This window comes from Psammomys obesus, unplaced genomic scaffold (genome assembly GCF_907164565.1).
Source record: "Psammomys obesus unplaced genomic scaffold, mPsaObe1.curated_primary_1811, whole genome shotgun sequence".
Taxonomy (NCBI): Eukaryota; Metazoa; Chordata; class Mammalia; order Rodentia; family Muridae; genus Psammomys; species Psammomys obesus.
Genome location: NW_026596079.1, coordinates 6,493,001 through 6,565,089, shown reverse-complemented (window position 1 = coordinate 6,565,089; position 72,089 = coordinate 6,493,001).

The following is a 72,089-nucleotide window of genomic DNA, read 5'->3' as shown; positions in this document are numbered from 1 at the left end:
TCCGAGGTTGTTTTCTTTTTGCTTTTTCTTCTGATGACCATCCTCTTTGCCTTTCAGGATGGGGATTGAACATTTTAGTTAGGGTCCTCTCTTTTACTTAGTTTGTTTAGATGTACAGATTTTAGTGGGTTTATTCTATGTTGTATGTTTATATGAGTGAGTATATACCGTGTGTGTCTTTTTGCTTCTGGGACAACTCACTCAGGATGATCCTTTCCAGGTCCCACCATTTACCTGCAAATTTCATGATTTCCTTATTTTTCATTGCTGAGTAATACTCCATTGTATAGATGTACCACAGTTTCTGCATCCATTCTTCAGTTGAGGGGCATCTGGGTTGTTTCCAGCTTCTGGCTATTACAAATAAAGCTGCTACAAACATGATTGAGCAAATGTCCTTTTTGTGTACTTGCACCTCTTTTGGGTATATGCCTAGGAGTGGTATGGCTGGATCTTGAGGAAGTGCTATTCCTATTTGTCTGAGAAAGTGCCAGATTGATTTCCAGAGTGGTTGTACCAGTTTACATTCCCACCAGCAGTGGAGAAGGGTTCCCCTTTGTCCACAACCTCTCCAGCATGTGCTGTCCTTTGAGTTTTTCATCTTGGCCATTCTGATGGGTATAAGGTGAAATCTCAGGGTTGTTTTGATTTGCATTTCCCTAATGGCTAATGAGGTTGAGTATTTCTTTAAGTGCTTCTCTGCCATTCGATATTCCTCTACAGAGAATTCTCTCTTTAGCTCTGTTCCCCATTTTTTAAGTGGATTACTTGGTTTATTGCTTTTCAACTTGTTTAGTTCTTTATATATATTGGATATGAGTCCTCTGTCAGATAAAGGGTTGGTGATGATTCTTTCCCAATCTGTAGGCAGTCGCTTTGTTTTGATGACAGTGTCCTTTGCTTTACAGAAACTTTTCAATTTCATGAGGTCCCATTTACTGATTGTTGCTCTCAGAGCCTGTGCTGTTGGTGTTCAGTTCAGGAAGTTTTCTCTTGTACCAATGAGTTCTAGGGTATTCCCCATTTTTTTTTCTAGCCGATTTAATGTGTCTGGTTTTATGTTGAGGTCTTTGATCCACTTGGACTTCAGTTTTGTGCAGGGTGATAAGTATGGATCTATTTTCATTTTTCTACATGTAGACATCCAGTTGGACCAGCACCATTTGTTGAAGATGCTATCTTTTTTCCATTGTATGGTTTTGGCATCTTTGTCAAAAATCAGGTGTCTGTAAGTGTGTGGGTTTATTTCTGGGTCTTCTGTTCGATTCCACTGATCCACCATTCTGTTTCTATGCCAGTACCATGCAGTTTTTATAACTGTTGCTCTATAGTACAGCTTGAGATCAGGGATGGAGATACCTCCAGAAGATCTTTTATTGTAGAGGATTGTTTTAGCAATTCTCGGTTTCTTGTTATTCCATACGAAGTTGAGAATTTTTCTTTCCAGGTCTGTAAAGAATTGTGTTGGCAATTTGATGAGGACCCAGTTTCTTAAGCCTAGATCCTGGCTTCCATGTATGGTCCATCAGCACTCTGTTCTTGACCTTTGAGAGGCTCCATAAGCCTCAGCAAGGCTTCTTGCCATGTAAATAACAGGGTTAGACTTGTGCAGAGAGGGGCTAAATAAAGCTCAAGATGGCTTAGCAATGGCATCATGCCTGAGTTATACTACTTCTGCCTGGTGCCTGGTACCAGCACATTCATCTGTATCTCCTACAGAAATAAGAACACCAGCTCACCCTTGTAGACTTTAGAGTTGAATATACTCCATATCTTTCTCTGTAGTCATTACTGAGTTGTAGTAGATCAAACAGCCAGCTCCCTGACCACTGAAGAAGTATCTGGACTTCTTTAATAGGCAGGGTAAAGGGAGGAGCTAATTGAGGAAAACAGGGGTAGAGAGAGAAGGGGGAGGAATGGAAAGAGAGAGGAAGAGAAAGAGAGGCAGAAAGATAGAAACAGACAGAGAGAGATAGAGACAGGCAGAGAGACTGACAGAAAGGCAGAGACAGAGAGAGACAGAAAAGAAGAGAGGGAGGGAGTGAGGGAGAGAAGTAGGAAGGGAGGGAGGGAGAGAGAGAATGTGTGTGAGAGACAGACAGAGACAGAGAAAGAAGAGAAGCAGAGAAGGATGGAGAGAAGAAGGGTGGTAGGGAGAGAGGAAGAAAGAGAATAGAGTGTCAATAAAAGAAAGTAAAAGACTGAGTGAATTCTATAGCCTTGAAGGAAACTGTCATTTCTACAGGAACAAAGTGTCAGTTCTCATGCTGAGAGCTATTACATAACCTGTTGCTGAGGACTGCAGATTTTGCTACCTGATACCTCCAAGGATTATAAACCCTATAATAAGCATACAAATATCCTAAACCTGGATGAGAAAGACGTCTGATGATTGTAAGGTCAAACATCCAGATACCTGAGGCCTGTAGAGGAACTGTACAGTAGAGCAATGGTTCTTCACCTTCCTAATGCTGTGACCTTTTAATATAGCTCCTAATGTTGTGGTGACGTCCGACCATAAAATTATTATTTGTTACTTCATAACTTGCTACTGTTATGAATCACAATGTTAATGTCTGATTTGGGGGATATCTACCATACGATCCCCTAAAAGGTCGTGACCCGCAGGTTGAGAACTGTTGCACTAGAGGGTGCTATCTCTATTGTGCTTCTGCTTTCTTCTGTGGTGAAACAATGAGAAAAGTGGAAATTCATGAACATCAGCATTTACATAACTTCTCATGGCTACCCATGGTTTCTATCCAGGCAAAACAAAAGAGCCCTCAACAATCAGGCTCATGACGCTTTGGAAATGCTTGGGAAATGCTTGAAAAGAAGTAAAGGAAATTTCAATTGCACTAGACTAAAGAAGCTCTTAGTAGTTCTACGCTGACCCTGTTCTGAATAGTTGAGCTATACAATCTTCCTTTTGTCATGCCTACGTGTTGCCTTTCTAATATTGATCAAGTGGATGGCATTTTCTATACAGTTGCCAATCTCTAAAACAGTATATGCTTTCTGTAACCATAGAATTAAAGATCGATTACATTAGTGTTTGTCATTATTTTATATAGAGTATAAACTTCAGCTGATGTTATACAGCTGGAGCCTAAACTCTGGGTCTAGGTTGTGCAGGGGAAGGTTTTAGACTTCAGGGCCAAGGCCATCTCAACACACGCTGTCTGGGATGAGCACTATCAGTCGCTCAATAGCTGTACTGTTTGTCCTGCCACCACATTCGCCTCTCAACACACTCGATTTGTACTAAGGAAAATCTCTGGTGATGGGAGACTTTGTTTATAGAATAACAGCAAATAATGTAATTTCTCATCTTTGAAACTTCATGAACCTTTATCGTTTATGGATTATAAATAGAGGGCAGTCTAGCAAATATTTACAATTAAATGTAATTTTTCACAAGACCTTGTTCAGATGCCTCTTATTATTCTCAAGCCTCTAAACATCTAATGAATAACCGACGACATCATCTCCTCCCTCTGGGAGAAATAAAATTGAATACAACTACTATGTGTGACTGCTATTTTTTTTTTAAATATAACCAGATTTTATATCATTTTTCCCCTGTTTCATGAGATGTAATACCCTTCAGATTTGTTTTGGAAGGAAGTTTACTTTTTCATTTTTTTCTGTAGCAAAGGTATAAGGGAGTTATTTAAATTGGGAATTGCTTAAGTCTTACACTGATCTCCCAGCACTGTTGTTTCGAGGCTGTGGTTTTATGTTGAATCACCTTCACCTCTGAATCTAGCAGGAGCTAAGGGAACAAAAAATTCTCCCAAATCTATAAATCAAGTTTGTTTTGCTTTCAGTGTTTTAGCAAAGGAAAATTTCTAAAAAAATTTCTAAAACATCTAACTGGAAGTATACTGGGGCACATGGGACAAAGCACATTTTGGGCAAGATGGTCACAGTGATGAGGAGATGATTAGAAATCATGGTTGTTTCCCCTCTACTATTTTTTAAAAAATGGTTTCAGTGAGGCATTAAACAATCACTTCAACCCTGGTGGAACATTCTCTACCAAAAACTGTTTTCTTGTGAGCAACACTCTGCCTTCACCACTGTTGCTGGCCAAAGTCATTGAAACGCCATGTGTGGATTGGGGCTACCAAAGAAGGCACCAGCTCATTTGGTCACTGAATCTCCCTTTCATTTAGTGGAAGACTGAATTATAAACTCCATCTGAGAAAATATGAGTAACTACATGGTAGAGCAGGTGCTTGAAATATGTAAGTATATATGGTTTGTTGAGGACCTACAGGTGGCTGTAAAAGTGTCAGTCCTTCTTTACTGTCAATCTTACAACATCCAAATAGATTGAAATACTCTGAATAATTGAATCCTTCTTTAGTGGGTACATATACCGAGTACTCAAGTAATATCACTAAAGATGAACCGTTGTTTCAATTTTGTTATAAAAATAGAAATTGCTCATGTAGTTTCTGCCTATTTTAGTGCCTTACATCATCTTCAGTTACTGAGGTTATCTGTCTAAATTTTGATGTTTTGCATCATTTTCCTGTGACTTTGACATTAAAATATACATGCATAAATAGCAACTTATTCAGTGATTTGCAAAATTATAAATCTCAAAGAATTGTGCATTTATAAAGTAAAAACCACGTTTCTAAATATAATTTCTTGGATATTTTTAGTTAAACATTACAGTTCTTCAAACAATAAACTTTTCATATAAAATACATATTTCATGCACACACAGATGTTTGTACTCATCTAACTGAAAATTAGTTTTATATTTTATACTTTATTTCAATCTTCAAATCCTTATAACCTTTTAATTTCAAAATTATTTGTATATTCACAGTGCCTTCATTACCATAAACTGTCTTACAAAGCTGCTTTTGTTACTTACCAAATTATAATTCCCAAGATCATATATTACAGCCACCTTTTAAAGTTAGCAATTAAAAACAAGATGAAGGAAATATTTTGAAAATATTATTTGCGATTTATAGTTATAACTGTCAATATGTATATATGTGTATTCAATAGTGCGCATGTATTCTGTTAGACAATAACTATTTCCTGTTTTTAAAATAACACTGGCCTGAGTGGATTGTGTATTTTCATAGCACAGAAGTTTAAAGATTTGTTTAAGTTGTAATTATGGGCACTCTGCGTGCCTTTGCGTGGGCTCGTTCAGGAGATTTCAGGTTCTCACCAAGGCCGTAGAGGGCATTGTATCTCCTGGAACTGGAGTAACTGGTGGTTGCTAGCTACCAGATATGGATACTGAGAACCCAACGGGCTCTCTTCAAGAGCAATGTGGGTTCTTAACTGTGGAGTAATCTTCCCAGCTCTGACATCAGATTTTTGACCCAATCTCAATTGATACAATATTAAATATTTCAAGGTCCTGTGCTTCTACTTAAGCAAAGTTTTCACTTGATTTCTTGACTCATTTAACTTATTGGATCCTTACATAACCAATATCTCTCTGAAGAGATATTTTAGAGGAAGTATTATTGGGAATCTAAGAGTCTTTGGGGATTGGCCATCTGATAATTACATTCTGGAGTTTGCACTTAATTTTCATTACATTTCAACAAGGAAAGTAGGGGGTCAATTTTGTATGTTATAAATGAGATCTTAATATGCTACAATTAAAATGGCTTTTACCCAAGACTTAGCCTTTCTTTGTCTCTTTCTTTGTTTTCTGAATGCCTGCAGTAGTTTATTCTACTTATGTATTTCTGTTTCTGCCCATGTTTCTCAGTCCCTGAATCATTTTCAGCAATATGTTTTTCTTCATAAATCTTTTGCCACAATTTACTTTTAGTGAACCTTTGAGCAACTGGGCTACTTACTACGTAAGACAGTAACTAACTGAACTTCACCTATCACCCTGATAGAGGTCTCATGGTTAATTCTGTGGCCCTCGTTAAAATACCATATTATTTTGCACTTATTTGAGACTCTCATCACTTTTCTGTTTTATATACTGATATGTGAAGTTAATCAGATAGTACTGCTATTATGTAACAATTCCTGTAGGAGGAAAAGAGGTATAAATTTGAGAGAAAGGAGTAACTGAGCTTGCTGTCATTTCAACTAACTGAAGTAATTATATCACCAAAGTCCAATTTGGTAACACAATGAGATGACTGATAATACTTACAAGAGTACAGAGGAAGTGCTACTTACAAGGTAAAGAATGACTCAAATGCTGCTTCATCAGCAGAAGCCCAGTATAGTGTGAATGACTACAAATAAAAGCTGTAAACGTGCAGTATTATGTGGCATGAAGGCAAAAGATGAAAGAATGTTTTATGAGTAGCTTAGCTAGTCCTAACACTGCTTTCACATATTTCAGAGTTTCTTGGTCTCAGAGTTTCTCTCAATAATTATTAGTGCTTCTATAACTGTGAGGATTGACTTAATCTTTATATAACATTGTTTACTTAGGGTCTTGAGTATTTGGACGATTTCAAGCACTTCCTGTAGTCATGAGTTGTTTCTTCCTGTGTATTAAGAAAACCCCATTTATAAATCTCTGAATCCTAATGAATGTCCAAGCAGGGTGGGAAGATTTATCCCCTTCTTAGAACACCCTCAGTCTTTTTTTTTAATTAATTTTTACATTAATTACATTTTATTTGCTCTGTATACCAGCTGTAGCCCTCTCTCCCTCAATCCCTCCAATTCCATCCTCCTTCCTTCATCTCCTCCTATGCCACTCTCTAAGTCCACTAATAGGGGAGATCCTCCTCCCCTTTCATCTGACCCTAGCTTATCAGGTCTCATCAAGACTGGCTGCAATGTCCACTGCATTGAGGCTTCCTTAACACCCTCAGTCTTAAGGGGCTTCTCTCTAATATGGACAATGGCACATGACTTTGCCTACTCCTCACAGTCTAGCCTTCAATAGACCCATCCAAAGACAGTGAGTATAACCACATTATAAAATACTTACCTCAAGTAACTGTACTACAGCATATTAACAACCACAAACAACAGGTTAATTTTCACAAACAGAACTTCTCAATCACAGGTCATCAGAGGTTTTTAATTTTACAATTTAGGAATTTGGGTGGTATCACTGCCAGGAAACTGATTATTTCTAGTTACCAGAACAGAAAGGGGGGGGGATGCCTTCTGAAGGTTCTCACATCAGACACCAAATCATCTGTCTGGGGATTTCCAAATGTCGATTGCATTAATCATTAGTGAAAGCTAATCTTTAAGAGCCAAGAATGGAAATCCCACTGGGTGTTCATCCCTCATTAGATGTGTGCTTTTGTTCTCATCTCTTCCAACTTCAAATCCATGTTTCCTGAGTCCAGCAATCTTGACATTTTCTGAACTTTCCATTCTCTTTCTTTCCAAACTATATTTACATGGATTGTCTCTCTGGCTGTTGCCAATAAATGGCTTATGGGGGTGTAAAAGGGATTCCATTTTCATTAATCAGTTTGCCCCTTCATTAGTGCTACCGTATTGACTTAGGCATGACAAACCACATATCATTATAGGAATAAGACGATCTTAGTCGGTCAAGAATATATGCCATTTTCTCTGCAAACACAACTCTTTCTATTAGATCACGCACATTTGGTACATTCTCTACAGCCTATTAGAACAGACACATCTGTTTCATTCAGTTTAGAGTGTGGACAGCACTCTACATTGGTTTCACTTTTTTTTTTCCTTCTTCCCTGAGTGCCCTTCATCATTCCCAATTTTTAAACCTAAAATTGCTAATTAGTTCTATCACTTTCAAAGGATTTACTGAAGGCTAAGCAAATAAAATGTTACAATATTTTTATGCTTTATAACTCATCCTTGTTTTATTAGAGGCTTTATAGGTATGACTTATTTTATTGCTATCTCTTTTGCTAATTCTGAAAGAACTAGAGATCAGTTCATAACCCAGAGAAAACTGTAGTAGAATTCAACTATTTTTGAGGATTTTTTTCAGTCTCACTCTTAATTAATCTTGCTAGATAATAACACTTAACTTCAATTTTCTCATCCGTGAAATAAGAAGGTCTTAACCAGTAAACCTCTATGGCATTGCCTACAGTGAAAAGTGAGAGATTAAGAAACCAGAATATTTCTCAGATAGTACAAATTTCCAAATAGTACAATAAAATGATCCTGAAATATTGCCAACACTTTGCTTTAATTCATGGAAGTCTTAGGAATAGCCACTGATTTTTTTTGTGATGTAGAAGGGTTGTGGTACACTGAGATGATATAAGGTATAATGTCTTACTCAAAACTTGGGGGAAGAAAAACAAAGCACTAAGAACTAACACTTGGACCCAATATTCTTCATTATTATGGGATCCAGGAACACACACCATCACCACCACCACCACCACCACCACCACCCACATGATTTGAAATTAGATACAACCAGAATTACAGGCAGTTACACTATTAGTGCTTTGGTGTTTTTTTTTTTTTTTTTTTTTGGTTGGTTGGTTTTTTGCTTTTTGTTTTTGTTTTGAAATAGGCTTTCACTTTGTAGCCCAGATTAGACCAAAATTCACTGTGCAATCAAAGATGGCCTCAGAATTATGGTGCTTCTTCTGCTTCCACGTGCTAAACTCCAAGGTTTATAGTTGTGAACCACTACACCTGGTTTGGGATTGCCAGTCTTACTCAGTTGCAGACACTAGAATGCTTTAGGGTTATACCTCAACTGTGCTATGACCTCTTATGTTGGGTGCATGTCACATGCACGTAAACACACACAAAGTGAGTATTTTCCCCTTGATCATCTTAATCTTACCACATATATCTTCAGTAAATAGACATTTTGACACAATAAATATCTGTCAACAACTGTGAATGATAGATAGGGACACTTGAACATATGTTGACAGCAGAAAATGATGTTGAGACTTATCAGAGATCATGTAATTTTTATATTGTCATTAGATCATTGAAATAGAGAAAAGATTTTATTTTAGTTAAGAATTTTCATGGTATAAGTGTTGCGTCTTTCTTTCTATATTTTATTTCCAATTGGAGTGTATAGTATGGTATACTTAGGTTTTGTTATTGTTGTAGTTGTTACTGTTTTCTTTGGAATTCTAGGTCTCAACATGTAGCTCACACTGTCTTGGAATTCATGATTCTGCTGTATCCAACTCCATAGTGCAAAGTTTGCAGGTGATTGCCAAACTCATGAACTACTTTGTCCCCATCTTCACCTTACACTAGGATGGTATTTTCAATGCCTATACTGACACTTGTTCGCAATCCAAAGGCAGTAGCTAACTTTAGAGGTCATCTCTATACGGTACTTTCTAGGTGGTCTATATAAATTTTTAACAGCATTATAGGGCAGGAGCTTACCACAGAGGGCATCTAAAGACTCTACCTAGCAGTGTATCAAAGCAGATGCTGACACTCATAACTAAACTTTAGACAGAGTGCAGAGAATCATAAGAAAGAATGGGGAGTTAGTAAGATCTGGAGAGGACAGGAGCTCGACAAGGACCAAATATATCTGGACACTGGCAAATTTTCTGAGATTGATTCTCCAACCAAGAACGATGCATGGATATAACCTAGAACCCCTGCTCAGATGGAGCCCATGGCAGCTCAATATCCAAGTGAGTACCCTAGTATGGGGAATAGGGACTGTCTCTGACATGAACTCAGTGGCTGGATCTTTGACCTCCCTACCCTTGAGGAAGGAACAGCTTTGCTAGGCCACAGAGGAGGACATTGCAGCCAGACCTGAAGAGAACTGATAAGCTAAGGTCAGATGGAAGGGGAGGAAGACCTCCCCTATTAGCAGACTTAGAGAGGGGCAGGGAGGAGATGAGGGAGGGAGAGTGAAATTGGGAGGGAAAAGAAGGGGGCTACAGCTGGGATACAAAGTAAATAAACTGTAATTAATATTTAAAAAGTAAAAATTTAACAAAAAAGAAATTAAAAAAAGAAAAAAAAAGTATTTGCAACTCATTTGGATGAATATAAAGGAGTGTTTGCTGTTATCATATGTGTGTGTGTTTCTTCAGGGAGCTGCTTGGTGTCTTCTCATGTGCTTAGCATTTTAAAAATCCCTGAAGTTCCCCTATGTTTAAGCTTTTCAATTCATCAAAGTAACAAATTTGATTTCAGCTTTGAGAAAGTAGGAGGATGATGAGGGCCCTGACCTTATCATTATGTGTGTCCATCGAAAAATTTATAATCTGGTAGAGTACTGGTGTGTGATAATTTCCTGCTTACCATTAGGTGAGGCTCTTTTTCTTCCATGTCTTCCATGTACTTCTAGAATTTTTTTATGCTGTGTCTCCTTAAGTCCAAAGAAATGGGTCCAGGTGACATAGGAATCAAATCTCCAACCAAAATAAATCATCTCTGTAAGTTGCTTTTCTCAGGTATGTATTATAGCCTCCAAAAGATGTCTAAAAAGAATAGTTATGCTATTTTAGCTGTCATCACTTATACATGCTACTATGGGTAGCTCTGCCTTCACCAGAATTTGGTATTATGAGTGGTTTTGAATTTTAATCCCACTAATAGGTATGTAGAAATAACACATTGCTATTTTAATTGCAAGTTGTGAATGTTATTGTAATTGAATTTTAATGTACTCATAATGAACACAATTACTGAGAATTTATATTTGAATTTGTTGGATTAATGTTTATTTATTGTGTATTGACTCTGAATATTTTATATCTTGATCTTTGTCTTTTTATGTGAAAATGAATTATTTCATTATTATTTCACATTCCCTCCTTCCAGTTTCTTTTATTCACATTCTTCTTTTAAAATTTTATTTTATTTTTATTAATTACAGTTTATTCACTTTGTACCCCAGATATAGCCCCTTTCCCCATCCACTTCCAATACCACCCTCTTCTCTTATGCCCCACCCCCAGTCCACCGATAGGGGAGGTCCTTCTCCCCTTCCATCTGACCCTAGTCTATCAGTCTCATCAGAACTCTCAGCATTGTCTTCTTCCGTGGCCTGGTAAGGCTGCCCCCCATTAGGTGGAGGTAATCAAAGAGCCAGCCCATGAGTTCATGAGAGTCCCTGTTGCTATTACTGGGGAACCCTCTTGGACACTGAGCTTCCATGGGTTACTTCTGTGCAGGGGTTCTAGGTTATCTCCATGAATGGTCCTTGGTTGGATTATCAGGCTCAGAAAAGACCCCTGTGCCCAGACATTTTTTTGGTTCTGTTGCTCTTCTTGTGGAGCTCCAGTTTCTTGTTTCATGTATTTTCTTTTCAATTGGTAATCTTAGAGACTAGACCATGTCTTTTTTTGAATTCTGATCAAATATATACCAATGGTTTTGTGATCCAAATAATATAAGAAACAAAATTCATTTTCCTATTTTTAGCACTTATCTTTCTGAATGCCTTGGTAGGTGCTGGTCCTTGTTTACACACATTTCTTCCAATTGCATCTAATTGTCTCCAATGTTTCAAAGAGACTCTTTTTTCTCTTTCTGTCTTCTCCCTCATCCCCCTACCCCTTAGAGTATGTAAATCATCATTGAGTTTGGTTTCATTTTGATTTCCCCTTTTGGAGCATACATTCATCTACTTTCATGGTATTCCTAAAGATCTTCTATTGAATTCTATATTTTTAAAATGAAGATAGAAAAAATATTTAATGTTCTCAATAATAGCACTATTTCCTTCGATTTGATTGATGTATTTTATTTATTTATTTTTCTTTCTTTGGTTTTCTATTTGAGACAGCCTTTCCCTGTGTAGCCTTGCCTGAACTGGACTCACTTTGTAGACCAGTCTTGACTTGACTTCTCTACAAAGTGACTCTATTATTCTCCAAATGTCTGTTATCCTTTCTTTTTAAAACAATTTTAAATTGATGTTTTATTCATGTGTGTTTTGTATTTGCATATATCTCAGTACCACATGTATGCCTGGTGCCAAAGTAGGTCAGAAAAGGACATCAAATCCACAGTATTAGAGTTACAGATAGTTGTGAGTTCTCATGTGGGTATTGGAAGTTGAATGTGAGTCCGTGGAAAGAGCAGCCTGTTAATAGTGACCACTGAGCCATATCTCCATCTCCTTATACACCCTATTTACTAGCTTAAAATTGTTAAAAGTAAACAGTTGCCATGGGCTACATCTGTGTAGGGGTTATAGGTTATCTCCATGAACGGTCCTTGTTTGTAGTATCAGTCTCAGAAAAGACGCCTTGCCCAGAAATTTTGTTTTGTTTTGTTTCTTTCCTTGTGGAGTTCCTGGCCCTGCCAGGACTTACAATCTCCCCCTTCTTTCATAAGATTCCCTGCACTCTGCCCAAAGTTCGGCTGTGCATCTCAGTATCTACTTTAATACTCTGCTGGGTAGTCTTTCAGAGGCCCTCTGTGATAGGCTCCTGCCCTATTTCTGTTTTCTCCTTCCAATGTCCATTCCATTTGTTTTTCTGAGTGAGGATTGATCATCTTACCCAGGGTTCTTTTTCCTGCTTAGCTTCTTTATGTGTACAGATTTTAGTATATTTATCCTATATTATATGTCTAGTATCCACTTATAGGTGGGTATATATCATGTGTGTCTTTCTGCTTCTGGGATACCTCATTCAGGATGATATGTTTTAGATCCCACCATTTGCCTGCAAATTTCATGATTTTTTTGGTTTTAATTGCTGAGTAGTATTCCTCTGTGTAAATATACCACAATTTCTGCATTCATTCATCAATTGAGGGATATCTGGGTTGTTTCCAGATTCGGGCTATTAAAGAATAAAGCTGTTACAAAATGGTTGAGCAAATGTCCTTGTTGTATACTTGAGCATATTTTGAATATATGCCTAAATTTTGATGGTCAGTTGTTTGCCTGAACCTTCACTGCATTATGGTCCCAGCAATCTCCTGTTTATCAGCAGGCCCAGCTCTACAACTACCTCCTAACTGCTCTAACCTAAAGAAGAAGACACAACTCTTCTGTGTCATTCACATTTCTCCAGAAGAAACTCTAGAAAGTATTATGGGTATTCCTAGAAGAAACTAGGGTCAGATGGAAGGGAAAGAGGACCTCCACTATCAGTGGACTTAGAGAGGGGCAGGGAGGAGATGAGGGAGGGAGGGTTGGGAGAGAATGGGGAAGGGGGCTACAGCTGGGATAAAAAGTAAATAAACTGTAATTAATATAAAAATAAAAATTTTAAATTAATTAATTAATTAAAAAGAAATACAGTATAAGCATTTGGTGGATCTTGTGTCTTCATACAAATATTTAGATCAATGGTTCCCAACCTTCCTAATGCTGCGACCCTTTAAAATCATTTCTCACATTATGGCTACCCCTAAGCATAAATTTATTTTTGTTTTATTTCATAACTCTAACTTTGCTACTGTTATGAATCATAATGTAAATATCTGATTTTTCCCCCCTTAGGCAACCTGTGACCCACAGGCTGAGGGCTGCTGATTTAGACATTTCTGGTTTCTTTTTGTGTTTAAACCATTCTTGACTGACTGCCACAGCAGTTCAAACATTTCAATGTCTGTTTATCATGGTCTACCACTTTGACAGACTTCCAGGGCCAATCTTAGCCAATACATTGTCCTAAGGTCTCACGTCCTTGCCAGTTAAGTGAGTGTTCCTGCATCAGTGAACCCTCTCATTTTATCTGAGGTTTTGCTCTTAGCTCAGATATTGCAGCAGTCCCAGAGGCTAGCAACTAACTATGTCCTCATGGCTGAATGACAAGCTCTCACTCCTGAAAGGCCATGCAATCTTCACACTTCCATGGCTGACCTGCCGTAGTTGTCAGTTTCCCCAGGGTCATACACTGAGATAGCTTCTGGTCTTCCGCAGTGTGACAGGAGAAGCACAATAGTTAAACTACAGAAATATAGCATATACTGTAACCAGAGCAGATAGATGGAATTGGGATGGTGTGAAGAGTTTAATACAAAATGTTTGAGCTGTACAAGTGATTGGCCAGTCAGGTTCACTGAGGGTTGATGTGACCTGCTAAGCCCTCAGAGCATAAATACAAGGTATCTATGCTCTGTACTTAGGCACAGGAACAAAACAAGGTTGCTACTCTCTCTGAGATTTGAGCCGGAATTTGTTTAAAAGAAAATCTCTAGATTTATGTTAGATGTGGGTGGTAGGCCAGGACCAGGAGAAAAGAGGAGCTTTGTCTCTGGAGCTGTGAGACAATTACAGAAAAAATATTTATAAGAAATGGGTCAGGCATTACTGAGAAGATAACCCAGTTATAACTTGGAAGTACAGACAAATGGATTGTTCATTCCTCTTTTTACACATGTAACTTCTGTGGAGAGAGCTTTCATGTAACCAAGACAAGATCTGCTTACAGATTTTTTTTGAAAGAACTTGAATTCATCTATATGAAAGATATTCAAATGAGTCTTTTTCTTCCTCCTTTCTTCTTTCATTTTTATCCTTCCTTCTTTCTTTTCTTCATTTTTTTATCTCTCACACCCTCATCCCTCTTTCTCCTTCCTCCTTTCTTTTTTCCTTCCTTCCTTTGCTCTATTTGTCCCATATTCTTCATTTGTTCATAACCTATTTAACTACTCAATAAATAATTCAGTCTGTCCCTATTTGGCTATGAAGTGTTCCCAGACATAGGCTCATACCCTGGCTCTATATCTGATGACACTGTTGAATGGAAGTTGGATGATGTTGGTGCATCTTCATTAATGGGTTTATCTAATTGAGAATATATGTTATTTTCTGAGTCCATTTAGCTCCAATATCTTTTGACTTGCCTATTTTGCTTACTTTTAATATTCACTGATATGATTTGTCTTGGTCTTCTGTTTTCTGGTCTTCCTTCTATGAAAAAAAAAAAAAAGTACAGCCCACCATTCTGAAGGCCCCAGAATCACAGAACCTTGTGATAAAGATCTGATCCCAAACAAATCCTGAATAACAGGTAGCCTAGTGAGCTCAGTGAAGCAGGAACTGACTGAGATGGGTTGAGAACACATTGATAATTCTGTGGTTCCTCACTTGGCCAAAAAGAGTTCAGGAGAAAGGGGAGATCAAGTGAAATGTTCCTAAACATGAAAACTGATTTTTTTTTTAAATCTCTGTTCTTTCTACTAACAGGCAGGAAGCCCTGATAACTGTCTATGTACCGGGCTGTAGTGTTATTGCAAAATATTTGTTGGCTTAACAAACTTCTATAAGAAGCTGTTTCGTCATCACTCTGTTGATAGTTTGTTGCCTCTTATTAGTGGAACCGCCAGAAGACTGACTCGGAATAGGTTCCTTATCAGAACATTAGAGGACAAGCTAAGAATGTGACACAGCACCCTACGACTCTGAAAAACCTCTAAAATCCAGCATGTTTCCCTCTCTATATATATATTTCTGCTTACATAATAGCACTTCTTTGCAGCCAGTGCATTTCCAGGTTTTTGCTGTATAGTATTATTCTCTCTCCATGAGTCAGTAAAGCATACAGAACGCATGGTCTAAATTTTAAAAAGCAAAAGACTTCTTTCAATGTGTGATTATCATTTTGATTGAACAAGCTTGTAGTTAAAAAGGAATGTGCAATAACCAAGGCCCATGTTTCATATCCCATAAGTGACAGTTATGATGCTGATTTAGCATCATCTACACTAAACCTGAAGATGTATCTCAGATTCCATTACACTGAGTAGCAGTTGTAACATAATAGGATGCTACATAAGTTTAGTATATTAAGAATTATAAATAAGTTGATTTTGATTTTCAAGTGTTTGATTTTCAACTCATTTGTCCCAACATCTTTTCTTTGATGTCTATTACCTTATTAATGTTCCTGAGTTGTTTTTTTTTTACACACATAATCATAAGAAGTACAAATAATAATGTAGTGATTCTTCTTTTATGATGCTTAACTGCAAATTATGTTTTCTTACCTCATTGTATTGGCTTATATCCTCAATGAAAATGTTGAATAATGGTGTGTTATGATTTCTTCACCCAATTTTTATAATAACCAAGGCTTTATCATTTCACTGTTGGCTGCAGGTTGCTGGCAGTACTTTGAAAATAAATGTTGCATGTAATATGTTTCTGACATTCTTGCAACTTATATAATATATAGGTTTTTCAATGCTAGGTGGGTTATGCATATTTACATATATTTTCTTTGTTATGATAAATTACCATTTTACTACACAGCTAGCAAAAAATTGATAATGTGTCATTAGCAGTGTTTCACAACTAAGATTCTGTATAAAATTATACTAGAGTTCCACTGTTACTTTATCCTTCAAAATACTCAATACATATCTAGGGTAAATATTTTTATAAGAATATAAAATTCTTAAAACAAAATACATTGTCTCTACTATTATGTTGCTTCTGCTATAAACAGGATTAAAATTGTAAGGAAAGTTAAACTTATAGTGTAATATTGAGACTGTTGATGGGAATGGTTGATAAAACTTAGGCAACAAATGCAAATTCTGCAAAGAGATTATTGAACATAATACCTAAAAAAATACTTAGCAGATAATAAAATGTAATGGAACCAAATGCAGATTGGTGGGGAGGTGGTGTGCATTTCATCATTTGCATGAAGACTAAGGCCACTGCCTAGGCATCCACTCTGAAAGGGATGTGGAAACTAACATATTTAAAGAAAGAGCAGGAACTCATGCTGGGCACTCAAGCACTGTCATGACTAAAATATGTGTCCAAGGTTCAGAGTGTTATTTGATCTGAAAAACAGTAAATGATTGTAAGCAACAGTTTTGAGGAGACAGTGAATATATGATCTAGAAAACGAGAGATGTGTTATAATATAGAAGAAAACAATCCCAACCCCGCACATTAGGCCTCACAACACTCTGCAGTCTACTTATTCTAAGACATTCTGCTGTTCTTGGCATATCCATGTGAAGTCTAAATGCTTTAGCTCATGTCTCTGAGCTATTAAAATACTACTAAGCTGTGTTTAGTAATAGCTATCTGCTCATGTGTGTCAGTAATGAAGCCAGTATGCCAATAAGAATGACTTTTGTAATAATTAATCTCTAATACTACTACAGGAAGTAAAATAATTTAGTCTCAAAGCTCTCTGAAACCAGATCATTCAATAGTTTTATCTCAAGGATAGATAATTCAGCAAAGCATCCATGCACAAATAGTGCAAACCTGTCATTCTGCTACTGCTATCATGAATGTGTGATAGCTCTCACAGACAGGAGATGTAATTGTCACTGTGCCACACCACACAGTACTATTGAAATGCCAAATTTCCCCACCCAACCCCCATTATTTACAGGCTTGGTAAATTCTTCTGTGCCAGTTATCACTTCCACTATCATTTAATACTAACTTGAGGTCACCCCTCTTTCTGAGCTCTGATATTGAAAAACACAATCCTTATAGATTCATTGTAAGAGAGTTCTGGGCACTCACAGAGAAAGATGACAGTGTACTTTAAACCAAGGGGGGTGGTTCCAAAAAAAAAAAAAAAAAGGCTCACCAGACGTGCATATATTTTGACTGACTCTTTCCCGACATTTCAGCACACATACAAGACGCCGCAGAAGCACAGTCCTATGTGTTTCTTGGAAGTGAAGAGCTTAGACAGCACTTCATTTTCTCAGTGATGGTTACATTTGAATTGTACGGGTGTTCTTTTCAATTAATCAACTAAATCTTGAGTCTTTTCACTTTGCTGCCAACGTATATGATCATCAACGAAAACAGTGACAGTAATAATAAAGTATTTTTATAATTAAATAATTATTATCTATTATATGAATATTTTTTTTACTTTTAAGTAGCAATTAGAATCTTTTTTTTAACTTTTTATTAATTACACTTTATTCATTTTGTATCCCCCATAAGCCCCTCCCTCCTCCCCTACCGATCCCACCCTCCCTCCCCTTTCTGCATGCATGCCACTCCCCAAGTCCACTGATAGGGGAGGTTCTCCTCTCCTTTCTGATCTTAGTTAATCAGTTCTCATCAAAATTGGCTGCATTGTCCTCTACCGTGGCCTGGTAAGGCTGCTCCCCCCTCAGGGGGAGGTGATCAAAGAGCAGGCCAATCAGATTATGTCAGAGGCAGTCCCTCTTCCCATTACTATGGAACCCACTTGGACACTGAACTGCCATGGGCTACATCTGTGCAGGAGTTCTAGGTTATCTCCACAAATATTCCTTGGTTGGAGTATGAGTCTCTGGGAAGTTCCCTGTGTTCAAATTATTTTGTTCTGTTGCTCTCCTTGTGGAGTTCCCGTCCCCTCCAGCTCTTACTATTTCCCACTTCTTACATAAAATTCCATTCACTCTGCCCATCAGTTGGCCATCAGGCTCAGCATCTGCTTTGACAGTCTATACTGCAGAGGCTTTCAGGGGCCCTCTGTGGCAGGTTCTGAGGTTGTTTCCTATTTTCTTTTTCTTCTGATGTCCATCCTCTTTGCCTTTCAGGATGGGGATTGAACATTTTAGTTAGGGTCCTCTCTTTTGCTTAGTTTGTTTAGATATACAGATTTTAGTGGGTTTATTCTATGTTGTATGTTTATATGAGTGAGTATATACCATGTGTGTCTTTTTGCTTCTGGGACAACTCACTCAGAATGATCCTTTCCAGGTCCCACCATTTACCTGCAAATTTCATGATTTCCTTATTTTTCATTGCTGAGTAATACTCCATTGTATAGATGTACCACAGTTTCTGCATCCATTCTTCAGTTGAGGGCAGACACCATGACCAGCGGTAGGCAGCCAATGATAAATGAACTCAATGGCATCATGAAGGGCCTTTTATTTTTTCAGGTCACATTTTTTTTAACCTTATAGATCTTGTATGTGCATTTTATGGATTTTGTTTTTGTACTTCTATGGGATTCTTAAATGTATGAATTTGTGTCTCTCTGTATCTCTATAGTTTTCTTTCAATTTTCTTTGGCTCTTTTTCTTATTTTATATTATTTTTTTATCTTATTAGTATTCTTTACATGTCTGCTTTGTAACAAAAAACAGAAATGTGCATTAGGATAGGAGGGAAGTTGGGAATAATCTCATAGAAGCTGGGAGAGGAAAAACCATAATATTATATGAAAGGAGTCTATTTTCAGTAAAACCAATATGGGGGGGATCATGTACCCCATGTACTCACACACAAGTTAAACATAAGCATTGGCATAGAAGTTATCACTTTCATTCAGTATGTTGGATTTAAAGTGGTACCTAAATAAGATTGTAAAGTAAATTAGAAGTTCTCTAAGCTGGACAGTGCTATTAGACATATCAGATCAACTATGTGCTTATCAACATATATATACATACATATGTGCATATATACTGTGTATTATGTATATGTGTATAATATACGTATTGTGTATATTAGTTCTCTTCTATGAAATCTGACTGATAGTACAAAAATTCTTAAGGGCAGGTCCTATGCCCATCTATAAATAGCCAACAATAAACAAACTCAATCTCATCTTGGAGTTTCTTTATCACATACTATGTTTCCTATAAATACATATGTATGTATAATATATGTGTTATATAACATGTAACTATATTTACATATATAACACATATATATCATATATGAGTTATATAAAAATAAGTGGATTGGAGGGAGAAGGAAAAGAAAAGAGGAAAAGAAAAAGTAAGAAGAGGAAAAGGAGCTGGGCATGGTAGCACACATCTGTAAATCCCGGCACTCTGGAAGGCAGAGGCGAGAGATCTCTGTGAATTCGAGGTCATCCTGGTCTACAAAGTGAGTCCAGAAAGCCAAGGCTACACAGTGAAACCTTGTTTCAAAAAAAAAAAAAAACAACAAAAAAAAAAGAAGAAAAAATGAAAGGTGAGGAGTTAAGGAAGGGATAAGGAATAGCAAAATGCAGATCAGAGAAATATCTGTAGCAAAATTCAGCAAACTATTTTTTTTTAATAATGATATAACAATCCAAAATTTCCAAAGCTTCTGAGGATCCATGGTTTCACATAACTCTCCATTATGCACTCTAAATGAGCTTCATGGACATGTCTGTAATCCAGTTTCTCAGAAGAGTAAGAAGGATTTGTGGTTCAAAGCTAGCATATACTATAAAGCTATTGCTAAACAACTTTGATTAAGGCAAGATTCTATCTTGAATTAATAATGAAAGGCACTGTAAGTATAGATAAAAGACAAAATTCTTACCTAGAATATTCAAGGCCCTGAATTCAATTTCTAGCAATAAAAATAAGATACTTGAGAAGTTATAGTGTCTTTTCACATTTATAAAATCCACTGCTCTGACTCAAGATTTCACTAGTATATGTTCATGTGTGTGGCACATTTGAGTGTGTATCTATTTGATTCTTTATGTTTTGTCACAGGTCATATATGGATTAATTTCTGAACCATCAGAGCTAAAGTTTGCATATTTGATTTTTTTTATTTTGATCATTGAAAATGTTTCACGTATTCTATGCTTCATCTTCTGTCTCTCTTGCTTTCCCCTGCATTTTGTCTCTACATTTTAATGTTATCTTTATGAAATATTCTTTTATGTTGATGAAGTGCAACCGATGGTGAAATAATCAAAATGATGCTATATTAGATAAATATGAATATGTTCAGGCTTAGTGTCTGGTCTACCAGTCAAGAACTGTAAAACAGCGTCTACTGTATAGTTCTACTATGTTTTTCTAATACCCTAAAGGAATCATTATTTTTGTTTCTCCTTGGCTTTCAAAACCTTGAGCTTCCTGGAGGCCAGTCTTAAACCTCACTTAATTTCTAGCCTCAATGCCAAATGCAAGCTTCCTGGAGGGCAGTGTTGTGTTTTACTCAATTTCATAGCCCCAATGCTAAGTGTTTGGAATAAAGTAAGCCTTAAAATGTATTCTCAAATGAAAGCAGACTGTAGTAAGATGTAAGTAAAAGTGATAGAGAGAAGAATGTAAAACGATCCTGTACACACTGTACTCACGTTGAACAATAATGAAAGTATTATCTCCTTTCTCTGTAAGACCTACAGTTTTCCTCAGTGCATACTATGTGTTCAAGAACATAAGAGCTTTAATTGAGTTTCAGGAGTAGAAACTAGCACCTTTTTGGATTGAATTACCAAATCATTGCTTAGGACAAGCAGTACACAGGACTACATCATATGTTTTGAGATTATTTTAGTTTGAAAACACACACACACACACACATCACAACATTAATTCAAACAAGAGGATCACAAGTTAGAAACAAATCACAGAATGAGCTAGTCTATGAATTATATGAATGTTTCATGTTTCATATTTCTCATGATCTTTATCCCTCTCATGAAAAGCTCATAGAGGTGATATTTGCTGTAACCATTTCTAGAAATCAAGCCTTCATCGAAGTGTGCCAAAGACTGTCTTCTGACATTTTAAGCATCATACAGAGGCCCAACTAATGTTGGCTCTTTTACCTATCAGTTCTTCAAAGACTAAAATGCTACTCAGAACACATTTATGATTGTTTCTAACCTGAGGTTGTATGCCTAGCAATCTTTATTATCTATTAAGTCATTCCTCCTGTATGGACAGCACGCTAGAGGACTGTGTCCTTCAGAGAAGCCTCAACTGTCTTAAGGACAACCACAGATTGTCCAGTGGTATGAGAGTTAAAGGGTGAGCAACGAAATTTAGCACAGGATTAAACAATAGTTTTTCAGAGTTGATATGCTGAGTTCCTTCTCAGGGTGTCTATTTATTGGTCTTGACCCACAAAAGTTCCATATTTGAGAAATGGGAGTAATTATAGCCATTACTGCCCACAGGTTTCTGCCACACTAAATAGAAGCTTATTGGTGAATTACTGGAATGGTACCTATCCATAGTAAGAACTTGTAAAAATGAAACTATCATAGTTGATGTAAGAGGATGATTGAGGCTCTTCAGATAACTGTCTGAAAGCATGCTCTGGATAGATGTTGAAATCGCACTTTATATCCCTGATATTTATTTGCTACTAGACATCTATATCTAGAAGCAAAACCAACTTTTCCAAAATGATTGAGTTAATTTCAGGAAAAAGGAGGCAGACATAGGATTATATTTAATGGCAAACTGAATCAGATGCTCAGAGATCATGCTTGTGTAAAGACAATGGTACTGTAATGCATAGAACATAATTTCAGTGTCTGAGTTAAGGTACAATTTACATGATATCACTAAGGACCAAGATGGAAAAAAAAAAAAAAAAAACAACCCTTGTGTAGGACTTTGGGAAATTGATACTTCCTCTTCTAAGAATGCATTTTCAGAGTTCCAATGTGTCCTATCTGGATCTAAAACACTGCTTACAAAAAAAAAAAAGAAAGAAAGAAAAAAGTAAAAAAGTTTTCATGACCAAATAAGCAACAGTTTCTAAGATACGGTGACACTCACTATAAGGAAGAAAATAATATATTCTAAAGTAGAAAATAAAAGACAGAAATTTGAAAGAGTTGAGTTTAACACAGCATAAACAAGGTCCACCTTCCAAAGAAGTCTATGTGTGCATGTTTTAAATAACTCTTGGGCATAAAGAGATGGCTCAGTGGCTGAGAGCACCTCCAGGTCTTCCAGAAGATCTGAATTCAATTCTCATCAGAGTTCCCTAACTCCAGCTGCAATAGATGTGAGACCTTCTTTTGGCCTCCACGGATACTGCAATCATGTGGTACATATGCATAAATATAGGAAAAACACTGAAACATAAAATAATACTGTTTTTGAAAATTCTCAGGGGATTTCTATTTACTGTCCATTGATGGCTGGTGTATGTGTGAATGTTTCTAAATGTATTTGGTGGATTCTTTAATGCCCTTTGAAAGTCATATGTTTAAAATTTATTTCCTTCTTAGGTGAAGCTCCTGTGGCATCTCTATGAATGATATCATGATACACTCCACCTGGGATTTCACTAAACATATTAATAATGAAAAGGAAAAAAAAATAGTAAGTGTACCTGTGTATCCACAAACATATGGATAGCCCACCCACAGTAGCATAGACCTGAGTCTCTTTGACATGAGAGTTTCTTGTCAGCTGAAAACATTTGTGAAAATAGTTGCATTGAAATTGTTAGCAGCACACACTGTATTGTCATGTGCTTAATAAATAATGCCAATGAACTGAGCCATTCTTTGTGATAATGTAATAGTTATCATAGGTGATGTTTATTTAAGTTTCTAAGGTTTTAACATGTGTAGTCTGATAGGCTTGTATGCCTGAACTCTTATTAAATTCTATTAGCACTTTAACAGTGTGATGTCTTCTTTTTTTCTTTTTGTCTGAATGAATGAAGAGAAACACTGGCCTCCAAATCACAAAGTACACATAAATATGCTAGATTAACATTTTACCTCTCTCGTTCTTAAGCGCTAGGGCAGGAGTGCCTCAGCACCCCACCCAACTTGCTCTGAGTAGACTTTTGACATCTCTGAAGAATTAGCTATTGAGATGTGATGTAGTTCTGTACAGGCATTTTAGAGACTAGAAGCTTTGACATTGACCTTCTGATTCTCCTGCCTCCATCTTCCTAATACTTTGAATTTTTTTACTGGAAAGTTGCTTTGAGAATACTCACTTCTGGATCATTGCTTCAGAGACTGCTGGGGTGAAATCTTCCACTCTGGGTATGACATGACCATAGTCATTGACAGGCAGTAATGGTGGTAACTTATGGAGAACTTTAGTATACAGTCACAGAAATAAATAAGCAGAAAACTTTAGTGAAAATCAGATCTGTAGTAATAGTAACCAGGGCAATAATTTGGTTGTAGACAGACCCATGGTATGGTAACTATGGTAATAATCTATCCTGGAACTGAAGAGTAATAATACCTTCACCTGGTTTCAACCATCAATTCCTCTAGTCTGAGCCCTTAGGGTTATCTAGTAGGTGGAAAATTGTCCATGAGTAGGGACTCGTCAGTGGTGCAGATAAGAGATGAACTGCCATGTTAGAGGAGAGAAATTCTACATAGTGTACCTCTAAGGAATTCCAAGAAGCTCATTTGTTTCCCAAGATGAACTTGTGTGGAATCTTGTATTTGGTCTGTTGGTTCCCTATCTGTATAAAGTGAATAGATATTTCTTTGAAATGTCCTAGAATAATGTATACAAAATCTCCCTAATTCAAGTAATATGTTGTAAACATTGTTACATCCATGACTTGTATATCATTCAATCACATAACTGAATCTAACATAAAGATTTTCTCTTGGTAGCCTTACAAATGGTACAGTATTCTGAAAAGTCAATATGAACAACAGTTAATGAAGTAGACTATTGTTTCACAGAGCAAAAGAATACATATTTCCAGAAATTATACAAGTTTGGATTAAAATGTTGAAAGTTTTTTTTTTTTCATTAATGTAATAAATAGGATTTTGCATGACTAGTTATAGGCATTGTCTTGGATTAGAAGATTTGTTGTCTAAAAAAAATCTGAAATGAAACAGGAGATTTTTATAGAAAAGGAGGTATGACTAAGAGGCACAACCCACAGCCCAGAATGTACAAGCAACACTTGTAAGGAATCACTTCCTAATTTAGTAGCTAAAAGCATGTGCTTTTCAGGAATCAGTTCGCAGAACTACTATGGCCTGCTGAGGGATGCACAAATTTTATATTCCTTTGAGGGAAATTATCATCAGTCTCTCCATCTTGGTCACTGGTCTAACTCTTAAAGTGTGTGAGTGTGTGTGTGTATGTGTGTGTGTGTGTGTGTGTATGTGTGTGCGTGTGCGCCCGCCCATACGTGCACGCGCATGTGTTTGTGCTGGAGACTTTTATGTCAACTTGAAACAATACAAATCATGTGAAAGGAGGAGAAAACTTCAATTAAAAAAAATCATCCATAAGATAAGGTTGTGGGCAAGCATATAGGGCGATTTCTTAATTGGTGATTGAGAGGGAAAGGTTAAGAATATTATAGAGGGTGTTATCCCTTGGCTGTGGGTCCTGGTTTCTATAAGAAAGCAGAGTGAGCAAGCCATGGTGAGCCAACCACTAAGCAGCAGATCTACATGACCTCTGCATCAGCTCCTGTCTCCAGGGTCCTATGATGTATATTTGCCCTCACTGCTTTTGATGATGAACTGTGAACATTATAAACCATTTCCTCCCCATACTGCTTTTTTCATGGTGTTTTATTACCACTGTAGTAACCCTAACTGAAACATTTTGGTGCCTGTAATAGGTTTTTTTATGTGAGACCTGACCATGTTTTTTTGGGGAAACTTGCAGAAGGACTTCGGAACTTTGAATGAGAAAATACATTGAGTATTCAAAGCTTAGTGAGCTGTTCTTGGGGGAGCTTGGAAGATGAGTCTATTGAAAGCAGTGCAGATGATGGAGGCCTGTCTTGTGAAGTTTCAGAGAGGAGTTTACAGACTAACCAGGCAATTTGCTGTTTTGTGTTGAAAATCTGTATTTCTGATGAGCTGGGTTGAAGAATCAGCTGTGGTTACTAAGAGAACAAAGCCAATAAAGTAAAACCTATGTGTTACTGTTACTGGGACAATAGATACTGGTCAGGTGGCACTAAGAAATTAACAGTGATTAAGAAAGAAGACAACAGCATCACTGAGGTGAAATCTTTTATGAAGCATTTTCCTCAAAATCAACATGCAGAAGCTGTGTTCCAGACATGGCCAAAGCTGTACCTTACATCAGCATAGGAAATTGTAGTGTATGAGTCTCCCAAGCATTACTGGTTTTGAAGGCATGAAAAGATCATAGAGATTAGCTGAGACATGGCACTGTAAGAGGCCAAGAAAGGCCATTGGTGAAGGCACAATCAGAGTAGCAATTGAAGCCCCAGGATTGAAACGGTCATGAAAAAAGTTGAAGCACTGTAACATGAAGACTGCCTAAGAGAGGCTACTAGTGAAAGTGCATAACACCCTACCTGTGGTAGCATAACACCCTAGCCTTTTGGAGATACCAATACCATGGGATAATCATCAAGAAGAGAAGTAGCAGTAGAGTGGAACGTGCCTGAGCTTAGAAGACAAGCTATTTCTGCTGCATAGGGTAGAACCAGACAAATGAACCAAGCCTTTTGGAGGAGGCCAGAGGATCAGGAGTGAAACCCTGATAAATGTCCATTGAGTTATTTACATATTGGGAGTTTTGATTTTGCTTTGATTTAATTGTAAGTGTCCCTTGGTAGTTCCCACTTGAAGTAAGAATATATTTTATTTCTTATTTTATTTTATAGGAGCCTACAGTTGAGAGACTTAAACTTTAAAAGAGATTGTAGGAGTTACGAGACTGACTTTTTCTAGTTCTCACCATTTGCCTACAAATTTCATGATTTCCTTGTTTTAATTGCTGAGTAGCATTCCATTGTGTAAATGTACCACAATTTCTGTATCCATTCCTCAGTTGAAGGACATCTGGGTTGTTTCTAGATTCTGGCTATTACGAATAAGGCTGCTATGAAAGTGGTTGAGGATATGTCCTTGTTGTATATACTTACACATATTTTGGAAATAGGCCTAGGAGTGGTATAGCTGGAACTCTAGTGAGGTATCCCAGAAACAAAATGAGATATGGAATATACTCACTTATAAGTAGATATTAGACATGCAATATAGGATATACATACTAAAATCTGTACATCTAAAGAAGCTAAGCAAGAAGTTGGACCCTGGGTAAGATGATCAATCCTGATTCAGAAAGGCAAATAGGATGGACATCAGAAGAAAGAGAAAACAGGGAACAGGACAGAAGCCACCCAGAGGGCCTCTGAAAGACTCTGCTGAGCAGGGTATCAAAGCAGATGCTGAGACTCATAGCTAAACTTTGGGCAGAGTGCATGCAATCTTATGAAAGAATGGGAGAGATGAAAGAACTGGAGGGGACAGGATTTCCACAAGGAGAGCAACAGAACCAAACCAAACTAAACCAAACAAAACCAACAACCAAACAATCAATAAACAAAACAAAAGTTGGAACAGGGGTGTATTCTGTGACTGATACCTCAACCAAGGACCATACATGGAGATAACCTAGAACACGTGTATAGATGTAGCCTACGGCAGCTCAGTGTCCAAGTGGGTTCCCTAGTTTGGGGAACAGGGGCTCTCTCTAACATGAATTAAGTGGCTGCCTCTTTGATCACCTTCCCTTGCAAGGGAAGCAGCCTTACCAGACCATGGGAGGAAGACAATGCAGCCAGTCCTGATGAGAACTGATAGGCTAGGGTCAGATAGAAAAGCTGAGGACCTCCCCTATCAGTGGACTGGGGAGGGGCATGGGAAGAGAATAGAGAGTGAGGATGAGGTTGGGAGGGGAAGAGGGAGTGGGCTACAACTGGGTTACAAAGTGAATAAATTATAATAAATTTTTAAAAAAGAAGAGACTGACTTTTTAAGACTAGAGTTTAGTGTTTGAATTTGTAACAACTGTGATTCTTCTGAAGTTTGTCCAGTATAGGTTCAGGTATTGAGCATTTGGTGTCTGGATGTGGGCACTGTTTCAGGAGGTTACTGAGCTTTAGGAATGGGAAGCATGGCTAGCAGAGTCATTAGACATAGGCCTAAGAGTAACAGCTCAGTCCAGTTCACCACAGCTCCCTGCCTACTATCAGCTGACACAGTGTGATCATTGCAGGAGCTCTATGGCCTCCAGTCACACCTCCCTAGCAACAGTAGTTTCTATGCTCTGAACAATGAGACAAAATAAATTGCTCTTTTCTTGAGTTGCTTCTGTCTGGTATTTGGTCACAGCAACAAGGAACATGTGTAATATGAAAAAGAAAAGTTTATAATATGTTTTAGATTGTGATATCGATATTAATGTGTCATCTTTGGATGATCAAGAATAGAAAAGTTTTGATGTGTTTGTGTGTCAAGTTGACAAGAGGTCAGTTGTACTGACTAGTTTAATGTAACCTTAACACAAGCTAAATCATTTGAGAGGAGGAAACCTCAATTAAGAAAATGCCTTCATAAGATATGGCCATGACCAAGCCTGTAAACCTGTAAAACTTTTTTCTCTTTCTTTTTTCTTTTTCTTTTCTTTTCTTTTCTTTTATTTTTCTAGTTCTTTCTTTCTTTCTTTCTTTCTTTCTTTCTTTCTTTCTTTCTTTCTTTCTTTCTTTCTTTCTTTCTTTCTCTTTCTCTTTTTATATGGAGGGCCTAGACCACTGTTGGTGGTGCTATCTCTTGGCCATTGGTTCTGGTTTTATAAGAAAGCAGGCTAAGCAAGTCATTAGAAGGAAGCCAGTAAGCAGTATTTCTCCAGAGCCTCAGCATCAGTTCCTGCTTCTAGGATACTGCTCTGCTCTGGGTGAGTTCCCGCCCTCACTGTTTTTGATGATGAACTGCTACATGTAACTGTGAGTTAAATAAGCCCTTTCATTCCCAATTCACTTTCTTGTCATGGTGTTCTATCACACAAATAATAACCTTAACTAAGATAGTATGTATGTGTTTCTGTGTGTAAGTGAATGTGCATTTTTTTTGTTTTTGTGCATGCACATGAACATGTTTACATACAGGTATATGTACACATTTGTGTTTGTATGTGATTAGAGACACGAGGATTAAGACAGCTCATCAAGAGGTCTCATACTGGGATCCAGCAACCTTTTCTGCTAGTAGAGAAAGTAAACACTTGCCCAACATATGTATGAGTTGTCTTAAATTCGTTTGCTTGATACAGGATGAAATAGACCTATTGCAGTCCTGCTGGGAACTCTACAAACTGTGCTAGGCTGCCTCATTAGTGGCAAAACTTAATGAGAGCAAAATGACAAAGTGATATTGGAAGCTAGCGTTAGGCATGATGAGTCCTGGCCACTGTAGGCATCTATAATTTCCAACTCATCCATGTTGGTCCTTCTGTTTGTAGTTTCCTTGTGCAACTGTAGTAGTTTCGAAGAATACAACACAGCCAACTTTACCTAAATGCCTTACTGGTTAGTGTCTCTTCTTTTCATGGTTGATCTATATTAGAAATTACCGGAAACAGTTACTTTACTTTTGTTGTTGTTATTGCTGCTGCTGCTGCTGCTGTGCCTGCTTTTGTTTATCTCTGTGCTCTCTTTGTTTCTCATAGATCTTTACAAAAACTTCTTATGCAAACATCTTTCCATCTCATCTTCCATGCTTGCTTCTTGCCTCTTGACTGGGTAGTCATGCCTCTTGACACTGGCTCATTCAGGAATCTGTATTTCTGACCTCAAGTCACCTTTATTTTCCCTTTTCATTCAGTTACTTAACAACTCCACTGCTCAGAACCTTATCCACTGGTTAGACTTCTTTACCGAGACTATTTGAAGTCATCCTGGCATAGGACAGTCAAGCTGCAACTGACTGCTGCTGGGTCCTATACCAGTCAAAACCAGCGAACTAAGCCAAAATAGTAGTAACTTCTCAGTTTGCTGATGGAAAACTGTCACTAAACCATAAAACCTTGACAAATTAATGTGAACATGCTTGTAAACATCAATTCATTGAAACATTACCATATAAATAAAATCAAACTATGACTTTTTAAAGGTTTGTTTTTTTATTTATACAGTATTCTGCCAGCATGTGTGCCTGCAGGGCAGTAAAGGGCACTAAATCTAATTATAGATGGTTATGAACCACCATGTGATTGCTGGAACTTGAATTCAGGACCTTAGAAAGAAGAACCAGTATTCTTAACCTCTGAGCTGTCTCTCCAGCCCCAAACTATGTTTTTTTAAATTGGCTTGTGTTTAATTGGTTTGAAGTAAAAATAATTGATTTACAAAATTAATATTTTGTGTTAACTTCTAGCAGGAATTTCACCAAATCAACAATGAAAAATATAGTTTTAGAGTCATAGTTATAACTTCCATATTTACCAAGAACTGTAGCCTCACTAGTTAGCCTAACTTTAGGAATGAACCACTTAACAAATTGCTTTATCTCTACCAATCATAACTGAAGTTTTTCTCAGATGTCTAACTACTCAGAGAAGTTCAAACATAGGCTACATGGAAAAGAGTCTGAGCCATCTATCTTAATCTGCTTCTTTCCACAGAAATAGCCTGCCTTTGTAACAGCTAAGAACGGCCAACATTTTCTGCTTTAATGGGAGGCCTTACCCAGAAGTCACAAGAAACCAATCATGCTCACAGCCAGATTTAGTTTGATTTTATCTTTTGGTAAGGTAAACATGATTATTTGTTGTGGGGAAGTCAAGTTAAAGCTCTGAGTGAGAGAAGTTCTAAGTGAGTACATGCTGTTGGCAGGGCAAATCCTTGTCAAGAACCCCACAGTCTCAGACCCATAGAAAAGTGGCAAAGTCTTCCCCCCCTGAAGAAATGCTAAAAGAAATGGCAAAACCTTCCTTTGTTCCAGATGTGGCTGTTGATAGTGTGTGTAGAAAGTTTCCACCATAGCGATATCTTCCTGGATATTTATGGCATGAAGACTTAAAGACTGCTCCCCTAAGGAAACTGCTCCTACCATGATTGACTAAACCTATCTCTTTGATATCTGTACACCACAAACTCTGTCTCCTTGTTTATCTGTGTGTAATGACCCTACCTCCTTGTTCAACTGTATGCAAAACCCCTATGTCTGGCTCAACTATATCGAATAAACACAGTGAGCTTCTGGGATGCTGCAGTTTTCCATCTGAAATCCAAGTCCACTCTTGGAATTTTCTGTGTGTCTCTGTGTTTGTGTTTTCTTCATTCTCTTGATGCCTCAGCCAGATCCATCTCCAGCACCATTCTGGATGTGGCAATTTGGCATTAGGGCATCCTGGCCCTCTCACCACTGTCTGGTTATCTATCTCTTTCATGTGTCCCTGCCTTTGACTATTCCCCTAGTGTAGACTTTCTTCATAATTCTTGCTTTACCTTTTTCACGACGTCATTGTTATCAAACTGTTTAAATTAGTAAATAACACAACCTAAATAATGTGACATTTAATGTTCCTAATGCATCAGTGTGTATGGGGGAAGTAGTAAAGTTAGAGTGCAGAGGTCTGTATCTATAAAGATTTTCAGACTTAAGCACCTACATTGAATGGTCTATTAATTCCTATAGATTTCAGATATTATGATATAAAAAGAAATATATCATAAGATACTACACAAAACAAATAACATCGTATAGAAAAATCCTATAATTTGTAGTACACAAGGTCTTTGCTATTTCACTTTAATGCATTTATTGACATAAATATATAAGTTCTTTTTAAGCCATTGACTTCAGGCTGCACATTTTTCCATATTTGAGGATTTTATACATGTGTATAACATGTTTTGATCAAATCTATTTTTGCTTTCCTCTCCTCCAATCCTTTCACCATTCTCCTAATCCCTTTTTGCTCTTACCACCATGTACTCTTTAGTGATGTCCTCTGAATCCACTGTTACCTGAATCTATATGAGTGTGAGGCCATCAGCTGGAGTGTGGGTAGCCTCTCAGGAACTGTATCTTTGAAGAAAAATGACTCCCTCTCTGCCAGCTATCACCAATTGCAAGTAGCACCATAGCTAGTAGTAGAATATCTTGGGCCACTCAGCCATCAATGCTGGGATTTAAGTGAACTAATCTTGTACAGGTCTTGTGCCTGCAGTCATAGCAACTATGAGCTCATGTGCCTAGCAACATGGCTATATCCATCAAATACCGTTTTGCTGTACACGTCCAGTCTCCCTGGATCTTCTTTCAGGCATATGGTATGCAGAAAAGTGGCTCTTCATCAAACAGTTTCCAACTCCAATCACTGAAACACTTAGATACGTTACATTTCAAGAAAGAATTTATTTGATGCATGTGATTATATAAAGTATTTATTTTATTTTATTTATTATTATTAATTAGACTTTATTCATTTTGTATCCCCCCATAAGCCCCTCCCTCCTTCCCTCCTGATCCTACCCTCCCTCCCCTTTCTTCATTCATGCTCCTCCCCACATCCACTGATAGGGGAGGTCCTCCTCTCCTTCCTTCTGATCTTAGTCTATCAGATCACATCAGGAATGGCTGCATTGTCTTCTTCTGTGGCCTGGTAAGGCTGCTCCCCCCTCAGAGGGAGGTGATCAAAGAGCAGGCCAATCAGTTTATGTCAGAGGCAGTCCCTCTTCCCATCACTATGTAAGCCACTTGGACACTAAACTGCCATGGACTACATCTGTGCGGGGGTTCTAGGTTATCTCCATGAATAGTCCTTGGTTGGAGTATGAGTCTTTGGGAAGTTCCCTATGTTCAAATTTTCTTGTTCTGTTGCTCTCCTTGTGGAGTTCCTGTCCTCTCCAGCTCTTGCTATTTCCCACTTCTTACATAAAATTCGATTCACTCTGCCCACCAGTTGGCCATCAGGCTCAGCATCTGTTTTGATAGTCTGCAAGGCAGAGGCTTTCAGAAGCCCTCTGTGGCAGGTCCCTAGGTTGTTTCCTGTTTTCTTCTTCTTCTGATGTCCATCCTCTTTGCTTTTCACAATGAGGATTGAGCGTTTTAGTTAGGGTCCTCTGTTTTGCTTAGTTTGTTTAGATGTACTGATTTTAGTGGGTTTATTCTATGTTGTATGTTTATATGAGTGAGTATATACCGTGTGTGTCTTTTTGCTTCTGGGACAACTCACTCAGGATGATCCTTTCCAGGTCCCACCATTTACCTGCAAATTTCATGGTTTCCTTACTTTTCATTGCTGAGTAATACTTCATTGTAAAGATGTACCACAATTTCTGCATCCATTCTTCAGTTGAGGGGCATCTGGGCTGTTTCCAGCTTCTAGCTATTACAAATAAAGCAGCTACAAATATGGTTGAGCAAATGTCCTTTTTGTGTATTTGAGGCTCTTTTGGATATATGCCTAGGAGTGGTATGGCTGGATCAATCAATTGGAAACAAATAAAACAATTCAAAGAATCAATGAAACCAAGAGCTGGTTCTTTGAGAAAATCAACAAGATCGACAAACCCTTAGCCAAGCTAAGTAAAAGGCAGAGAGACACCACCCAAATCAACAAAGTCAGAAATGAAAAGGGGGACTTAACTACAGACACTGAGGAAATCCAAACAATCATTAGGACTTACTTCAAAAGTCTATATGCCACAAAATTTGAAAATCTAAATGAAATGGACAATTTTCTTGATCGATTTGACTTACCAAAGCTGAATCAGGACCAGGTAAATCACCTAAATAGTCCTATATCCCCCAAAGAAATAGAAGCGGTCATCAAAATTCCCCCATCCAAACAAAGCCCAGGACCAGATGGCTTCAGCGTAGAATTCTACCAGACCTTCAAAGAAGAGCTAACACCAATTCTCTTCAAACTATTTCACAAAATAGAAACAGAAGGAACATTACCAAACTCATTCTATGAAGACACAGTCACCTTGGTACCTAAACCTCACAAAGACTCAACAAAGAAAGAGAATTTCAGACGAATTTCCCTTATGAATTTTGATGCAAAAATACTCAACAAAATACTTGCAAACCAAATACAAGAACACATCAAAGATATTATCCACTATGACCAAGTAGGCTTCATCCCAGGTATGCAGGGGTGGTTCAATATACGGAAATCCATCAATGTGATCCACCATATTAACAAACTGAAAGAAAAAAAAAAACACATGATAATCTCCCTAGATGCTGAGAAAGCATTTGACAAAATCCAGCATCCATTCATGTTTAAAGTATTGGAGAGATCAGGGATACAAGGCACATATCTAAACACAGTAAAGGCGATATACAGCAAGCCTATAGCCAACATCAAACTAAACGGAGAGAAACTTAAAGCAATCCCACTGAAATCAGGGACAAGACAAGGCTGCCCACTCTCTCCATATCTCTTCAATTTAGTGCTGGAAGTCCTTGCTAGAGCAATAAGACAGTTGAAGGAGATCAAGGGGATACAGATGGGAAAGGAAGAAGTCAAATTATCACTATTTGCAGATGATTTGATAGTATACATGAGTGACCCCAAAAACTCTAATAGGGAACTCCTACAGCTGATAAACATCTTCAGCAAAGTGGCTGGATACAAAATTAACTCAAAAAAATTGGTAGCACTCCTGTATACAAAAGACAAAAGGGCTGAGAAAGAAATTAGAGAAACAACACCCTTCACAATAGCCACAAATGACATAAAGTACCTTGGTGTAACCCTAACCAAGCAAGTCAAAGACTTGTATGAAAAAAATTTCAAGTCTCTGAAGAAAGAATTAGAGGAAGATATGAGAAGATGGAAAGCTCTCCCATGCTCATGGCTTGGCAGGATTAACATAGTAAAAATGGCCATTTTACCACAAGCAATCTACAGATTTAATGCAATTCCCATCAAATTGCCAACACAATTCTTTACAGACCTGGAAAGAAAAATTCTCAACTTCGTATGGAATAAGAAGAAACCGAGAATTGCTAAAACAATCCTCTACAATAAAAGGTCTTCTGGAGGTATCTCCATCCGTGATCTCAAACTGTTTTATAGAGGCCCTGTATCTTAGTTGTATCCGATTCTGTGTATTGACCTATGGAAACATCTTCTCAGAAAGCTTTATTTGAGGAGCAGGAAAAACATTCAGTGTAAGTTTTATCCTTTTTAATTTATTGGGATCCTCACCAGATGAACCCTCTGATAAGTGGCATCTTGCTCTTAGGACATTATTCCTACTATAAAGTATCTTGAAGTAAAAACATCTCCTAAGATTATCAGTGTGTGCACAAAGATCCTTTTAAAAGAGAAGACACAAGGACAAAATAAAAGGCATACAGTAATGGAAGCAGAAGCTAAGATATGAACGCACTTGCTAATAATTTGTTGATTGAAGGAGGCCAAGAAGTATAGATTCCCTAAAGATATGATAGATCATTGTTTTAGTCTCAATATATAGGAGGCTGAGGTTGGAGGATTTTTTTAGATTGGAGTCCACCTTAAGGCTTTAAGGTGCACAGTGAGACTCTCAAAATAACAAACTAAACAACTAACTAATTACTCATTATGTATGTGTGTGTTTTTATATACATGTGTGTTTATATAGATAGAGGAAATAATATATCATAATATATTTATATCTAAATTTATAATTTATTTATATATTTATATTTGTATAGAGAAACAAAACATCCCCTAGAAGCTGGAAATTGTAGAAAAATATTTCCTTTGTAAGCTTTATTAAAAATTCACTCTGCCTACTTCCACCTTCTGAATGCTGGTATTAAAGGCATGCACCACCACCACCTGGCTTAAATATTTAGTCCAGGATGGCCTCAAACTCATAATCCTCTTGCATCTACCTCTTTCTCAGCAAATCCCTCAGGAAGTGGGATGGAAATTGATGAAATAAAAATATGCTGGAAATAAGCCTCATGCTATACTTTTAGTATATGTAATATTTGATGATAATTTAAAGTTAAATATTTCTGAAAAAAATATCCTTACAAATTTCACAGATTTATAACTCTGTTTTGAAATGTCTGTGGTAAAAAAACAAAATAATTGAAACCTGAATTGAATATATTCTTATATTATAAATCATTCTTCCATGCATGGTCCTTGGTTGGAGAATCAGTGCCCAGATATATTTGGTCCTTGTGGTGCTCCTGTCCTCACCAGGTCTTACTAACTCCCTCTTCTTTCGTATGATTTCCTGCACTCTGCCCAAGGTTTGGGTATGAGTCTCAGCATCTGCTTTGATACACTACTAGGTATCAGAGGCCCTAGGGGAGCAGAGACTGTCTCTGACATAAACTCAGTGGCTGTGTCTTTGACACCCCCCCCCAACTCTGAGGGAGGAGCAGCCTTCATAGGCCACAGAGGAGGACATTGCAGCCAGTTCTGATGAGACCTGATAAACCAGGGTTAGACGGAAGTTGAGGAGGACCTCCCCATCAGTGGACTTAGAGAGAAGAGTGAGGGAGGGTGGGATTTGGAGAGAATGAGAGAGGGGGCTACAGCTGGGATACAAAGTAAATAAGCTGTAAATAGTATAAAAATAAAAAAAGAAAATATTCTTCAAATAAACGTTTCAAAAAATAATACTACTTAAAGAAATCACTCTGGTGCCATTCTTATTTATCAAAGCAAGACTCCCTGTAAACCTCTGACTTGCATAACTATGTGGCCAGACTTGGGCTGCTTTAGATCATTAAGTTATAGACTGCTACTTTCCTACAGTGGCACAGAAATAAATGAAAACATTTGCCATTTATTAAATATCATGTGTCAGGCCCCATTAATATAATAGATTCCCATCTACAGAGAACGTTTATCTTCTAAAGTGCTTCATCTACTTTCCATGATATTTGAGAGAAAAATTAGAGTGTAAACAAGTTATAATGTTCCGGGTCTAGTGTATACTTACTTCTTCCCAAATATTCCAAGTACTTTTCTCCATTGTAAATGTATTCCCCATAAATTATGTGGTATAGATCAGCAATGAAATGTAATCACCCACATTTAATGTATCCATGATTTCAGTGTAATCAATTGAAAAAAAGGCATAGTATTACTTGTGGATTTATGGCTAATATTATACAGCTAGTGTAAAACAGAGCAATAAATTTCTAAAAGGAGGTGGTTGTCGACAAGCCACTAAATTGTGATAAACATCCTGCAAATTAGAATGTGGTTGTATGTTAAGTAACCAATTTTACAACCAAAATGAGCTGCTAATGCCTATATTTTTCTTTAAACTAATAGGTAGTCAAGTATGTCTGCACATTGACTCTAAAAAAGAATATTGAGATCTTCATGTTTAATAAAATACTGGATTGTTTTTGTCTCAGGTCCTGACTGTGAAGAATATGAATGATTTAGAAAGAGAAGCTGAAAGCTTCCCCTATTCAGACTAAGCTGAGATTGTCATTAATAACTGAAAATTTGTATTGTGTCTTACAAAGAACTTTTGCATGTATTATGTAGGTTGTTCTTCTCAATGAATTTTTCAAAAAATGAGACAAGCTAGCTTTAGGTATGTGACATGTAATTTCTAAAGTCATGGAGCTTATGAATGTCAGACTCCTGATGTGATGTGACTCATTTTTAATGAAAATAGTCAAGCAACCGCCATTCCTCAAATTTCTGTGACTTCAGTAATTCACACATCACTTCCTGAATGTTAAACTTCACCAGTGTCACTTATTAAGAATAATTCTATGCTCAATAAGAGGAAAACAGGGTAAGTGTTGTTAATTATAGTAGAATTCCTTAAATATACATTCTAAACCACATCATTATGGTAACAGTTTTCCTTAAAGCCTGCTCACTTTTTGTTTGATGATTATTTCCTTTTGAAGCTGAAGATTATTTAGTGTTTATGAGAGAATATTATAGAACTGGAAATTTTATGTATACCACCTGATTTTTGCTATTTAATCTCAGTTTTCCATTACTTAATTGTGACTTATAGAGTATTTTTTTCTTTTTATTTATTCTTCTCTCATACAATATACCCTAACCGTTGTCTCCCCTCTCTCTACTCCTTCCAGTCCCCCTAACCTCCTCTCCCCGCCCCCAGATCCACTGTTCCTCCTTTTCCCTTCAGAAAAGAGCAAGCCTCCCAGGGATATCAACAGAGAGCAACATAAAAAATGCACTAAGACTAGGCACAACCCTCATATCAAGGCTGTACAACTCAACCTAGTAGGAGGCAAGGGGTCCCAAGAAGAAGTAAAAGAGTCAGTGAAACCCTCACACCCACCATTAGAAGTGTCCCCCGCCAAAAATAAAATACCCAAGGTAAATAACCACAGTATGTGTACAGAGGACTGAGTACAGAACCATGCAGGCTCTGTGACTCCTGTTTCATTCTCTGGGAACCCCTGGGAGTCTTGCTTAGTTGGCCTTACTTTACATTTCTGAACCATTCGGCTTCAGGTTCCTGGATATCCAGGCAGTGTTGGGCATTGCAGCTTCCAACTTTTCACAACAAACTTTCAGTTATATTTATTTCCTTGTTGCATTTATATAAAATTCATAACAAAGAGATATAAAATGCATATTGTGATAATCTAGACATTAAGATAAGGATCAATGGCAACACAGACACTCTAATACTAAAGCATGAGTAATCATTCACTTTGCCTTGTATCTTGTAGCCAATATTATGTCTGTGAGTCACTTTCATCAAATCCCAATATCAATAACAGGATAGACATGTCTTGTTCATATTTTGCATAGTCAAAGTACATATAGCCACACTTCTAGGTAATTTATCATTATTAAGATGAAATAGTAATATTATTATTTGTTGATAAATTAAATATGTATTGCCTATATGTGTAAATATGTCAATTTACTTGTAGTTTACTTTTAGTTGACACATAAGGAAGAATCAATAATCTGGGATAATTATAAAGTATTAGAAATGGGTCATGTGGGTAAAACAGAAAGCAAATGAGGACAAAAACTAACAACAACAACGAAAAAAAAACCCACTCAGCTAAAACTCTTATTTCAGTTTGTTTTTAAAAAGAGTGATGAGACATAAAACTTTCTCAGAAAGAGACCAGATGGGAATCTGTCTATTGACCGCTTCAGCAACTTTACACACACATTTTGGTTTATCATGGTCAAATGAACCAAAAAGACACAGATCGATAATACTTGAATCTCAGAAGCAACCACACAAAATATGTACAGAAATTCTCTCTTGGCCTATACTCAACAACTCCATTTGCCTGTGGAAAGAAACAGTAACTTGTGTGACTCATGGCCTTCGTTGAGGGCTCCACCATGCACTCTTGGTTACCACACCCCAGTTTTCAGTTACTATAGTCTTAGAACAACAACTTGTAGGACTTTGTTCCGATGACACACAGCGCTTCCTGTGTTCTTAATATGTGGACACTTCTGAATCTGTGCATATTTGTCATCAGAATATCATGTGCCTTTTGGTCCTGGGACACCAAGGTCTGTCATGTGATGTGTTCTCCACTGATGGTGAATGTTAGCAGTTTGAACATGTTTGGTATAAAGTCAATCAACTTTCATGTATCTGCAGCACGCTCTTTCCATTTTAATGTGTTGAATTAAATCTGATCAGAGTTCATTGTGTAAAATGTTGGTACACATTTGCTTTTGTTGAGAGGGAAAGGGGGATCTGACTCCATGTGCAGATGGACTTCTCTTTCCCTGAACCATTGGCTCACTATAAACTTTAGGGACTTCCTGTGAAATATTGCTGATCTAGTGGAAGATGGTGAAGCCAACTGATAAGAATTCAATAGCCAGGAAATGGTAACCTGTTAGATTATTTTTTTTTTATTTACTTGTCTGAAATTACTGTAGCGACAGATAAAATGACAGAGGCTAAAGCGATACTGAGCCATTCAATTTCTTTTGTCCTTGTCGGTAATTCCAGTCCTCATGAGCTGCCAGCCATTCATAATCTCATATATCAAGATGTGTTTGCACAGAGTATTCAGGGTTATATTGCCTTGTTTTAAGATAATGATGTTCATGGAAGACATTGCTTCCTGAACTGGCAGATTATAACACATACTCTCAAGGTCTGATTTCTATCCTTGTTACCTGTTGTTATGATCTTCTTCATCAGATTCCCAAGATGCCTCTGTCATAGAAGCTTGTAATTTTTTAAAAAAAGGACCAATGAGTGATAGAATTGGCATGGATTTGATTCACAAAGGATGACTAGAAAATCAATTGACAGCATCCCTCTTCAGAGGAGATTAGTAATGTTCTCTTGGGCTGGAGTAGCTAAAGCTGTGTGAAGGATAAACTTTCTCCACCACTTCAGGCCATTGATTTGGGCCATGCTCTGTAATTCTGGAAAGATCAGTCTTGTTCAGGTTGATTTCTAGTGGGAGGAATGAGAGGCTTGCTTTATAATTTACATTTTTTTATGCACATGGGTACAAATGCACAAATGTGCGTGTTACCTGTGGAGGCCAGAAGGTGATGTCAGATTCCTTGGAACAGGAGTCTCACAGATTTTTGAGTTGCCATGTCGGCGCAGTCCCTCCACAAGAGTAGCCACAGTTCTTAGCCACTGATCTCCATCCAGCACTGACGTTAAAGTTTTCAAATTGATTGATCAATGATATCAAAGTTCTATGTACAGAAAGGATATTGAGAGTTATATATGACCTTTTCTTCTCCACAGGAAACAAATTTTAGCAAGGCGAATGTGTTTGATGCTAACATGTTTTGTACTGCCGTGGGCAATGGATGTCGGGATAGTATGCCACTTACAGTGAAACAGGAAGGGGTTAAATTACCTCAATTCAAATAGTTACCATCTCCTATCACTGAGCCCATAAAAACATAAAATTCAATAATGCTGGCTGATTTTTATTTCACTCATTCATTCTGTGTATATTTTCTGTCCATGGATAAGCATTGCGTTAGGAGTGCAGAGATCAAAAGTTTAAATAGAAGAACATATTATTATTCCTAAGAAAAGAGAGTTCAATAGAAGAGATAAAAAAAAATAAACTCATATAAACTCATATTAAAACTCATATAATAGGTTCCCAATGCAAAGCTAAGTTTCACTATTATATTACTTAGAGATATACTGAGATCAATTTGTACACAGAGAAATCAAATTTTACAGTCTTCAAATTATTTGATTAAGATTTTTAAGGTCACATACATTCTAGTAGTGTGGTCATAGTCTAACTTTTCTTAGCTAAAGCTGCTGACAGGCAGAAAGAGTTTGTCCAAGCTATCACTTCTAGGTAGTAGGTAAGCTCACAGTGACCACAGATACCTTATATCTCCAGTGCATTTAGTAGACTCATGTTTTTCTGAATATTACCTTTAATTACTCAATGTAATGGAATTACACATTTACGGTTACCACCATGTTTAACAAAGCTATTCTTGCTTCCTTAATAGACCTCACTTGTGTTTAGTCTGAAAGTTCCGCAAATCAACTGTACAAAATGAAAAATTAAAATTGTAGAAGACAAATATCTGTCTCGGTTGTAGATTAAAATTAAATTATGATTATGCGCGTCTTTGGTCATCAGAAGTACAAAATGTACTGATCTCCTAATGTCTGAAAAATCCCTTCAATGAACATAAATTATATTTGATATTTGTTTGATTTCACTTTATAGAAAGATGATAGCTTTAAAAACTAGGACCAGTAGGATGGTTCTCCTCATGTAAAGATGCTGTGAGCACACATTAACTTCATATCTCTCTCCATCATTTGCTTTGTATCTCCTGATTTTCATTTTGCAGATCTTTTGACCAGCAAAAAGAAAATCAGAAGATACAAGACAGATGTTTTGACCATCTATTTATTCTCAGTGTATTTGTTACTAACTTTTACAAAACTAGGATCCAAATACAAAATTGAACAATATAAGGAAAGAAACATTAATTCGAGATTATGTTTCTAGTGTTCTATTCATGGACATTTAGACCCAAGACTGGAGGCAAAACACCATGGCAGCAGCACACATATGAAGGAAGATGTTGCGTACCCCATGATGCATAGGAAGCAGAGACCGACTAAAGACCACAGTCCTACCCTAGTGCCCTACCTCTACCAGTTGGAATCTATCATTTTAAGTTTTTACAGTATTCCCTAAATAGTGCCACCAGCTGAGGACCTGTGAAGAATACTAAAATCCAAATTGTAACAGCATATAATTTGATAGATGTTAGACCTCAAGCAAGGAGGCCAATAATCCTCAACAGATACTGATGAAATCCATTACTTGTGTTGAGTTTGCATCTTGATGAATGTTAATATAATATTCATTCTCAGAAATAATATGAAGTACACACACATATTAGAATTAAATAACTTGTATAAAATCATGGAGCTAGTAAATGACAGAGTTAGAATTCAAACACTATTGTTACCTTCATATTCAGTTCTGAATCTTTTTCCATTAGTTCCTGAATAGTGTCGGGAAGTGTTTTGTTAAATAATCTTTTTAATATAATTATTTGGGAATTTTACATAATGTACTCTGACCACTTTTACTTTCCACGCCTCCCAGGTCTGATACCCTCATCCTTGTTACCTCCTCCCAAAAAAGATTTAAACATACATCAGCTTGTGCTGTCTATATAGTCAATGGAGCTTTGTCAAACACCTAGGGGCCAGCCCCTTAAAGTGAGTCCTTACCCACCCTCACCCCAAGAAGTAGCCATCTATTGTGGTGAGATATGCTTCAGCATCCTCATCACAGTTTTTGAGAGCTCTCTTTAGTGGCTGTCTTCGTGGTTACTTCTTTGAGGTGTGCTTGGGGTACAGGTTATCATAGAGTCTAACAATGATTATGTTAGTTTTATAGAAATGTACAAAGGTTTGTACATGGTTATTTATGTATTAGAAGAGATCATCTAGGAAGCATAGTCCCATCAGAACCCTTCCACTAATACTTGTCTCTCTGTGTTCTCTGTTAATTTTGACCAAGCCCATTCCTATCCTTCACATTAGAGAAGACTGATCATCTGAGGCCTTTATCAAGTTAGAAGTTCTTTCCCAATTTGACAGTTTTCCCAGGCAGCCCATATGCCCCAAAATAGTAACACCATATTCTTTTTGAGTCTGCATAGAATAGATAGCAAGATACAGATATAAATACAAGGTTGGATGACAAGGCAATATTAGAATCCTGTGAACTACTCAAATCGTGTAGGTTACCTTCTTCAATCAGAACAGAATCAAATCAGATAACAGCATAAAAATGAGCTGGTATCTGAGCAAAAATGCCTGCTAATGTGTATAGTTATGCTTGGCAGCAATCATGAGTACCTCAAGATGGCCAAATTCCTAAAGTCATTGTCATATGTTCCATCTGCAGCAAAACTTCAGTTCTCTAACAGAACCAGCCTGTACATAGCAAGCTGGGGAAAGGGAAACTGGGAGAGAGTTCTTCCTGATTTATCATTATCATAGTCATATGTCAGAAGTTATTCTCTTCCTTGTGGCCTTGTTGAGTTAAGCAGTGACTCATACACCTAAAAGCTCTATTCTTTATTACAAAATTGAGTTGAATTCATTATCAGTACCAACTAAGACAATTCTAAGTAACCCTTGGTCTGGAAACAAAGTACATAGAGTTAAAAAAAAAAAAGAAAATGAGAAGAAATTGTAGGTTTTAGTAGGTACAACTAAATATGCACTGTAAAACAGAAAAAAAAACAAATCAATACTTCAAATACCTACTGCAAGGATGCTGAAAATGAAACAAATGAATAAACTAGAAGTCTGCAGAAAGAAGAAAATTATAAAGGTCAACAGAAAAAAAATAAAAGAAATGAAAATACAGAAAACTATTAGAAAGAAGAATCAATGAAATAAGTCTTTTGAGAGAAAAGAGACATCAATGCCACATCAGGAATATAGCCTTGTGTGGAGCCAGGTACCCTGCTGGCTTGAACATATAATAAGGCAACAGAGAAAGCAACTGCACATGTGTAAATTTTATAATATGAGGAAATGGACCTATTCCTGCAAAATACAGTGACTCTCCCTATCTCTACTTTGAAATACATAAACTGAACACACCTGTAATTTTTTTTTTAATTTTTAAAGTTCAAACCCATAAATCTCCAGACACTGGCAAGTTTGTTTAGCTAAGTTTCTGTAGGGCATTTTCCCAGAAAATGGAAAGGATAAACCGTTTTACTACTGAGGTTAGGACTCCAGTGTTAACCTAAAGTCAAATCAAGATAAAGAAGCTTGATTCATATAAACCTATAAACTAGTATTATAGGTATGGAAACTAAGTCAGAAACATAATTCAGCAAGAGAGTTTTATAAAGTTTAGTTTTCGAGACTAAACAATCTTCACTCCCCAGCATTACTAACCCCATGTTCAACAAAATCAGTCAGTACATTCCATCACATTTTCAGGTCAAAATGGAAAAAAAAAATTATATTGATCATATCAGAGTAGAAAACAGCACAGCACCCCTCTATATCCAGCAATATATGATACTATTCAGAGTAAAAATAGAGAAAAAGCCCAAAAAGTTAGGTGTCTCTACATTAAAGCCTGTAGAAAAGACCTACAATTTATCATAAACTTAATAACACAAACTGAATGTGTCTTGCCAAGATCTGGTACAAGGAAATGAACTTTGCTCACACCATTCTTTTCCGCATTTTATTGTCAAATCCAGCAATCCATTAAGCCAGAGAGAAATAAAAGCCATATAGATTGAAAAGAAGGAACAGGCTGTTCCTGTTTGAAAAATGACATTTCTAGAACTAATAAGTCCATTCAGCAAAATTGCAAAACATATCATAAAACATTAAACATTCATTATTCTATAAGTAGCAGTGAGCACATGGATGTTTAAAATAAAAATACAATAACATCTGAAATCAATAACAGCAAATAAGTGTGAATATAATAAAGCAGAAGTAAAATGGTTTGATAAAAAAAATCTACAAAACATTTGGAAAGAAAGCAAGTAAGTAAGGGTGCAAATCTCAAATTGAAGCATAGCTTTAATAGAAATCCTATCCACTTCCCTGAAAGAGTTTGTAAATGTAAAAATATTATCTTAGAATTCATACAGAATATGTAAGAAAAAAAGTTAGATACCTACTCTTGAAAATAAGATAATATGAAAAAAATCTATCTACACACTTACCTCTTGCTGAAGCATGGCACTCACAGCGCTCAGTAACCAAGATTGTGACACTGATATAGAATTAGGTGACTTGATAACTGGAACTAAGGAAATCAGAGAGAACTATACAAAAATGCCCAACAGATTTTCAGTATAAAGCTAAGTATATAAAGAAATATTAATAGGCAAAAAAATATGGTATAGATTTACAGCATTGTAACATTCATTCATAATTGTTCGGAAAGAAAACACACAAAGTTAAATATTATTTTAGACCTAAACATAAAGAAAGGATTCCAGGATCCAGAGATACGCATAATTTTTAGTGAAAAGTAAGACCCATGATTGTAATCGTAGACCCAAAGATGCTGAGGCAGAAATATGGAGAAATTAAGTTCAGTCTGGGCTACAAAAGAGGCTTCAGGGGAGTTGAAACTTCCACAGTGAGGCCTTGACACAAACTAACAAAATGCATAGAATTTTGTGAGCTAGTTTAGCTTAAAAAAAAAAAAACAATAAAAATAACAGCAAAGAGAAATACTGTAAGCCTTCTCAGGAGTTCTTGGCTGGGAACCTAACTGAGGTCCTACAGAAGAGTGATACATGACCCTGAGAGTTGATTCAGCCCCAAATATCAATCTTTAAAACTCTATGTTCTTTGAAACTGATATACTGACTTAGGGACCTTTTCTAGAACAAACTCAAAAACATTAGCAACTAGCCTCAAAACGTAACAAATAAATTCATTTAGTTGCATCACCAATGTTTTTTTTTTTCTTTTTTTTTAAATTTTTTTTTATTTTATTTTTCTTTTTAGTTACATTTTGTTAACTCTGTGTCCCAGCTGTATCCAGCTCCCTCATTCCCTCCCCAACCCCACACTCCCTCCCTGGTCTCCTCCCTGCCCCTTTCCAAGTCCACTGATAGGGGAGGACCTCCTCCCCTTTCATCTGACCCTGTTTTATCAGGTATCTTCAGGGCTGGCTGCAAAGTCCTCCTCTGTGGCCTAACAGACTGCTCCTCCCCTGGGGGGGGGGTCAAACAGCCTGCCCTTGAGATCCTGTTAGAAATAGTCCGTGTTCCCCTTACTTTGGAAAACTACTTGGTTACTGAGCTACCACGGGCCACATCTGAGCAGAAGTTCTAGGTTATATCCATAGATGGTCCTTGGTATATACTCGCTTATATAGACCTACAAGATATGATAAACATAATGAAATCTACACAACTAAAGAAGATAATCAAGAAAGTGGACACAGGCAAAGGTGATTAATCCTCATTTAGAAAGACAAATGGGATGTGCATTGAATGTATGACAGGAGTCTACCACAAAAGGCATCTGAAAGACTCTACCTAGCAGTGTTTCAAAGCAGACACTAGGACTCATAACCAAACCCTCGGCAGAGTGCAGGGAATCATATGAAAGAAGGGAAGTTAGTATGATATGGAAAGGATAGGAGCTCTACAAGGACCAAATATATCCGGGCACAGGGTCTTTTCTGAGACTGACACTCAATCACCAATGTTTTTATTGAGAGGGTATACACTATTAAGTTGAGGTTTCAAGTGGAAGACAACTCCAGTTTTCATATGCTAATTGAATATTGGGTTTTCATGACTACAGTAAAGAACTCTTCCTTTATTAATTAGATTTGATTCTGGAACCGATTTGTGGGCCACTCATTAACAAAGTCTGAGGAAATTTAGCTTTAGTGTGAATTCAGCTTGGATTTGAACACATTCATTTACTTCTGCCTTTTAAGACTTACTCAATTTAGTACCTTTTGAGTGACAGTTTCATGTGTGCTTCTGTGTAATTTAATGGACACCCTACAACTTGTGTGTGCCAGTGAGTGGTATGCATAGTTAATCTTTGCAAGACACTATATAGTGTGATTATATCTCTGTACTCTTTATTATTTTATCACTATTTCATTTATTTCCCTCCTTGGAAAGAGTTTCAGAGCTCTCCACCCCATCTATTTCATCAAAATCGATAGTAATAATTCACAAAATAATGGCAAGCTGTGGAATATTCTGCGCATGTCCAAACTTAACAGAGTTAACAGGCACTAGTTTGAACAGTGTGTTGAATAGTTCTCTGCCATCACACAGAATCATTAATGGACTGAGATGTGAAATGCAACTCATAAGTGGATATAGAACTTGACTTCCCATGAGGCCCAGACACCAAGGGTTAGCAATTTCCCCAGCAATGTTTCTGGATTAAAGTATTGAAAGATGTGTTGGTAGATTTCTTGAAATAAGCCAAGAATTAAATTCTTTGCACGGGGCTGAAGGCTAGGCAGACTTTTAGTATTAGGAGCTCCCTTTGTTTGGATCAAGGGATAATGAATGTCTCCATAGAGAACAGCGAGGAAAGCACACACCATTCAATAACTGCCAATTCTCTTAGATTCTCGTCTCAGACATGTCAGCTCATAGAAGAGAAAATGGTCTGTATATTAAATTCTACTACTTTCAGAAGACATTTGAAACAGGGTTTTGATATCTGGGCAAAAACATATCTACAGTATTACTTATAAAGACAGCAACAAATGTCCTAATATAAATGAATATACATAAAGTATCCTTGTCATTTGAAAACCACAATATGTTATGGAGAGTGAGAAACCAATTTGAATCTCAAATCTACCAGCTAAAAGCATTAGCATCTTGGATACCTTGCTTAACTTTCCTGAGCTTTGGTTTCCTTGAGTATGAAATTGTTTATAATGTTATTTACTGGTTTTGGAAACCTTAAAGAAAATAACATGTGAACTGTCCGACACTACAGGTAACAGGGAAAATCTAAGTTAGTAGAATGCTTTACATGCTAAGTGCATTGATGATTAAATCAGTATTCTCTGATTTCAAGACAATCCCAACCCAAGGGACCAAAGGAAAAGACTAGACCACCAAAAAATTCTGGTGTGAATGTTATGACAGATGGAAGAAACAGTGATCTTGAATAAATCATAATACAATCACTGTGTGTTGTTATTTCTAAAAGACAAAAAAGAAGCAAAAGAAATTTTAACAAGAGTCTCTGTACGAATTACCCTTATTTCCAGTGTGGTTGTTTGCAAAGAGTGTAGGAGACAGATTCAGGCAGTCCTGGGTAACCTTGGGAAATGTTTGTTTTCATTCATTCTAAAGATGATTATTGAATCAAACATGATGGTAGCCATAGGGGATGCAAGAACGGATAGACTGTGATTCATGACCTGCAGTCTAGAAATTCATGATCTAAGGAAGGACACAGCTTTATGTCTGCAGAACTGTATAATTTATCACTCATATTTTGTACTGTTGGTTATTAAACTGTGTCACTATCAATAGCTCCAGCAAGACAAAGGCACATATACAAGTTGTTCTTCAGTCAGTTGGAACGTACTGTCAGTCTACACAGATTGGTTGAGATCTAAGCACAATAGAGACTTGGACAATGAAGGGACTAACTGGTGTGTGTGGGGAGCAAAGAATACAAATTATATAATGCATGCTAGCAGACAGGAGAGAGAGGGAGAAATAAGAAATGGCAGAAGAGTGTTGTGAAAACATCTGTATGTAAGTTTATGTGACCACAGCCTAGTATAAATGAAAGTGGGCAACACATCATCATACCATATTTAGCTAAATCAAAAGAAGAAAGACATAGAGGTCTCTTCTTTAGTTCTGCAATAAAAAGAGGTAGCAGGCTATACTACCCAACATTGGCTTAATGTCTTTCCATGGAAGCTTGGATATTATTGTTGTGGCATATTGAGGAAAAGCATAGCATTCATATCTTGTTCTCATGACATGTGTTGACTCTGCAAGAGCCAAGTACCTCACACTGGATCTTTTTTTCCAGTAGGAGTGTGATCATACAGACCATTGAAAGCCCCTCCTTGCACATATTTCCAGAGACTTAAGGTGACATATACTCTTACCATGTGTTTCTTCACCAAAATAAGAATATTGATGTCTCACCTGGGAACTGAGGAAGAAAGTTCTTGTCAGCAACATTGGATAAAGTAGTAGTTAATAGACTTAAAAAGAGAAGTTTACTAAAGGGAAAAATAGACAAATGATAGAAAAAACAGCAACTTTTAAGGAAAATTCCATATTTTTTTTTTTAGCCCTACAGGGGCTTAACCAACTGCTAGAAAACTCAAAAGCATATTGATTCTGCCTCTCAGTCTATAGAATATCTATGTGGACACAATGTTAAGAATCAAAATCATAAACTAACACATAAGAAGAAAGTGGTGATATTCAATTTGTTTGAGAAGCTAGTATTTTTCCATATAAATTGTGATTCAGTGTATGCCATAGACTTGATTAATTTTTTAAATGTTTTATATTAAGCAGTTAGCAAATAGTGTTTCACAATTGATAGTTTGTGCCAGACTTTCCAGTTTTAATTATGAAATACCCACTTGATTATATCTGTTGTCTTTTTAAATTATTTTTATTTTTTATTAATTACAGTTTATTCACTTTGTATCACTCCTGTTTCTCTATCCCCCCTCCCCTCGCAATCCCACTCTCCCTCTTCTACCAGGCCACCAAAGAAGAAAATGCAGCCACTCCAGATGAGACATGATAGACTAGGATCAGAGGAAATGGGAGGAGAACCACCTTTATCAGTGGATATCTGTTGTCTTAACCCTTAGAAGGCAAATATCGAGAAGATAGAAAGAAACAATTATAATCTTGTGTGACAGAAATTCTCACTGACCCATTTTTATAAATGGTGTATTTAAATGTTGCATCTCTACATTTAGTGATTTAGGGTCATGTTTAGGTAAGTCACCGTTATTCTATAATTCTCAAATTATTTTTCAATCAAATGGAGTTAAGATATTTGAATAGCACTTGTCAATAAGTATCTCAACAAGTGATGCTTGTTTTTTTTTTTGTTTTGTTTTGTTTTGTTTTGTTTTGTTTGTTTGGTTGGTTGGTTAGTTGTTTGATTTGGTTTTCTATTTGATAAGAATATCCACTGGTGTATGTGTGTGTGTGTGTGTGTGTGTGTGTGTGTGTGTGTGTGTGTGAAAGAGAGAGAGTGTGAGAGAGAAAGAGAGCAGCTCCCATCAATATTTCAGCATAAAAATTTACTTTACATAAAAACATACAAAAGCTTTTCATTCAGCCATTGAGTTCATGTCATAGACAGTCCCTGTTCCCATAACGAGGGAACCCACTTGGAGACTGAGATGCCATGGCCTACATCTGTACAGGGGTTTTAGGTTATCTCCATGCATAGTCCTTTTTTTTTATGTATCAGTCTCAGAAAAAAACCAATGGGCCCATATTTTTTTGGTTCTGCTGCTCTCCTTGTAGAGCTCCTGTACCCTCTAGGTCTTTCTCTCTCCCCCTACTTTCGTAAGATTCCCTGCACTCTGCCCAAAGTTTAGCCTATGAGTCTCAGCATCTGCTTTGAAAACAAAACAAAACAAACAAAAAACAAAAACTTTAACCTGACACTCTTAGATGGTTTTGGAAGAACACTCAAAGGATTTCCTTTGTGAGAATAATTCCAGGGTTCAATTCTGAAAGACGTGTATCAATAATTGTCTTCTTACCACTCACACTTGCAGAGGCATGATTGCTTCTCCACCACTGCTACATTCAAGTTTTCCCGTTGAGTAATCATCTTTTGCTTACATATTTTTAATATGAAGCTTTTAATATAATTTCTTTGTTCTGTATGTTAAATACTTTGATTATTATGTGACACAAGGACTTTGTTTTCTGGTTTAATTTCTAATCTACTGGGTGATCTATATGCTTCTTATACCTTTAAAAGCATCTTCTTAGGTTTGGAAATTTTTCTTTTTTATAATTTTTATTTTTTTTCATATTAATCACAGGTTATTTACTTTGTATCCCAGCCATAACCCCCTCCCTCATTCCCTTCCAATCCCACCCTCTCTCCCTCATCTCCTCCCTGCCCCTTTCCAAGTCCACTGATAGGGGTGGTCCTCCTCCCCTTCCATCTCCAACCAAGGATATTTTTTCTTTTATGATTTTGTTGAAAATATTTTGTTGGACTTTGAGCTGGGATTCCTCTCCTTCCTCTATTGCTATTATTCCTAGGGTTTGTATTTTCATAGTGTCTAAGATTTCCTGGGTGCTTTGTGTATGAAAAAAAGAATTGTTTAACATTTAAAAAAACAAATGCAAAAGCTTTTCAAATATGTTGTTGTGTTTTCTAAATTTTGATTTGCATACTATAGAAAGTACACAAGATATCATGAGTTCAGGCTCTTCATATGGTTAATGTCTTCCTGCTGGATCGGGATTTCCACTTTTGAGTTTTTCTTTATGGAGTGTGTGTGACTAAAGCAAGCAGAACAGCAACTCTTTCCGTTGTTCAGCACTTATACAGATGACCCAATATGAAAACAGTTGGTGTATGCATGAGCTCTGAGATGATTTTGCCATCCTTTGGAAATATGCCTGTATCTATTAGTTCCCTGGCCTTATTTTCTTCTAAATATTTCAGTATTTTTTAAGAATTGAACATGGTACAACCAATCTTGATAAGGTTACATTATGTTGTACTTAGTAATCAACTTCTTATCTAGCAATTTCCAATCCTCATTTACTTGAGAATTCTTCATTTTAGCGGATACTTCAGATCCCTCACTTGCCCTCCTGCCTATAGAATTGATTAGGCCAGGGAAAAAAATGAACCAAACACTTGAAAAAGTGATTTGTTGCTAACCCTCTATTCTAACCCTGGAGAAATTTCTACTGCTTATAAGTAAGAACACAAACCAACAGATAGTTATAAATATGTAAACTGAAATTTATGTGCATTTATACAAATGTTGAATATCATAAAATAAGAATAAATTTTACAGATTGCCATATGTTGCATTTAAAATATATTAATACTTGTGTTTAATGAATTCAATGTTGCTTAAAATGTTAAACTGCAATGATTAATCACATAAAGTACCCAAAGTACAGATAGGAATTATTTTGCTAATAATGTATTTTCATAAGGAAGAGGAAAAGGTGTCTAAGAGAAGAAAAAATGAAAGTGGGAGGGAGAAAATGGAAAGAGGAGGAAAAGGAACCTTTACACCATCATAGTTTAATGCATACAACGGAGTTTTAAATATGCTGCCCGTTTTATTACTCAAAACATCAGCATATACTTGTAGTAAAAGATGGAGCTACAAAAAAGCTCTGGCCTTCTATGCTTTCCAATTATTCTATAGTTTCTTAAGAAAAATTAATTTCAACTTTGCCATTTATTAGCTTGTATTTTTCTTTTTAAATTTAAATTTATTTTTTAATATGTTACTCACTTTACATCCCAATTATAGCCTCCTCCTTTGTCTCCTAGTCTCATCTTCCCTCCTTCTTTCCCCCTAATCCTCCCCCTATTCCTCAGAAATGAATGGAACCCAGCCTACCAAGTCATATTAGGACTGCCTGCTTCCTCTTCCTCTGTGGCCTGGCAAAGGCCTCCAACAGGAGGAAGTGATCAAAAAGCTGGCAACAGAGTCCATGTCAGAGACAGGCCCTGCTCCTTTACTAGGGCACCCACGTGGATACTGAGATGCATATCAGTTACATCTGAGCAGGGGGTCTAGGGTCTAGGTCCTCGCCATGCATGCTCCATCAGTGTCTGCAAAACCCCTGGGCCCAGATTTTTGGCTCTGTTGGTCTTCTTATGGAGCTCCTGTCCCCTCTGGGTCCTTATATCTCCCCACATTTCCTAAGACTTTTGTGCTCTTCCTAAAGTTTGGCTGTGAGTCTTAGCATTTGCTTCAATTCCCTGCTGGGTGGAGTCTTTCAGGGAACTTCTCTGGTATAGACTGTATTTTTCATATGTAAAGTCTCTGGAGAGTATTGCCCTCCCAACTTGGATTTTTCTGTATATGAATCATTCTGCACCGTTCAGAAGTTTTACTTGAGATGGGGAGAATTGAACACTCCCTTCGGAATAAATGTCTCTGGGTAACTTAATGCTTAAGATTATAAGACACCATGTAGTTTCCCAGTCTCTTAAAGAAAACTAGGAAGCTGGAATTGAGAAAGGTATATGGATTAGTTTTCAGTTTGGTTAAAGTGGATGAAGTGGTTTAATTTCCTCCTGGCCATGATGGCCGTTTTAGAATGTATACATGAGACAAAGGCTAGACACAAATTTAACTATGAAATAAACTCATTGATTTTTACTAGTGGTAAAGGGAACCTTGGTCATAAGTTGTTTCCATCAACTGTATTTTAGTTTAGTCCAGACATAGAACATTTACCAGTTTTAAAAAGAAAATAATCCAAGGATTTTGTGGCATATAATACCCTTTCTTTGAAGTGCTCAGCTGAGTTCTTGCCCCTGACAGAGCTCTTTAAAATTCAAGCCAATTGAGAGTGAAAATCATTTACATCTTTTCTTTGGAGATAAGCTTCATGCTGTGAAGCTTAGAGACCCTTGCGTTTTCATTAAACACATGTATTTTGCAGGTAGAAAAAGGGTGGTAATCTGATTGATATCTAGAGAGAATCAAAGTTTTTCTTTAAAATATGGCCTGTACCTTCCCTCCCTCCATGACTTTATCACAGGGTCAGTGATCATATAGAAAATCTCATATTAATTCAGCTGGTGTCACAGTGATTGTTAAATGATTCAACTGTGAAATGTTAACCATTGAGAAAATACTCACCCATGTGCTGGCATCTAACAGTTAATTGTCATAATAATAATAACAAAAATAATAAAATCCTGAAATTCTTCTAAGAGATTACCCTTTACTTTATTAGTTTCCATCGTTACTGGTTAATAAACAAATGTTTTCCTTGAAGGTTGTTATTTTATGTTTTTATCTGTTCCTTATTATCTCAAAATATACAACTGAAACATATGAGAAGAGTGACTTGCAGATTGATTTCCTAAGTTTACAGACTGCAACTTGTGAGCTTAGAGTCCATCTTCAATAACCTTCAGTCCTGCTAACATCTGACTAGCAAGTTAACAATATGTCAAAGATAGAATGATCTATGCCCTGTGGGTTAGACTGTTCTAGATGCTGTGGAGCAAGAGGGGATGACATCTTTCACACGAGTATCTCCACATCACAAAATATACATGGCTAGACTTTGAAGCTGTGTGCCCTTGATCTTGGGAGTATTAAAACTCAGGAGTTAAAGACGTTTTTTGGTCACCAACCCAAAACAGCATGATAAGAGAGTCTTTTATAAAGAAAGGTGTCTTTCTAAAAGTGAATAACCCAAACATACCCAAGTGATTCTCTACTACACGACCGAGAGCAGCCTCGCAGAAGTACCTCATGCAGACTTGGATGGAGAGCTGCAGTTAAGTGCTTCTCATAGGGCACACTTGTTTTGAGTCCATCACTGCAAAGACAGAGCACAGGAGAGGAAGGAGGCAAAGTTATGTTGAATGTATTTGGTGAACCAGACATTCTGCACCCTCTGAAAAACATAACTTTTCCATAGTTATCTTATGAAAAGCTGACCTCAACAGGGAAATAGACACTTTTTATTCAGAAGCTCAGGTTTAAATCCCCAAATATTGTAAGCTTTATTCCAGAGGCACTGAATCCTGATGGCTTAGTGCACATGCTCCAGGAGCAGACAGCCTTGCTTGTAAACTCTTCTGTTTCCAGATAAATTATTGAATAAATTATCCCTTGTCAGCAATTCAATGCCCTCCCTATGAAACAGAGATGTGTCATGAACCTATCCAATGCTTTAAATGAGTGGGCTTCCAGAAAGGGCTGAGAACAATAGCAAGTTCAAGGGGAGCTTTAGAGCTTTCCTATCCTAGATATGTGGTTTTTTTCAACAGCTAAGAAAAGAGGTTCTCAAAAAGGAATAGTTACTAACCTGAGGTCATAGAAAATGGATAGGTCAAGATTCAGCCTCATATCTCAGAGAGCACTGGCTACTTCCCAATTCAAAATATATACACAAACTAACACAAAGCCAGCTGTTTCTTTTCCCTTTCCCCAGTAGCTAAATTGGGTTTGAAACCATGCCAACAGTAAAACACTGAGTTCACTAAGAACACATCCAATTTAAATATATTAGCACAATTAGCTGTCTATTACTACTATTATTAAGCCCATAATTAATGAGTCAGAACACCATTTACTTATAGTCTGAAGACATTTAGGGTATCCAAAATTAGATAAACATCCTGCTGCCTCCAAGGAAGGAATATGTGCCCCTGAATTTTCTGAAAAGGAAGAGACTTCATAGGTAGCCACTGGCCAGCACTAGGAAAGACTGGCCCCTGTCTTGATCATCTCCCTATTGTTTACAGGCAAAGGCAACCATGTGTTCAGTCAAAAGGCCTCTGAGAAGCAAAGTTTGTCAATCAAAACATAGTAACAGAATAGATAAAACTTCATTGACCAATGAAGTACATTATCTGCATTTCAACATTAATACATGTGTCAGTAGATACGGTAAAGTTTTACATAATCAGTTAAAATTTATAAATATGCAAATGAAGAATTAGAAAGATGACGTAATTGGCCAATGACTAGTCATAGCATGTGAAAGCTGGCAATGTATTATATAACATATATATGTGTGGGGACATCAAAGCATATATAAATATAAATCATATATAAATACATAATATTAATATATATTATATATTTATTATGCTTTGATGCCCACACACACACACACTTAACTATTTCAATAAGTGTTGAAAATACTAGCTTTAATTTGTTCTTATTCTGATGTGTGCATGGATGTTTGTAGTGCTGAATTGCCAGTGTTTGGTCACATGTGTATGGACTGTGAGAACTTCTTCCCTTGCTCATAGTCTTCTAAAACATGAGGTAGTAGGATCTGTTAACTCCTTATGCAAAAAACAGACATTTATTTTAAAAGTTTCTTAGGGCATTAGAGGCAACACCATTTAAGAAAATAGCATCCAGCGTGGTTATGTTTAGAAAGAAACATACAACTAAATATGTAGTGAACATTGTCTATAGTATAATATATTATCAAATTAATGTGTGTGTATGTGTGTGTTGTTGTTGTTGTTGGACAAGTAGCTATACTACTTTACATTCATTTAATCATGGTTTATAAAGAAATTTGAGCTTTGAAAGACGAGCAGTAATTATGGAATAGATTTTTACAGTTCTCACAGTAGCCCTTCCATTATACTTTATTCCTTTGCGTTAAGGGAACAACACTCCAAAGTGTCACCTCAGAAATGAAGAAATAAAGATTGCAGTCCCCACAGTCTGATGGGAGTGTCCTGTGCTGCTGATCTTTTATGCCCAAGTGCTTTACATAAAAATAAATAAATAAAGATATGCTGTCTTTATCATTACATTCTTTGTGGCAATTTATGCATAAGATGTATTCTAAAGTCTATGTCATATTAGCTTAAATTTTTAGTATTATTTATTAAAATTTATTCAATTTGTATCCCAGCTGTGGCCCCCTCCCTCTTCTCCTTCCAGTCCCACCCCCAGTCCCTCTTCTCCCCCTATGCCCCTCCCCTAATCCACTAATAGTAGAGGTCCTCCTCCCCTGCTATTTGACCCTAGCCTATCAGATCTCATCAGGACTGATTGCCTTGTATATCTCTGTGGTCTGGGGAGACTGCACTCCCCAGAGAAAGATGATAAGAGAGCCTATCACTGAGTTGTTACCAGGGAAAGGCTCTGCTCATCTTACTAGGCAACACACGTGGATATTGAGTCTTTGGGCTACATCTGAGCTGGAGTTTTAGGTCCTCTCCATGGATTGTCCTTGGTTGAGGTATCTACAGGGCTCCCATGGCTCAGTTTTTATGGCTCTGTTGGTCTCCATTTGGAGATCCTGACCCCTCCAAATATTTCTCTCCTGCTTCTTTCATTAGATTTACTGTACTCTGCCGAAAGTTTGATTATGAGTCTCAGCCTCTGCTTCAATACCTCGATCAGTAGAGTCTTTCAGAGGCCCTTTGTGGTAGACTCCTGTCCTGTTACCTATCTTCTCCTTCTTTCAATGTCTATCACATTTGTCCTTCTGAATGAGCATCCTCCCTAGGGTCTTCCTTGTTGTTTAGCTTCTTTAGGAGTATAGATTTTAGTATGTTTATCCTATATTATATGGTTAACATCCACTTATGAGTGAGTATATACTGTGTGTGTGTGTGTGTTTTTTTTTTTTTTGCTTCTGAGTTACCTCACTCAAGATAACCTTTTCTGATTCCCACCATTTGCCTGCAAATTTCATGATTGCCTTGCTTTTAATAGCTGAGTAGTATTCCACTATGTAAATGTACCACAATCCCTGTACTTTCAACCAAAATTAATAATAAAAAAAGATGAAGGGGACACGTCATTTTCATCAAAGAAAAATCTACCCTGAAGACATCTATGCCCCAAATACAAGATCACTTGCATTTGTAAATGAAACATTATTAAAGCTCAACTCACACATGGATCCCAACATCTTAACAATGGGAGACTTCAACACTCCACTCTCACCAAGAGACAGATCATCAAGAAAGAAGCTAAATAGGGAAATAATGACACTTACAGAGGTCCCAAATCAAATGGATCTAATAGATGCCTACAGAACCTTTCACTCCAACACAAAGGAGTATACCTTCTTCTCGGCACCCCACGGAAACTTCTCCAAAATTTACCATGTAGTTGTACAGAAAGCTTAATATTTAATACAAAAATAGAGAAATGCTTTTTTGAACCATTCACAAAAATATAAAATGTTAGTGGAAAGCTGTGGCAGTCTGGGTAGAAATGAGTTCCTCAATGCCAAAGGTGTGGATTTTTCACAGTGATGGGACAGTTCCCCTCAAACACTGCAGAGGAGAATGCTGCACTTCTCAAGGTAATGTATTTCTTCCAGCCAAGGAAATTTCCAGTGAGTGTAAATTGTCAAGTAGACGTAACCAACATCTGGGAGAAACACCTGAACTGAGGAACTGCCTAGATCAGATTGGCCTGCTGACCTGTCCATGAGGCACTTTTACTTTATTGATATTTGAGATTGGGAGGGCCCTGCCCTTTGTGTATGATACTCTCCCTAGGCAGATATTCCTGGTTTCTATGCCTGGTTGCCAAATATGTAACCTATAAGTTGAAGCTTAGGTAAGATCCTAAGCTCCTGTTGACTGTATTGTCACAGCAACAGAAAGAAAATTAGAATGGGTAGAGTATGGAACTCTAGTTTACTAAAATAATGTTTACAAAGCATGGTAACATAAGCTAAAAGTGGCATTTTAATATTTGAAATTCACATAGAGGCCACGTATAGCAGAAGAAAAGCCTGCAGCAGAGGATTTAGTGTGGCTGTCTCAGAATTACCACACAAAACAAAATCAGAAATTTGACCTGAGTAAGCTTAGAATAGACAGGGTTTTTACAATATAGAAAGGTCTAAGATAGGTACCAATAATTTCAGTGTGTGTGGAAAATTGATACAGCACCAAAAGCATGCATCATCCCACTAATGAGCAGAGTTTGCATAAATACACAACAAGGAGTAAGAACAGAGAGGTATGGCTTGCACTACTATGATGGCTTGGCCGTGTACCAGCTGTGCCATTTTACTAAGTCACTTCATCTCTGCAAACCTCAGGCTTCTTCAAATGAGTGGTCAGACCTTATCGTTGGCTGAGCCTTTCAACTTTGAAGGGTAACACGCTTGCCTGCTACTGTAGCTCTTCTCTCAGTGGCTCATCCAGCTCTGATTTGCAGGAGGCACACATTGAATGAGTGACTGATAAAAACGTAAATGAATGACTACATCTCCTGAAGCTTAGACCCTAAAAGAATATCAATTTAATACCCATATGCAAACCAGAAAATCCTTGAAATTGCCACTGACTAGGAAGAGGCGCCTGATGATTAAGGACAAGGAAAGATGAAACAGGAAAAGTAATTTAGAATACGATAATATACAGTAAATATTACTGTGGCTAAAGCAATCTGGAGCAGGAGTAATCTCACAGGAATTCAATTGAACAGCACAAAGACGCTGCCAGCATTAGGAAAGTGAGTATGTCAGTCTTTTCATTAAATAAGCTCCATCTACCAACCTTAAAACATATGCCACATGTCCCCCCTAAAACATATGCCACTTCTAAGGAAGTTTGAAGAAGAAGACAAGGGAAGGCAGACAGTGTGTGTGTTGCCGAGGGCCACAGGGGTCCTGTTGAGTGTTCTCTGTCACCTGCTTGCTCCTGCTATACTTCCTCACTCAGGAATGAACTCTATTTCCTTCCTCTTGCTTACATATGCCCGGGCGTGGCTAGTAACTGTCTTTCTGTTAAACTTCCTTGCTTAGTAATTGACTATGAATGCCTCTTAGAGACTTAAAACTTACAAATAAAATCACCAAGAGCTGCATCTCCCAATCAGGCTTCTTAAGTCTATGTTTTCTGCTATTTGCTCTGGGTTTCCTTGCAAGATCAATAATCTTGTTTCAGCTGGGCGCCTGGTACATATTTCCTCTCAAAATACTATTGGGTGCACATAGGCACACACATATGAGAGGATGGGTCAGAGAATGCAGTACAGATGATAGCTGGAAGCATGCACTTGAAGCTGCCACAGTTTACCCCAGGCCTCCTTCCATTCCACACCTACAGCAGGCTCCAATCATAGAGCCAGCAAGCTGCACTGGAAATAACCACTGCCTCCACTGGAAATCTCCTAAATGGGCAGGTGAATTTGTAGCATGGTAAGTGCTGCATTTGTCTTGTGAGTTTTCTCCTTATTAATATCTTATTCTCTTGCCAATAAAAAGCGATGGAACTCTTGCTTTCTTCTACACACATTTTCCAGCTGTCCTTTCCTGCCCCAAACAGCATTGTTTCTTCCTCGTCCCCTTCTTCTTCTTTTTCTCCTTCTCCTCCTCCTCCTTCTTCTCCTCCTCCCCCTCCGCCTTGCCTTCTTCTTCTTCCTCTTCTTCCTATTCTTCCTACTTTTCTTCCCCTCCTCTTTCTATTTCTGCTTTGTAGGATGGTGTGATGCCCTGGGGGGGGGGGGGGGCGTTTTATATACTCCCAAAGAGTTTTGTTTTTTGAACAAGGCACAACACTCTTTGTAGCCTTGTCCAGATAATTTTAACAAGTCTCTTTACAAATATGAAAAGAAATACAAACCCGAAAGTGATGGGACAGTGACACTAATAAGTAGTAATGATAGTGTTAATGTTCGAGAGCTGACGATTCCCGCAGAACTAATTGGTCAGCAGAATAGACAGATTCCAGTTATTCCCTTTGAACAAAAAAGAACAAAGTGTTTGAACTCTGCTATCAGTTAATTCTCAACAAACGGGGAGGATATGCTAAGATTCAGGAAAAAAAAAAGATGTTTTAGTGTGCACTGTGGTGACTATGGTATCACTTTGGCCAGTATTTTGTGAATTGTTGTTTCGTGAATGAAACTCAGTTCTTGCATGTTAAGGTAATGTGAAGGTAAGTACAATACTGGACATTTGAAACATGTCATTTGAGTTTATCCATGCTGCAGTGAGTGAGAGAGTGAGTGAGACAAACATTTTTCTTGACTGTCTACCGAAATTAAAGTTAAACAGCTGTTTTCTATTTGGTGGATATTGGATAATTTTATGAGTGTTTACTTGGATTCAGTTTTTCTAACTAAAACGTGAGTCAGGATATGTTTGGATCCATCATAAATCACTATTCTATCTCATGTGCATTGATGCTAAGTTAGTATGTACTAAAACAGCTTAAAAATGAGATAAATGCATTTAGTTATTTCTTTGCTTTTCATTTTGATATTTTGCATCTTACATTGAATAATTAGCACAAAATATAACAAATGATAGTAAACAAAACTAAATCAAATGTTATCTTTGCTTCACACATAAATATTTAACACACCTAATTAAGAATTTGTCTTGCTCGTTACAGTGGTTTCCTCCAGTGTTTGAAAAGAAATTCTATAACTTACCAAAACCTATTTTAAAAGAATTTTTCCCTATTTGACTCTAGAAAATCACCCTAGGAAAATGTTTTCTTACATTTAAAGCATGTTGCAACTTTGCAATTTACGAGATTGTCACTATACATCTGTATAGCAATGACATTCTCTAGGGTCTCTCTCCCCTCACCCCTCCACAAAAAAAACAACACCCCCCCAAAACAAAAACAAACAAAAACCAACCAACCAACCACCCAAACAAACAAACAAAAACCCTATGTTGTGCTCAGTCTTACATTCTGTTACTTTTTATTGTTAAATACCAAGCATGTACTTTATTATTTTAAACAACATAAAATAAACTAAATAATTTGAGACAGAAATTGAGAAGAAACTAAGCATCCTGATAGAAAAATGCTGCTTTCTCTCCTCAAGGTTCCTGTCAGCCAGGACAGGCTAACGTCTCACACTATCATCACTTGGCAAATGGACCTGTGATTAAAACACCTTTTAAATTAGTCGAATATGTTGTGTCTCCTTCCAGTTTTGCAACCAAGCAGTGCTTTTCTCAAAGACCTGGAACCATTTCTTAAAAGGCAATCATCTTGGAAAACTCCATTCCTGCTTCTTGTCTCTGCTGAGGGATCTAAACCTAACTCTGGAGGTGGCAATTAAAAAGCATAAATGTTTAACCCCATATACTGACTTTTTCAAACCTAAGAAGTAACTCAGTGTATACATGCTTCTCATTCATTAAACTCCAATTTAATATTCCCAGACACATTTCTGTTTGCTAACTCTAAGTCTAGAAAGTATTTGCAGCTAGGAGTCACACTGATTTGGGCATGTGGCCCCTGGTATGTTACTTACAATATAGCGCTATGCCGGACAACCATGTACATATGGGCTGGACCAAATAAGCTCAGGGTGTCAATATCAAAATAAATAAATAAACAGAGGCTAAGGAATTCAGAGGAAGAAGGGGAACTAGGAGAAGATGGGGGAAGTAGTGGAAGATTGATGTGATCAATGTACTTCATATAAATATATAAAACTTTCAAAAATAAGACTTTTTTAACTCATATAGTTATTAGTTACAGTTCATCAATATAATTCAATGTGTAGTCAGAGTTCTCTTTCTCTGACTAAATAATGTGTGTGCATATATGTTTAAACAGTTGTGTTTTAAAGTTATAATTTAAAGTAAGCTTCTAAATAAAGATAAAATATATAGTCACCATTTGTCTCAGTGTGGTTGAGACTAAACTTTGTTAATGCTGCTTCTCAATCTCAGTAGCCTAGAATGGTATAATGATTGACTACTTAATTTTTATTATGGCATTGTTGATCCATTTTGTTTTGTCATATTCTTAAGGGATGGATTTGGCAAACCAATAAGGTGTTATACCTTGGGTGTCAACCTTGTGTGAGAGCACACAAATGAACATAAAAGTAACAAAGACATGACTCTAGAAATTATTCAAGAAGGAAATAAGAGTAGGAGATGGAAAAATAAAAGGCAAGTAATTTCTGAATAAGAGTATTCATCTATGAAGTGCAGAAACAGACTAAGACAGATATTAGTAAGTTGGGTCCATATGTCTGATGTTTAAATGGCCAAATGTTATATCTATTTAAGAAACAGATTTCCAAGGAAATTTTAAAATGGGGCTGAAAGTTATATTCAATGAAGAAAATTTCTGTAATATTTCTGTGTCTTCATGTTCTCAAATTCTAGATATTGCAACTTGTAGCATTGTAGAGATCTCAAAGACACAGGCTTGCTGGGATATCACAAAAGCAGTGAGTCAAAGCAGACAGGAAGGCTGCTATCTTGAAAGTTATTGAATTGTGTGAATGAGATAGCAGAATTGATATTTCTTTGCCATGTGACATTATCATTTGGCAACCCCATCAAACACGTTTTGTGTTGTCATCAAACAATTTCTTCAAGAAACACTCAATTAAATGTAGTGAAAACAGTGACTGTCTTTTCTTTAACACTATATTTAATCAAGCCTAGATGCTTTCATATATAGAGAGCCCTATTAATGATCATATTTGCCTCTTAAGATGAAAGCTTGCAAAGGAACCTTATGATTAGGGTTTTGTATTTCTGTAAGATATAGTCACAGCATGTTGCTTAAAATGCACGTTAGATAAATAGATGGCAGGCTTCTCACAGGAAGCACAATTTTAGAAAACGACTGTTGAAATAGAAACAGCTGGAAGCAATCCCTATGACCAAATTCAAGAGCCAATATTACATTGAAGGAAAGAAGCTTTGGTTTTCTGTGATTGATAAAGTGCTATTGTAGAATGGGAAGTAGGACCACTGAATGTTTAGGGGCTTTAGGGATGTCAGCGTTGAAAACACCTGTGAGGAATTGCTTTTTCTTCTCTTCCTGCTTATCCACTTTGTCAGTGAATGGCTTGAATTGACTTATTTTATATAAGTCAATCTAAATAATGCCAGCTTCTTTTTCCTTCATCACAAGTGGGGTGATTTCTGTTAACTGAACATTCAATTTTAAATCAAGCATAAAGTCAAAGCATAGACTTCAGATTTCAGAAAACCTAGTACACAGAATTAAAATACAGTGCTAGTTCATGAAGTAGTTATCATTACAGTGTAGTTAGCAAAACTCAGATAACTTGTCCAAAACTCAGATAACTTGTCCAAAATAAGAACTCACAGACCAAGCAGGGCATGTGTGGCATGGGCTTTTAATCCTAGGACTGGGGCACAAAGAGGGAGGCAGATCTCTCTGAGTTCTAGGCCAGCCTGGTCTACAAAGCAAGTCCAGGACAGCCATGGCTACACAGAAAAACCCTATCTCCATCAACAAAAACAAATAAACAAAATATCACATACCTTTGATTTTGTTATTTGAAAATAAAATGTTTACTTAATAAATAAAAGCATAAAATCATATACCATTAGTAGAGTTGTGTGTACTATTTGATATATCTGCATCTTGTGATATATGTCGAATACATCTCTTTTCAAAGAAATTTCTCATGGTAAGCTACTCAAATATTTTTACAAAGAACTTCATATTATAACTAGATAATCTTATTTAAAAATAAAGATTCTAGGCACAAAAATGTAAATGGTTGTTCTGAGTGCTTGAGGGAGGTTATATATTGCACTTATAGTTACCCACATAGAAACATTAGTACAAAAATGTTTTTTTATTATTATTAATTACACTTTATTCATTTTGTTTTTCCTCATAAGCCCCTCCCTCCTCCCCTCCCGGCCCCACCCTCCCCCACCCTTTCTGGATGCATGCCCCTCCCCAAGTCCACTGATAGGGGAGGTCCTCCTCTCCTACTTTCTGCTCTTAATATATCAGTTCTCATCAGAAGTGGCTGCATTGTCAGGGTTCTAGGTTATCTCCACGGATAGTCCTTGGTTGGAGTATGAGTCTCTGGGAAGTTCCCTGTGTTCAAATTTTCTTGTTCTGTTGCTCTCCTTGTGGAGTTCCTGTCCTCTCCAGCTCTTACTATTTCCCACTTCTTACATAAAACTCCATTCACTCTGCCCATCAGTTGGCCATCAGGTTCAGCATCCTCTTTGACAGTCTGCACTGCAAAGGCTTTCAAAGGCCCTCTGTGGCAGGTTCCTAGGTTGTTTCCTGTTTTCTTCTGGCTTTCAGAGGCCCTCTGTAGCAGGTTCCTAGGTTGTTTCCTGTTTTATTTTTCTTCTGATGTCCATCCTCTTTGCCTTTCAGGATGGGGATTGAACATTTTAGTTAGGGTCCTCTCTTTTGCTTAGTTTGTTTAGATGTACAGATTTTAGTGGGTTTATTCTATGTTGTATTTTTATATGAGTGAGTATATACCATTATTTTTTTTTTATTTTTTTATTTTTTTGGTTCTGGGACAACTCACTCAGGATGATCCTTTCCAGGTCCCACCATTTACCTGCAAATTTCATGGTTTCCTTGTTTTTCATTGCTGAGTAATACTCCATTGTATAGATGTACCACAATTTCTGCATCCATTCTTCAATTGAGGGGCATCTGGGCTGTTTCCAGCTTCTGGCTATTACAAATAAATCTGCTACAAACATGGTTGAGCAAATGTCCTTTTTGTGTACTTGAGCCTCTTTTGGGTATATGCCTAGGAGTGCTATGGCTGGATCTTGAGGAAGTTCCATTCCTAGTTGTCTGAGAAAGTGCCAGATTGATTTGCAGAGTGGTTGTACAAGTTTACATTCCCACCAGCAGTGGAGGAGGGTTCCCCTTTCTCCACAACCTCTCCATCATGTGTTGTCACTTGAATTTTTGATCTTGGCCATTCTCATGGGTGTACGGTGAAATCTCAGGGTTGTTTTGATTTGCATTTCCCTAATGGCTAATGAGGTTGAGCATTTCTTTAAGTGATTCTCTGCCATTCGATATTCCTCTACAGAGAATTCTCTCTTTAGCTCTGTTCCCCATTTTTTAAGTGGATTACTTGGTTTGCTGCATTTCAGCTTCTTTAGTTCTTTATATATACTGGATATGAGTCCTCTGTCAGATAAAGGGTTGGTGATGATTCTTTCCCAATCTGTAGGTAGTCACTTTGTTTTGATGACGGTGTCCTTTGCTTTACAGAAGCTTTTCAATTTCATGAGGTCCCATTTATTGATTGTTGCTCTTAGACCCTGTGCTGTTGGTGTTCTGTTCAGGAAGTTTTCTCCTGTACCAATGAGTTCTAGGGTATTCCACAGTTTTTTTTTTTTTTCAAGCCGATTTAATGTGTCTGGTTTTATGTTGAGGTCTTTGATCCACTTGGACTTCAATTTTGTGCAGGGTGATGAGTATGGATTTATTTTCATTTTTCTACATGTAAACATCCAGTTGGACCAGCACCATTTGTTGAAGATGCTATCTTTTTTCCATTGTATGGTTTTGGCATCAATGTGATCTACCATATTAACAAACTGAAAGAAAAAAAAAAAACACATGATAATCTCCCTAGATGCTGAGAAAGCATTTGACAAAATCCAGCATCCATTCATGTTTAAAGTACTGGAGAGATCAGGGATACAAGGCACATGTCTAAACATAGTAAAGGAGATATACAGCAAGCCTATAGCCAACATCAAACTGAACGGAGAGAAACTTAAAGCAATCCCACTGAAATCAGGGACAAGACAAGGCTGCCCACTCTCTCCATATCTCTTCAACATAGTGCTGGAAGTCCTTGCTAGAGCAATAAGACCGTTGAAGGAGATCAAGGGGATACAGATGGGAAAGGAAGAAGTCAAATTATCACTATTTGCAGATGATTTGATAGTATACATGAGTGACCCCAAAAACTCTACCAGGGAACTCCTACAGCTGATAAACACCTTCAGCAAAATGGCCGGATACAAAATTAACTCAAAAAAAAAAAATCAGTACCACTCCTGTATACAAAAGACAAAACGGCTGAGAAAGAAATTAGGGAAACAACACCCTTCACAATAGCCACAAATGACATAAAGTACCTTGGTGTAACACTAACCAAGCAAGTCAAAGACTTGTATGAAAAAAATTTCAAGTCTCTGAAGAAAGAATTAGAGGAAGATATGAGAAGATGGAAAGCTCTCCCATGCTCATGGCTTGTCAGGATTAACATAGTAAAAATGACCATCTTACCAAAAGCAATCTACAGATTCAATGCAATTCCCATCAAATTGCAAACACAATTCTTTACAGATCTGGAAAGAAAAATTCTCAACTTGGTATGTAATAACAAGAAACCCAGAATTGCTAAAACAATCCTCTACAATAAAAGATCTTCTGGAGGTATCTCCATCCCTGATCTCAAGCTGTACTATAGAGCAACAGTTATAAAAACTGCATGGTACTGGCATAGAAACAGAATGGTGGATCAATGGAACCAAACAGAGGACCCAGAAATAAACCCACACAGTTATGGACACCTGAATTTTGACAAAGATGCCAAAAATGTTTTAAGAAAATTTATGTTCGTATTGAAATAAATTTAAATCTACTTGATTTAGGTTGCATTAATTAGATTTAGAAAATAAGGATTGTTGTCTATGAATACTACTCATTAAATAGGTACCGTAAATTAGTTACTGAAAAGAAAAAAATAAGTCTACGTTTCTTTGACACATTAATCGATTGGATGATTTTTAACATGAAATTACTATATATTAACATCCAGCAATATAAGGTATTAAAGTCAAATGTGTGTTTACTTTCCTCTCTCTCTATCTCCCATAATTAAACTAATACATTGACCATATGATGAAAAGTAACTGTACAAGAACTGATTTATCACAAGGAATAATTCTAGTTTTATACCAGATTTATTAATGTTTATTTTTAACAGAATAAATATAGGGAGAAAGAGGGAAAACAGCATTAAGAAACTCGTAATTTCTGGTCTCCGTATTCGATTCTGTATAGAGAAAAGTTTTTCCTTAACCAGTTCTAATAAAAATAGTCACACATTCCCTATCAGTGAACTGGAGTAGGGGCAAGGGAGGAGAAGAGAGAGGGAAGTGGACTGGGAGGAGATGAAGGAGGGGGCTACAGCTGGGATACAAAATGAAAAAAATGTAATAAATAAAAAAATATTTTTTTTTAAAAAGTCACACATGCAGCTTCTCACATGCCAGATGACGCTCCTTCCATTACATCTCAGAATACACCAAATAATAAAGAGCTCAAACAAACAGTGAAGAGACCAAACAGAAATGTTAACTTGAAGCTATTAATTTCACCATGAGAACTATAGCTTAGTGTATGGTGGATCTTGGAATTATGAAGTGAGAAATAAAGTCGGATACTCCCATCTTGATTTTACTGCCCAATTCAGTCTTTTATCATCTTAATTCGGTGATGAGCAGCATCTATATGGGCAAACAGGAAGGATATCTGCCTTGGCTTACTATCCTCTCACTCGCTGCCTTCCTGCTTACCTTATTCACCTTGGGTCACTGCAGCTGTAGCTGACAAGAAGGTTGTTAAAGACCCAGTATTATGTAATACTCAACAATACCACCTTAGTGCTCCTTCTTTATGTTCATAAGCAAGTGTAGGGGTTTGACTGAGTAATACCCAGAAGGCTTGGGTATGTAAACACCTGTTCTCCAGTTTGTAGTGCTGTTTGTGAAGGTTTAGAAGGTATGCCCTAGCTGGAATAAGTATGACATTAGGAGTGGGGCTTCGTAGTTAAATTCCTTGTTCTACTTCCAGTTTGCTCTCTTGGCTCTTGCTTACAATTTGGAAATATGAAGTATCAGATTTTTATACTTGTTATCAAAACTGCCACTTACAGCAATGTTTTCTTAACGTGATACAATTTTACTTCTCTTTGAATTATAAACACAACATTATAAATACTTAAATACACATATGCATATATACACATACATACATATACATATAATTTCTAATATGACTTTTCCTGGTTTGGGTGTTTTATTACAGCAAAAGAAAAGCAATTAATACAGCTAGAATTGTAGATTCTACCTACTAATAAAAAGGAGAGAAGTAAATAAAAAAGAAAGAAAGGAGAAAAAGGAAGTAAAGAAGGAAGGAAGTATGGAAGGAAGAAATGAAGAAAGGAAGGAAGAAATGAAGGAAGAAAGGAAAGAAATATATTCAGTGATAAGCCATTGGTTATTTTAAAAACACTTTTGTTTTGTTTAGTTTAGTTTTTGTGTGTTTGTTTTTTGATGCATGGTTTCTCTGTGTAGCCTTGGCTCTTCTGGACTTGCTTTGTAGATCAGGCTGACCTCGAACTCAGAGATCCACCTGCCTCCCCAAGTGCTGGGACTAAAGGCATGCACCAGTGTCCCTGGTTAAAAATAATCTTAAATTAAGTGCATTATGCCTTAATATTAAGTTTCCCTTTTTAAAGTTTATCATTTGAAAGTATCATATATGAATATGCTTTGATCAAATCCATCCCCTACTTCACTAACCCCCTGCTTCATTCCCTCCAACTCTTCTGCCTCCTTAATTTACTATTTTTCACTATTATTTTATTTTTATTACAATTTATTAACTTTGTATCCCAGCTGTATCCCCCTTCTTTGTCTCCTCCCAATCCTGAGCTCCCTTCCTCTTCTCCTCCCATGTCCCTTCCCCTTCCATTTTTTAAACTCATGAAATCCATTCAGCATTGCCAGTATGTACATTAGTGTAAGGCCACCTTGGGTCATGGGCAGTTTGTTGTTGTTGTTGTTGCTGTTTTGGGTTGTTTTTTGTTTGTTTGTTTGTTTGTTTTTAGGTGCCAACTTCTTGAAGAAAACTGACTCTCCTTTCAGAAGCCATCAATTTCTATAGCGTCTTAGATGGAGAGGGGTTTCTTGAGACATGAGACCTTCTCCAGTTCATGCTGGAATTTTGGCTGATTTGATCCTGTGTGGAGGTCCTGTGCACTCAGAGCTGCTGTAATTTCATGTGAGCAATGATGCTGTTATGTCTGCATAACTCTTTTTCATTCGATTCCTACCTCCGACTCTTAACATTTTTTCCACCCTCTCTCTAGCTTTGTGGGAAAGAAGGAGTTCCATACAGATGTCACATTTAGGAATGAACGCTTTAAAGTCTGTAATCCTCTGCAGTTTGACTCATTGCGAGTCGAACCATTAATTACCATCAACTGAGGAGAGAATTTTCTTTGATGAGGGTTGATAGCTTCATTGACCTAAGTGTATAAAAATAAACATTTACAGAACAGCATAGTGCTACATTCACTTAGCAGAATAAAAGTTGTAGATTCTTTCCTGGGGTCTGCAACCTACACCAACATAGGTTTTTGACCCCGTTAGCAGCACAGTAGCAGGCGTAGGTTATGTATTGTGCAATAAGAATCCAACCACAAAGCCGTAGGCTACTCCCATAGCATTCATGCCACTATTACACTAATTGATATCTTGTCAAGCTGGTCATTATTGAAGCTCACAGAATTAAAAGCTGGGTAAAACTTTTGATTACTTTTCAACCTCACTAGTGTGCATAGCACCACTTTTGTTATCATACACAGGTTTCAGATTCCAAGCTTAAAAGAATAAACTAAAAAAAAAAAAAATATTTGGGAATTTATCACAGAGATGTAGCTTTTACAGACAATATTGATTCAGACACCACATAAGTAAATGACACCAGAAGCTTCGCTTTTTTCTATCAAGACTAAAAGTAAATTCAAGACCAAAACATCATATCTCTAAGCTTCCATTCCTTTAGGTGATCATATGAGTACAAGTTCTTATTAAATGAGAAAAAAAAATCTTTCCAAATGAAAACAAGCCAAGAATAAGGCTTAAGGAAAGCAATTCTCTGAAAATTAAGTAAGGATCGAATGGCCCTTTATCATGCAAATGCATTCCTGCTGGAGCACTGGGGCATCACTTCATAAATCATCCTGTACCTCTGAGCAGACTTAATACGGTTCCAAGTGTGACACTGGTGGATTTAATTGAGCACTAAGGAAGTGGAACGGCTTACTGGGCTTACTGTGCACTTAAGCATTGAACTGCTTCCAGTAGAGTGCTTATGCACTGTGGCCACATGGATCTGCCTAATTTTTGACTAAAATTTTCTCCTGTTAGAGTCTAAGCTACTTGTGGGTGGGGAGGAGATTAGCAATCATTATAATAAAGAACTCATTTAAAATGAATATTGTTAACGTTTATTGATGATCCAATTTTCACCAAGTACCTTGAGTTCATTATCTATATAAATGTATTGCAAAAACGATATCAAATTGATATGTTCACCTTCATTTTCACATGATGAATCCTAAGCTTGTGAAATTATCTTACCTTCAGTAACCTTAAGGTAAGATAATAAAAATAAGATTCAAACATAGGTATTTTGGCATTAAATCGATTCGTTATACGGAAACAGTTTCTTTGCTCAGAATCAAAAGCTATGCTTCATTATTAAGAGATAAGAGTTATGACTCACATTTGACAAACTAAGAAAGAGCTAACTAAGGATATATAAAATTCTTACCTGGTTATACGAGCTTCATTGCAAAAGAGGTCTCCTTCATGATTTAAGTATGTCCTACTATACTGTGTTCAGGAGTAGGTATGATAATCATTAAAATGCAAAACAATGACACCTATATTTTAGAGTCCAAAATTTATATTTCTTTTACATATAAGTTGGTATTTTTATAGTCAATCAAGAGAGGTTTTTTTCCTAAATTTGTAGAGGAATATGTTTAGAAAAAGTAGTAATTACAAGACTAAATCATTAAATATTAGAATGCCAAATCATTGAGACATTAGTGTGAAAAGAAAATAGGGGTTGAGGAGACAATATATGCTTGCTGTAAAATCATGAGAACACAAATTCAAATTCCCGGGACTCTTTTTTTAACCATGTACTTTGGTGCCCATCCATAATCTTTGTATTTGGGAAGCTGACTATGAGATTTACAGGCCAGCTAGACTAGCAGGTAGCTATCATGCTACACCATGTTTAAAATCCAGTGTGGATAGCAATAGAGAAGCACATCTGACATCAACTTCTGGCCCCAGATGAATACACACATATGTACACACACACAAACATATACACATGTGCATACACACAAATGATAAAACAATTGACTTTAGAGTTTACAAGTTAGTTAAGTGGACACAAGTTCTAAACTTCTAGACCTCAAGGATTTGTTTGCTTACCAGATACAATCTGAAATTGAGTTGAAATTAATATTAAGAGATTATAGGATCAGAAGGAAGGAAAAGAAGACCTCCCCTATCAGTGGACTTGGGGAGGGGCAAACATGCAGAGGGTGGAGGAAGGGAGGGATTGGGACTGGAGGAGGAAGGGAACCACAGGGGGGATACCAAATGAATAAAGTGTAATTAATAAAGAATAAAAAAGGGGGGGGGAAATTATAACCATAGAAACTGAGCAATGTCCACAAACCTGTCGCTAGTAGAGGCTAACGCTGGAAAGTTTCATAATCAGATGATTGGGTTTGGGTTTATCATTTTCCACAAATTTACAAAATGTCTTTTTGGAGTTAAAATTTGCAGTATTACTTAGGGGATAATATTGATTGGAATTGGAATATTGATTGCTAATATTGATTGGAATTTCCTGTTGGTGGCTTTGAAGGTGATGACATATATATATATATATATATATATATATATATATATATATATATATAAAATTTTTTAGAGATTTTTGTCCATTCTTTATTAACTAATTCAATTCACATCCGAGTCATAAGCCCTTCCTTCCTCTCCTCCTAGCTCCACCTTGCCTCCCACGTATCTCCTTCCCTATTCTGCAGAACAGCCCCCTCAGAACAGCCCCCTCATACCCAGACACCCCAGCTCATCTTTTCACATGAGGAATGAGTTCTTCTTCCTCCCCTGTGGTGTGGTAGGGCAGCCTTCAATGGAAAGTGATCAAAAACCAGGCACCATAGTCCATGTCATAGATATCCCCCACCCCCCTAACTAGTGAGCCCACATGAAGTCTACAATACCTGTCGGCTACTTATAAGTAGAGACTCTAAGTCCAGGTCATGCATTGTCCTTGGTTGGTGCTTCAGACTCCATAGGCACCTATAGGCCCTTTTTTTTTTTTGGCTCTGATGATGTCCTTGTGGAGATTTCATCACTTCCATGTCAATTTACCCTTCCCTCGTCTTTTCCAGTAGACTTTTAAAGTAACAAAGGAGATGCAGAAGAAAGTCTTCTTCAAAATAACTCAGAAACTTTTATGATGGACAAGT